At 35.2% G+C, this 72089-nt stretch overlaps 6 protein-coding genes across 6 annotated transcripts; 4 read left to right on the forward strand and 2 right to left on the reverse strand.

Moving 5' to 3' along the window:
* Nucleotides 1–32382: 32382 nt before the first annotated feature.
* On the forward strand, nt 32383–32541 carry K441DRAFT_501355 (uncharacterized protein; the record flags this gene model as incomplete). The annotated part of the gene is made up of 1 exon (XM_067642014.1): nt 32383–32541. A coding segment is annotated over one exon (159 nt), but the record flags the coding sequence as incomplete, so codon positions are not given.
* Nucleotides 32542–34303: 1762 nt separating this feature from the next.
* Nucleotides 34304–34570, reverse strand: K441DRAFT_595689 (uncharacterized protein; the record flags this gene model as incomplete). The annotated part of the gene is made up of 2 exons (XM_067645010.1): nt 34304–34399; nt 34463–34570. Coding segments are annotated over 2 exons (204 nt in total), but the record flags the coding sequence as incomplete, so codon positions are not given.
* A 4067-nt stretch (nt 34571–38637) lies between these two features.
* On the reverse strand, nt 38638–39583 carry K441DRAFT_682847 (uncharacterized protein; the record flags this gene model as incomplete). Its single annotated transcript, XM_067651625.1, has 2 exons — nt 38638–39282; nt 39320–39583. 2 exons carry the CDS (start codon nt 39581–39583, stop codon nt 38638–38640), a joined length of 909 nt encoding a protein of 302 aa, XP_067496599.1.
* Nucleotides 39584–40630: 1047 nt separating this feature from the next.
* Nucleotides 40631–42175, forward strand: K441DRAFT_709536 (glycosyltransferase family 32 protein; the record flags this gene model as incomplete). The annotated part of the gene is made up of 2 exons (XM_067653853.1): nt 40631–41706; nt 42150–42175. The coding sequence occupies exons 1-2, from the start codon at nt 40797–40799 to the stop codon at nt 42173–42175; spliced, it is 936 nt and encodes a 311-aa protein (XP_067496600.1). The 5' UTR covers nt 40631–40796.
* Nucleotides 42176–43978: 1803 nt separating this feature from the next.
* Nucleotides 43979–44135, forward strand: K441DRAFT_649059 (uncharacterized protein; the record flags this gene model as incomplete). Its single annotated transcript, XM_067646923.1, has 1 exon — nt 43979–44135. A coding segment is annotated over one exon (157 nt), but the record flags the coding sequence as incomplete, so codon positions are not given.
* Nucleotides 44136–68974: 24839 nt separating this feature from the next.
* K441DRAFT_671247 (uncharacterized protein) lies at nt 68975–69492 on the forward strand (the record flags this gene model as incomplete). The annotated part of the gene is made up of 1 exon (XM_067650398.1): nt 68975–69492. A coding segment is annotated over exon 1 (250 nt), but the record flags the coding sequence as incomplete, so codon positions are not given.
* Nucleotides 69493–72089: the final 2597 nt, after the last annotated feature.

Below are 72089 nucleotides of genomic sequence, written 5' to 3' on the forward strand. Positions count from 1 at the left end.
GCCGTACGGCTCATTATACGGTATAGGTGGAAAACGGTAGAAAGCTATGGTGGAAGTTAGTAGACTTACGTGACCTACCGAATTTTATAGGGTAGTTAAATTAACTAATTACGATTTTCTATCCCCAGGATGGAAAATTGCTATTGGTTCGCTTAGCACTAGCGCCTTGGCGGCCCTTAAAATCTAACTTATAGCTCATCTACTGCCCGTTAAAAGGCCGTACGGTTTATTTTACGGACCGTAAGCAGAACTTACGGCCAGCTTAGGGTACCGTTTGGAAGGCAGCCTAGATGGCACCTTAGGGAGATTTCCTATATATTTTCCTTTGTGTTTTATAATTTTATTAAAGCAATTATGGAGGCTGTATATAGGTGGTTTTATTTTTTAAGTACTGCTAGTGTATAATTATAGCACCTGTTATACTAAACGCGTGCTTACGCGTTCGGTACACTAGGTACGCGTTTACGCGTTTAGTGCACTAACTACTTGCTTACGCGCCTGGTGCACTTATAAAGCACTGACTAATTAGGGGGGAGGTGTATTAGTATATAGACTACGTAGTCTGCTTTATATAATCAACAGTTACCATCTAAATAAGCATATAATACTACACGTATTTCGTGCCCGTGGATACGACTCACTTGTGCTATTAAGTTAGTACGAACAATATCTTTAAAAAAAGTTATTTATAAAGTTATTTGATAATTGTAAATAGGTATTTATTAGAAAGACAATATTTACCCTTAGTGAAATAATTTATTTTAAAGGAATATACCCTTAATTAATATAAGTATACTAAAGTAAAGTACTTTATTAAATATATATAACGTAAAAGAATAGCTAAATGGCTAATTATATTATATTTAGGCTAATTGTTATTATTTTTATACTAAAAACTAAATTATTTAATAATAAAGCTTAATTATATTTCCTTAATAGCTAGATAGGCCATAATATAGTTAGATTTTTATTAAAATATAAAATATATTATATATGGCTTATTTTTAGTTACTTTATTTAAGATTATAACCCTTAAATCTATTTTATTCCTCCTCTATTAAGTTAAGATATTTATAGTTAATTATAAAGTGTTATTTTATTAAGCATTACTATAATACCTAAAAGAAGGCCTTATAACAAAAATAATTAAATTTAGCTAGTATATCTTTAGTATTTACTTATAAAATCTATATAAAGGCTATAAATCTTTTTAGGTTAAAAATAGGGCTTTAATAATAGGATTAAGCTTTAAATAAGCTAATAGTGTGGGAGGGTACGACCTCTCTAAGATAGGAAAGTCACAGTGCTGTCAGTCTGTCTGTCGGTCGGTCGGTCGGTCGGTTGGTCGGTCGGTCAGTCGGTCGTAATTAGTCAGTAAAACAGTTAGTAAGAAAGAAAGAAAAGAGTGTATTTCCGGTAACTGGTAAGGTCGTGATATATATATATTATAGAGGGAAGAAGGAAGGAAGCCGAAGGCTCTATAAATATAGGAAAATGCCAAGACAGCAGGCGACGTCTAATCTACACCACTATATGGGGTGCAGCTTGTAGGGGTTACGGAAAAGTTGAACGGGGTCACCGATGGGGGTCGGCGAAAGCTAAACGGGGTTACTGATGGAGCGCCGGAAAAAGGTCGGCGGGGTTACACTATTACCCATACAGAACGCGCATCGGTAGCTATAATTTAGCTTCAGCGACCTTATACACTGAATATGCGATATATATGCTAAGTATATATATATACCCGTAAGAATATACCACAATAGTTTAACGGCTTATTAATAGTGCATGTGCTAAGTATATACTAGGTATAGGCTTAGTATATACTAAATAGATACTATAACGCAGCCTACCTTATATAAGTAATATGGTGTATATATTAAGCATATGCTTAGCATATACTTAACCTATGCTTAGCATATACTTAACCTATGCTTAGCATATACTTAACCTATGCTTAACCTATACTTAATATATGCAATATAGATATATGCGCTTATATTTATAAGATACCTATATTGCAGTAGTTAAACAACTTCTTAATAAGTAATAATATAAGCATATGCTAAGTATATGCTTAGTATATAGAACTATAGCATAGCCTACCTTATTAGGCGCATAGAGTATATATATACTTAGTATATGTAACGCATATACTAAGCATATGCATATACTATATACTAATAATCTAGCTAACCCATTTAATACTCTAGTTAGTAGGAAGCATATGCAAGGTATATGCAACTTTAGCGTTATAGTATTTATTTATTTATTTATTTAATGCTTTAAATTCTAAAAGAAAAATTATTTGTATATGCGCTGTATATGCATAAAGCTTAGCGGGCTTACAAGTTGAGCGTGGTTACAAGTTGAGCGTGGTTACAAGTTGAGCGTGGTTAGAAAGGTTGTGACCCTGTTGAACTTTGTGACCCCGCCGAGTTTTTCCGTGACTCCTCTGAGCTGTTGGCCCAGATAACGTTTAACTAAAGCTCTGCAAAAGCTCTGCAAAAGCTCTGCGTCGAGCTCTACTAAAGCCCTGCAAAAGCTCTGCACGAAGCTCCGTATGAAGCTCTGTAAAAGCTCTACCAAAGCTTCTACCAAAGGCTTTGCAGCACCTCTGCCCACCTAGTGTACTGGCCACGCAGTAAATGGAGTAGTGCGCAGGGGGGTCCAAGGGGGGTCTCCCCCTTGAAGCTCTGCTCGAAGCTCTGCTCGAAGCTCTGCTTGAAGCTTTACTTAAAGCCCTATACGGAGCTCCAAAGCTCTACTAACACGCAGCACTAATATACTAGAAAGATTCTGCAATCGGCCGTATAACCGCCCATACGATTAATTGCTATACAATCGTCTCTATAAACGGCTCCACAAACGTCTACATGATTGAACGCCCATATAATTGATCAATTAAACGCCTGTACGATCGTCTCTACAAACGGCTCTACGAACGTCTATACAATTAACCAATTAATTAATTAATTAATCGATTAATCGCCTATACGGACGCCTGTACGAACGCCTGTATAAACGCCTATGCAATTAATTAATTAAACGCCCATATAATCAATCAAACGATTACATATCATTGCCTATATAATCGTCTCTACAAACGTCTCTGCAGTTAATTGCCCGTGCAAACGCCTGCATGTGGCTCTGCATAAGGCCCTGCACGAAGCTCTACCAAAGCTCTACCGAAGCTCTGCAAAAGCTCTGCAAAAGCTCTACAAAAGCTCTACAAAAGCTCTGCACAAACTTCCATACAAAGCTCTGCAAAAACTCTACTAAACACTCTACCAAAGCCTCTGCAGGAGCTCTGCCCACGCTGTAAATAGAGCACGTAGTGCGCAGGGGGGGTCTAAGGGGGTCTCCCCCTTGAGTTTAAAGATCTACTCAAAACTCTACTTAAAGCTTAATACGGAGCTCTAGAGCTCTACTAACACGCAGCACTGATATACTAGGAAGGCTCTATAATTATCTGCACGAACGGCTCCATAAACAGCTTTATAAACATCTGCACGATCGCCCGTACAAACGCCCACACAGTTAATCGATTAATCAATTAATTGCCTATACGAACGCCCGTACGAACGATCAATCAAACGTCCATGAAATTGCCCATACAATCGTCTCTACAAACGTCTCTGCAGTTAATTGCCTGTGCGAACGCCTGCATGTGGCTCTGCACAAGGCTCTGCACAAGGCTCTACTAAAGCTCTGCACGAAGCTCTACCGAAGCTCTACATGTAGTTCTATTAAAGCTCTGCACGAAGCTCTACTGAAGCCCCGCACGAAGCTCTACCGAAGCTCTACACGTAGTTCTACCAAAGCTCTGCACGAAGCTCTACTGAAGCTCTACATAAAGCTCTACTAAAGCTCTACACAGAGCTCTACAAAAGCTCTATAAAAGCCCTACACGAACCTCCATATAAAGCTCTGCAAACACTTTACCAAACGCTCTACTAAAACCTCTGCCTATATGGTGAATAAAGCACGCAGTGTGCAGGGGGGGGGGGTCCAAGGGGGTCTCCCCCTTGAGCTTAAAGCTTTACTCAAAACTATTAATTTTAAAAATTTTAAAGTTTTTTAAAAGGTATAAATATTGCTTATATAAAAAAAAGTCATATAATTATAATTAAATTAAATTTTATATATCGCTTTTAAATTAAAGCCAATTTAAATATAGTACTTTAGTTATTGTAATAAATCCTTTTAATTAATTAACTTTACTACTACTCCTTATATATAGAGAGGGGGTTTAAGGAGGTTTCCTTTTTAAAAAATTTTATCTATATATATACTAATTAAACTCTATATTATAAGGCTTTAAATTAAAATTTTGGGTTAATTAAAGCTCTAAATTAGCTTATTAATTATAAAGTCGGGTTAAAATTTTCGTTAGAGGGTACCAACGATCCGTATGTTTGGCTAGTTGTAAATACTAAAGCATTAATATACTTTGTTTTTAAATTTGAAATTTTATTATTATTCTAATTGTCCTAATAGTACTAATTGTCCTAATAGTACTAATAGTACTAATAGTCCTAATTGTCCTGGTGGTCCTAGAGGTCCTAATAATCCTAATAGTCTAGGTGGTCCGGGTGGTCCGGGTCTAGGCGACCTCCTAGCAGTCTTCTAAAGATCCTAGCAGCCCTAATAGGAGCTATTAGGAACCCGTCAGTACCGCTAGAAGGCATTAACAATTTCCTAATATTATTTATTCGTATCGCGTTACTAATAAAGTATACTACGTACCAATCGCTATTATATATAAGTATTCTAGGTATTAAATTACGAGAAATAAGCAAATTTTCCAAGGAAAATTCCAAATTGCGGACTTTTAGCCCGCAATTTGGTCCTTGGAAAATTTATATATTTCTCGCGCCTACGGCGGGCTTTTATCCTTTTAAAATAAGGTCTTTTAAAAACTAAACTAGCTGCCTTATTACTACCCTTTTACTACCCTATATACTAGCGTCTATATATTGCTTGGCAGTGTCCATCTTAGCAACGCATAATGCTGAGACCTCCTATAATATTCGCGAATATCGAACGCAGTCACTACGTGGCTAATTCGCTTTTTAATATTATTAAACTCATTAATATCCATTATTTACTCGTTTAAGAATTATTTTATAACGCTATTACCGCTTATAACTAACTGGGATATCCGCACGCGTGTATAATCCCAACGAGCAAACCCATCCGGACGACCTACCTTAACTACACCATTATCTATAACCGTTACACCCTCCTTAATTAGTCCTATAATGCCGTCCGAAGCTAATATACACGCCACTGCTATAGAAGAGCGTAAAATTGCTAAAGAGCAAAGGGAATAAGCCCAAGATAAAAGGGAGATTTAGAAGTATAAGGAAGAGCGCAAAGCCTGCCTAGCGGAGGAGGCTCGCCAGCACAAATACCACCAGGCTCAAATAGCTTAATTACAGTTAGGCTTAGCCGCTTCGGCCTTATAAGCTACCGCAACAGCTACTATAGCTAATGACCTTAGTAAGCCTCTCCCTCCTAGTATAAAGTCGCTTAAACTCTGCCTTTCTAGCGTTATAAAAAGGGATTACCTGGACATTTTTAAGGGCACCTTTAATCTAGTAAACCTCGCCCGTCTTTAAGTCTATACCGCTTAGATTAAGATCGCTAATAAGACACGGATTAAGAACGGCACTTTAGTTATAAGGAAGGCAAAGGTAGATAGGAAGCTATTTATAGAGAAAGGCGTCTGGTTTAAAGGTTTTATAAACTATATAGTTATCGCTAGCACCCTCTATACATGCCCGCTGGACCTTATCACTAGTATACTTCTTTAGATAAACATAATTCGCACCTTATTAACCTAGTATATTTATGACGGCTCGAACTATCAAACAAATGTCTCGACAGAGACTTGAATGAATGCTTGCAAGGAGAAGCGAACAAATGCTGTATTACGAAGATATTAAGCTAAGGAGCAAGAGAAGGTGGTGAGGCCACGTCCATATACACATGCCAAGTCCTAAGCGAACCCCTGACTAGGTGACGCGCCCTAGCGCCGTCACAATATCTAGGTAAGTTGTATACTTAATCTAGCACTTAACTATTATACCTTTATAATAACTAATGGCTAACTAAAACCCGCCAATTAGCAAATGCCAGCCTAGTACACAGCGCTATACTTATAATATCTAGCACCATCAGCTTCGCCGCCTTAAAGAGACCTAGGTTAGATACCTCCTATACCTCTAATACCTGCCATAGGTTTAATAGTAGAGGCTGCGATAATATACCTTGCAAATACCCGCATAAGTGCTTAAAGTGTAGTAAAGATCACGCCACATTATCTAAATCTTGCGCCTAGAAACAGCAAGGCGAACCTTATAAAATAAGGTCTAGCCTAACTATAACACTAACTTTAAGTATACGCCTAGGACCTAGGCCTAATATATTACTACTATTCCCTACCTTTATAAAGGCGAAGGCTCTCCACCACTCTCCATTACCCCTAAGGATCTTAGCGTAGCACTCCCTTTTATCTAACTACCCGGGCAATCTACTAGCCATCTTAGTAGGCATCCTAACCTATGGCTATAAGATAGGAGCCAAATCTATCCCTACCCTAAGATCTTATAGGAACTATAACTCCTCTTAAAATAACGCCGACCTTATCTCTAAAAAAATAACATCAGACCTTATAAAAGGACATATTAGAATCGCGACAGAGCCTATTATAGTCTTACTTCTTAGCCTAGTGCTAAAATCAGATGGAGAATACCGCCGGATTCATAATCTCTCCTTCCTACTAGCATCTTTAGTTAATAACGCAATCCTAGAAGAATATAGAGCATTAGTATACACTACTATTACCGCTATTTAGGCCTACGTTATTTCTGCAGGCCGTAGATATCTACTGCTTAAGAGAGATATTAAAGACGCGTTTTATATGGTCCCCCTATCCTATAGGGTAAGAACATTAATAGGCTTCTCCTAGGAAGGTGTTACCTACTAGGAATACTACCTATCCTTTAGTCTTTAAACTGCGCCACTTATATTTAACCTATTCGCGGAAGGCCTACACTAGATACTTTATTTACAACTACCTTACAAAGTAAAACACTACTTAAATAACTTTATCTTTATCCTTACCAACCTAAACGACTTAGCGGCTGTTACCTAGACCTATATCTCTATTACTAACTCCCTAGGTATCCCTCAAAATAACTCTAAAGATACAGTAGGAACTATTATTAAGGTTTTAGGATATACTATTAACACCATATAAATATAAACTTAATTATTACTACAGAAATAATTACGCGTTATTAAGGAGGTCACTACCGCACTCTAAAACGACTTATTATTATTCCTTTAAGCCTAGCAGCTTGCGGGCTACCTCGCATAATATACCCACGTAATTAGGCTTAGTTAATCTTACTTTAGATCCCTCTAGATCTTTATTACTACTTGGCTAAAGACTCTAGCAAATAAGCATAAACCTAGGTGATTTAGCACTAAGTTGCGAAGTGACTTATATGTCTAGCTTAACCTACTTACTATAAGTAATAGGGTATTATTCTTTAACAATATTAAGCGTGCCCGCATTTATTTCTTTACTAACGCCTCTACCCGGTTTAGGTTTAGCGGCTTTTACTTCTTTAAGGAACTTAAATATAAGGATAACTAATAGTAGTATACCGCTAACCTCCCTTAATCTTAGGCGTTTAGTATATTACCTAAGCCTAGCTAATAAGTAAACTATATTAATCCGAAGGAGATGCATGCTATTACTTACGCATTTAATCTATGGTCTACTAACTAGCAGTATAGCGCGCTATCTATTTACACTAATAGCATAGTGGTTTACTATAGTATTAAGAAGACTGTTGTCCGCGGCGTAGTAAATAAATCGCTCCGTAAGATCTTGCTAGCTGCTATAGCTTATAATATTATATTATCCGTAAAGTGGATCCCAGGTAATTTAAATGGCTTAGCTAATATACTATCTTAATTCCAGGCCGCGGCTATCCATTAGTTCTGCCCATATTGGGCCCTTAATTTACTACTACTAAAGCTAATAAGTTTTTAACTAGGTACTATAAACCCAACGAACTACTTATAACCGCCTACAAACTTTAAGAATATCGTTAACGCGCCATTTAGCCTCTACGCGCTCCTTCTCTGGCACGGCCTTGCGCCAGCAACCCGTAGAAACTATTCTTTAGCAGTTAACAGCTGGGAGTTATACTGTGTACTTAAAGGAGTCTCTCCCTACCTAGCTAAGCCGCGTAAACTAGGCGAATGGATTGCCCGCCACGCGTTCAGTACCTCCTAGCTATAGATAGGTAGGCTTAAGGCCGAAACCTTACAAGCCTACGTCTCCGTAATTCGCTCGCGTCACGTAGATTACAGTATCTTAATTACGGCATTTAAGGATCCTATAGTACACCAACTACTTGCCGGAGCAGCCGCTATCTTGCCCTTAGTAAAGAAGGATAAGTAGCCCATTACTAGGGATATTCTAGCCTAGGTAGTAATACACGGCCTATCGCTACTAGATATTAATACTAATGCCACATTTACCCTCGCATTTACTAGATTTCTATAGATGGGTAAGATTACGTATATTACGGCGGAACTTAAAAACCAAACGACTTTTCTAGCAAAAAAGGCTACCTAATACGATATCACCTTTACGCCTAGTGGGATAATATTCCGCCTTAAATAAAGCAAAGCCGATAAGTAATACTAGGGCGTTAATATTGCCATTACGGCGGTAGGCGGCCTATTATGCCTAGTTGCTGCTATAATAAAGCTGTTTAATAGGGACCCCTAACCCCTTAACTCCCCCTTATTTAGTCTTAATAGAAAACCCTTTACCTCTTTAGGGGTTTACAAGATCCTTTCCTCCCGCCTAGTAGCCGCTAAAATTAACCTAAGTAGCTACTTAAACCACTCCTTCCGCCGGGGCGCTGCCTAGTTCGCTAAAGATTTAGGGTGTTTATATTAGCAAATTCAGTAACTAGGTCGGTGGTTATTAAAAGCCTTTCGCCTATATATTAGAACTAAGACTACTAACCTTTATCGCCTTAACTCTCACTTTTAGTATAGTATACTGCTCTTAGCGTAAAGATCGCTAGCTAGATATTAAGATTGCCGCTAAGGCGCTAGTAGTAAGCGAGCTAATAGCGATTTTCCATACCGGGCATAGAAAATCCTAATTAGTTGGCTTATAAGTTAGGGTCTATAGAATATAGCAGAATGCAGTAATATAGCAGAATATAGCAGAATATGGCAGAATATGGCAGAATACAGCAGAATGCGGTAATATCTTATTGGGCGCAGGAGCTTCGCTTAGGGATATCTAATCACTTTAGGGCAAATCCTTAGCAGATTTAAGTGCTAGGTACTAGCAAAACCGCTAAGAACTAGCCCTAGAGTGACCTTATAGCCCTACGTCTCCCAATTATACGGTTAAAATTAATATCCCCTCACGTAACTGCGATAGATAGATACTAGCGTCTATATATTACTTAGTAGTGTCTATCTCAGTAACACACAATACTAAGACCTCCTGTAATATTCGCGAATATTAAATGCAGTCACTACGTAGCTAATTCGCTTTTCCTACCCGCTATCCCTTATACTTAGTATGCATTATATATAGATAGCGCTTTAAGGCAATTCTTTAGCAGGTGCTAGGAACTAGCAAAACCGCTAAGAACCCGCCTTAGTGCGACTACTACAGTTAGATAGTTTTACAGCCATAGGCTTGCGGTCGGGGATATCTGGTCACTTTAGGGCAAATCCTTAGCAGATTTAAGTGCTAGGTACTAGCAAAACCGCTAAGAACTAGCCCTAGAGTGACCTTATAGCCCTGCGTCTCCCAATTATACGGTTAAAATCAATATCCCCTTACGTAACTGCGATAGATAGATAGAATATTATTTATAAATATAATAAGGAAGCTATTATAAAAACTACTATAGAGGTCGCTATAAAGAATATTATAGATGTTTATATATGTTTATATAGCTACCTATAGAGCTATTAATAGAACTATTATATAGCTATTTATATAGTTAACTATATAGGTAATAGTAGAACTGTTTATATTAACTTAATAATACAAGTGAGTTATATCCAGGGGCACGAAATACGTATAGTATCGTATGCTCTTTTGGATGGTAGTAACTGTCAATTCTATTAAGGTAGACCACGTAGTCTATATACTAACGCGCCTCCCCCCTAATTAGTCAGCACTTTATAAATAAGTAGTTAGTGCACCAAACGCGTAACTACGCGTTTAGTATACTATGTGCTGTAATTATATAAGAACTATTATAGAGATTATATAAAGCTATAAATTTATCTTCTTTATATCTTTTTTCTAACTTAATTAATTGTTTTTAATAAGCTTTTATATTTTATATATATTTTATATTTTACCTACCTTATTAAAGTAGGCTATAGTTTAGTATATATAAAAAGTTACTTTATATTTAACCACTACTCTATTTATACTTTTTTTATTACCTTTACTTTTAATGCTTTTTTTTAATACTTTTATTACTACTTTTACTACTACTTTAGTTACTATTTTAACTTCTTTTTTATTTACTCTTTTTATTTATTACTTTTACTAATTTTAATCTTACTTTTATTATTACTTTTATTACTATATTTTGTCTATATTATTACTATTACCTTTATTACCATTTCTACTTTTATTTTACTATTTTTATTACTATTTTAGCTATTACTATACCTATTACTATACCTATTTCTTTAAATACTACTTTTACTTAAATTACTACTTCTACTATTACTATTATTATACTACCTTTTTTATTATTACTTACATTTCTACTTTAACTGCTATTTAGTTATTATATTTAATACTACTTTAATTACTATTTTCTTTATTATATTAGTTATTACTATACTCTTATTCTACTCCTATAACTATTTCTATTATAATTACTATTTTAACTACTTTTTATTTTTATTTATTTTAGCGTTAACTATTACTTTAATTACTAGGCTATTATTCTAATTACTACTTTAACAACTACTTTTTTTAACTTTACTATTACTTTTATTATTACTTTTAAAACTATTTTTATTTTTATTTTTATTTTTATTATTATCTTTATACCTATATTTATCTTTATTTAAAATTTTAGTACTATTACTATTACTATTATTTTTTATATACTATCTTTATTACTTTAGCTATAGATTTTACTTTTACCTTTTTTTTACTAGGTAAAAAATATTAAATGATTTTTTACTTACCTCTACTATTGTTATAGGACACCCCCGTAATACCTTATACTTATTTACCTATTTCCACCAACTTAGCAATTAGAGACTAACCGTGAAATGGCAATCTAATGGCAATCTAACGGCAATTTACGGCATTCTACTATATTCTGCCAAGTTCCACTAAATTCTATTAAGTTCTACTAGGACCATAACCTAAACCCTATTCTGCCCTATATACGTATTAACTAAGCAACTAAGTTAATAATATATGCCCTTTTTTTCCATTTTCCTACCTTCTTTCCTTATATAACGTCTTAATTTTATTATATAGTTTATATATATAGCTTAATAATATCTACTTTGCTATATATTATTGTCGCTTATACTTACTCCGTAATACTACGTTATGTTAAACCTACACTACCTCGCCTTGCCTAATATGTAAAACAACCTAGGAGCTCCTATATCTGCAACTAACTTATATAATATATTTACCGAATAAATAAAGCGCCTGTAATAGGCCTTTATAGATACTCTTGCTTAATAAAAGGCTTAATACTAAGAGATAATTAGATCCCTAAGAAAAGAAATTAAAGAAATCCACTATAACCCACTATCTGCTACACTATTGCCCTTACCCGTTTCTACTAGTATTAACCTATAAGTACCAGATAGAGAAAATATGTCTAAAACTAGCTCCTTAATCCCAAATTTGCTAATTAGTGCCCCTATAAAGAAGCTAACCAAACGTCTTCCTAATCCTTCCGCCTATTTAGGTAAAAGGAGTAAATTATGCTCCTTTCTTAACCAACCTAAGAACAAGCTAAACGGTAATATTAATTGCTACCCTACCCCTAACAGTTAGCTATGTTACGCCATAAGCCGTCTAATAGGAGACGCTGCGGAAACTATATACCCGTTTTAGCCAAACACTATAAAAGAACTAGTTACTATACTAGAAGTATTTTATAGCGACTCTAACCAAATTATAACGGTATAAAGGAAACTAAATAAGATAATATATAGCTCTAAGAGCTTCCTATTATACTTTACTGAGTTCTACTATTATATTAAAGAGACTAAATGGAATAAACCCGCCCTAATTAATTGCCTAGTAGAATCCTTAAACTCTAAACTAAAGGCTTCCCTTATAAAAGTTAAGCTACTAAATACCCTTACTACCTACGCTAATGTTATTAACGGCCTGTATAACAATATACTACGCCTTACCCTAAAACATACACCTTAATACTCCGCTTCTTAACTGCCTAAGACTTATAAGGACCTAGACGCTATAGACATTAACGCTAGGACCCTCTCTTACGCCCTAAAAGGATCTGCTAAATATAAACAACGCATTAAATATGGCCTTTATTTTAAATACGGAAGTGACGCTTATATCTTAAGTTACTGCTCTATCCCCCTACCCAAAATAAATATTTAAACAACTAGTATAGGTGGTATACTGCTATCCTAATTATATAAAAGGACAACTAGTATAAGCAACTAATCGCCTCCATTAAGCCCTGCCTACCAACCCTAATTATTATCTAATTCTGGTTCGGCATTTAGTAAATACTACTTATAAGGACGAAGCTACACTTATTACGCTATAAGAACTCCGCCCTAATTGCCTCTAAAAAAAAGGTCCTAGAGCTAAGTCGCTCTCTAGGACGGCTCTACCTTAGGATCTTATTAAACGCATTTAACGTTATAAACTCTAACTCTTAGAACTATAGTATAACTATTAACTGCCGTCCCCAGTAGAATAGTTAATAAGCTAATACTTAAATCCTAATTAATACAGGAGTTAGTGGCATAGGATTTATTAATAAGATCTTTATATAAAATAATAGTTTTACCTTAACCCCCCTTAACCAGTATATTAACGTATTTGGATTTAATAGCAAACGCACTATCTTAGGCCGTATTACCCATATAGTAGCCCTAAGACTCCGATACCTAAACCATAAAGAACTAATTAAGCTTTTTATTACTACCCTAGATTACCTAGTAATCCTTAAACAGCCCTAAATAAAGCTATATAAAGTAGTTATTAATTAAAATTGTAACGGGACTAGCCCAGGTACAGTAGGAATGTCTCGGTGAAATACTTGACAGATAAATTCCGACGCTTTAACCAAATTCTGCCGAATTTTACTAGCTTAATCGACTTCTGCCAAATTCTACTAGATTAATTAAATTCTACCGAAGTCCGTTAAAGACCGCGTGTGTATATACATACGTATCGACCACTAAGCCCTTAACTATTTAATTATATAATTCTCTTGTTATTCCTTTCTCTTCTTTACGCAACGTTTTGTTCTTAGCAAGAGCTATATACGCTTAGATTTAGATAGAATTTATATTGTTCCTTTAAATCTTCCCTAAAGTCTCTCCGCGCCCTTATATTACGTTACATTAATACCAATACCCTTAAAATGGCAAACGAACTTAAATCCGCCATGTTAACTATTATAGCCCTAGTTAGGGAACAAATAACTATAATATAATAGTCCTTTATAGATGCCTTAGCCTAGTAACGAACTATACTAGAAGCTTAGCATTAGCAATTAATTAAAGTAATATATAAAGAACTCTATAACTCCAAAGTACTTACGTTAGAGACCCTAATAGTGACACCTATAAATAAAATTAATATAACTGTATATAAATCTAACCCATTAAATCTAAACCCTAAATTAGTAACGGCAGCTTAATCCGTACCTATAATAAACCTAATACCTACTATAAAATCTAAAAGGCTTCCTAACCCTCTAATATTTAATAGAAATTAAAATAACCTATATCCCTTTATAACTAAGCTCCGTCTTAAACTTTTAATAAACTATAACTAATACCCTACTAAAGCTAGCAANATTAGCTATAGAATGTCTNNTTTAAGTAAAAACGCTATANNAACTATAGACNNATTNTTCTATAATAGCACCTTTATTAATTTTAAAATCTTTATATCTCTATTAGAATAAATATATAATAACACTAGCCGCGAATATACAGCTGTTACTAAACTTAAAAACCTATAATAACGGAACCGAGACTTTACTAGCTTCTTTTCGAAATTTTTAGGCCTTATTAGTAAACTAGATTAGAATAAAGCCGCTAGAGTTACTGCTCTCCGTTAAGCTATTTTAGATAAAATTAGAGTATAGTTAGTAGGTAGAGAACTACTAAAGGATTTACCTAAATTTGCTATAATATATTAATAAATTAATAAAGACCTCTAATATAATAAGTAGACCTATTCTCTAAAGCTAACTATATCTTATATTTAAAACTCTATAAAACTAATATATACCTTAAAGCGCGATCCGTCTCTAAGACCTAAAAGCCCTATATATAACCCTATAGACCTTAACGCTACTTAATCCTATATACCCTTAGGAACCGACAAATAAAAAATATAAGCCGTAAATGGAGAATATTTCGAATATAGAAAAAAGGTATATATTTAAAGGGATTGCCAAATTTACCCTTTTAAAAAGGTCCGCCGTAGCTTCTCTTAGTCCTTAAGTTGCACTTATTTTACAAATCGTACTTATTTTATAAATTATACTTAGTTATTATAAAGCGTTTTACCTTTAGTTAATTTAAAAAACGAATTATCCTAGGGCTAAGTTGTGCCTTAAGATAAGAAGTGGAAGAGTATAAGTGTCTAGGCTCTTCTAGCGCTAATATATAACTGTCGGTATCACCCGGGGGGGTACTGCAATTGCAATATAAGGTAACAGGTTCTTTGATTCATTCGTGTCTTTCGCAGAGGATCGTAAGGATCGCAGTGCCTAAATAGGGGGCTGATGAGTCACCGTAAGGATGACTAATCAGAGACATGACCACGTAACCTCTACTCGTACAGACAATAACATAACTCCCTTAATATACTTAGCGAAATTTAAATACTTAAAAAATAGAAGGAAGTATAAATCCTTATAGATAGCGGAGCTACTAGTATAGGCTTTATTAATATAAACTACGCAAAAACTTAACGCTTAAATTTAAAGAAACTTAATAAGCCCTAAGGCCTATAAGGCTTTAATAGCAAGCCTTTAATATACGGCGAACTTATACACTACGCTTTTATAAAGATGCGGATAGGCAAATACCTTAAATATATTTCCCTATTTATAACACCCTTAAAGCATTATAAGGTAATACTTAGATACGGATAGCTAAAATAACACAACCCTTTAATTAGCTGGGTTAAAAAAAACACTAAAATTTTGTATAACCTACTACCGAAGTTATTACTTAAAATACTACTTGCCCTATAAATATATATACGATTATTTAAATTTAATATAATATAAATTGCCCTTGCTATAATCCTTAAACTAATATAATAAAGTTATAACTACTAATTGCGGTAAAGAATGCGAAGATAATATACTAAAACCCCTTAAAATTTATATAGTACAAGCCGCACCCTTTTATTCATTAGTAAGAAAACAAAACTATAAGATCTTTGCTATAACACTAAAAGATATTAAAAAGGCGTTAGAACTAAAGCAATATATTAACCCCCGACCTCTTATACCTAAAGAATATTACAATCTAATTAATACGTTTAAGAAATAATTTATAAATTAACTACCCCTGCATTAAGACAAGCACGATTTTAAGATAGAACTTAAATTTAGTATAACGCTAAAGTTCGGCCCGTTATACAGTATATTATAAGAAGAGCTGCTTATAATATAATAATATCTTAAAGAGCACCTAGAGAAAGGATTTATTCGCCCTAGTTAATTACTATTCGCCTTATCTAAGCTCGGACCCCCAGAACTCGGTCGCCTCCCGAACTCGGTCACTACACCAAAATCAACTTACCTATTTTCTCCACAACGAGTTAATTAATATAGACCAAAATTAGCAGAACTTATAAATGACTATTGTAGATTCCAAATCTGGTGTTTATAAGCCTGCNCNAAAAGCCGTGCTTACATATAGTGTCCCTTTGTCGATTTTAAGCGATTAATTAAATAGCAAGCTATTAACCCGATTTATATATATAATTAACTCCTATATAGGAGGTCTTGTTTATAAATTGAATACTTAAATAGGACCTATAAAGATTTACTCCCTTATATTTATAATTCTAAAAAAATAGTAGCTTAAATATTTAGTTAAAATAGCAATAATAAGCCCTTTAGTAAAACATAGGTAATTAGCCATTTTAACCAAAATCTTATTATTAAATATTAAACTATATAGTTAATAGAAAAGATATAGATTAATAGGGGATAATTAAAGCAAATTTAAAGGTTTTATAATCTTTATAAGAGGGGTAAAAGGGAAGGCTAATATAGAGGTAAAAAAAACCTATAATATAGATGAATTTAGAGTAATATTATGTATATATATAAACCTAATTACTATAAGAGGTGCCTATAAAAAGGAGGCTTTTATATAGTTACTAAATAACTATAAATATATGTCTATTATAGGGGTAATATTTACCCCTAGTTAATTAATTAATTTTTATTATTACTAATATAGTTATACTAAGCTAAAATGCCTTATTAGATATATATAGCCTTAAGAAATAATTACCTAATTAATTTTATTATATTTAGGTTATTTATTAAACTTTTTTTAACTTAAAACCAAATTATTTAGTAATAAACCCTAATTATTTTTACTTAATAGCTATATAAGCTATTATATAATTAAGTTTTTATTAAAATATAAATTAATTAATATATAACTTATATTTTTACTACTTTATTTAATATAGTAACCTTTAAATTTATAATATTTCTCCTTTATTAAATAAAAATATTAGGAGTAGATTATAAAGCTTATATTTCTTAATAATATAGCTTTAATTAAGAAGTACTACTTTACTAAGTATTACTATAAGACCTAAAGGGAAGGTCTNATAGCAAAGATAATTAAATTTAGATAGTATATCTTTAGTAGTTATCTATAAAATCTATATAATAGCTTAAATTTTTTATAGGTCAAAAACAAAGCTTTAATAGAGGTTCTAAGCCTTAAATAGGCTAGTAATAATTAGGTTAACATTATAGTTACTATAAAGAAGCCCTATAACAGATATTGAATAGATTAAGGCCTTTATAATAGATATACACTTAATTAAAGATTTAGTTATTTTTATAAAAAGTAAATCAATAACTTCAGCAGCTTATTATAAAAGCTATATATATAGACCCTTAAATATATAGCCTGCAATTATAACTTAAAGACCTTGAAAGCGTAAAAATTTATAGGTAAGTACCTGTAGATCTAAATATAGACTCTAAATATAGAGATGGAATTAAGGAAGCTATAGAGGAGGTAGAGGAGAAATAGGCTAAAATAAGGGCAAAGGAGCCAAAATCAAAGCTTTATAAGGTGTTAGCTAGAAAGAGCNAAGTNAATATATTAAATANNATATAGGGGTAAATAGTTAATTTGATTTAGTTGGGTGTAGATAGCTTCCAAAGTGTTATAACCGATTTTAGTGGGGTAACCGAGTTCGGGCGGTAACCGAGTTCTGGGGGTCCGAGCTTATACTATTTATTAAGAAACCTAGAGGAGGCTTAAGGTTCTATGTCAATTATTAAGCCCTAAATATAATTATAATTTAAAACTAATATCCAATTCCTCTACTTTAAGAAACGCTTAACTACTTAATAAAAGTATAATACTTTATAAAGCTTAACATAGTCGCCGCCTTTAATTAAATCCGTGTTTATAAAGGAGATAAGAAGTATATAGCTTTCTATACACAATAGGGACTTTTTAAATACCTAGTAATGCCATTTAGTATAAAGAACGGTCCTAGTACGTTTTAGTAATATGTTAATAATACGCTTTGCGAATTCCTTAATATATTTATTACTACGTATATTTATAATATCTTTATCTATTTATCTTCGCTTTTTAAGCATTAAAAGCATATCTAAATAGTTTTTTGTTGGTTACACAAGGGGGATATCACGTAGCTACGGTTCGAAGATAGTATGATGATTGTCCTTCTTTTTCTTCTTTAAGAAAGGGGTGAGGAACTTAAGGTTCCTCACCACGCTAGTGCCGCGGCGGCATGTAATGGCAACTTGCCGCACGTAACGGCAACTTACTACATGTGACGGCAATATGCCTTATATAGTAACCATTTGCCTTTATTCCTAACACTAGTAACTCTTCTTTTATGGTTGCCATTTATATATATATACCGCTTAACTAGCGGAACAAAAATTAATCCTTCTTACTTACTATTGCCATTGCAATATAAGTCTTGCTATTCTAAAATTTGCCTCTTAGTATGTGGTACTTTCTTACTTATAAGTTATGGGTAGGTATTTTATTAGTAGGGCCGCTAAGGCACTAGCGGTAAGCGAGCCAATAGCGATTTTTTATCCCGGGGATAGAAAATCCTAATTAGCTAGTTTAAGTTAGGGTCTGCAGAATCTAACTAATTAGATAACTTTGACCGCCAGTTAAAGTTCCTAGATATCTTAAGACCTTACGTAACTAAGAAATTTCTAGGGACTCCCTTTTAACCCAACCTTTAACTTATATACGCAGAGTATTTATATTAACAAACGTCTCTAGTGCCTTATTTAGGTTCGCCTTCGTTATCACATCTACCGGGTTATCTTAGCTATTAATCTATTAAATCTTAAAGAGTTCTTAACACTTATAGAATTGCCGAAGTGCTATAATATTAATTATAAGACGCTTCTCCTTTATAGTACCAAGCTTAACTAAACACTTATAAAGGGAAAATAAATCAGTGTATACGATTATAGGGATAACGGGAAGTTTAAGTTAATCTATAATTATCTTTAGGGTAGTTCTAATTGCAATTGCTATATTAACTCCGCTAACCATTCTATATATCTCTAATACTAAAACACTTTGGGTAATACGCTTGCTCTTAGTTAAGCTCTAATAGATAAAATTGCTATAGATTATAAAGTCATTCTCTTTAGTAAATTTGTTTGTAATAATAATCTTATATCCTAACTAGGAGCTAAAATCTTTATTATTTATAAATGATCTATTAACAAATATAAAGAGCTTAGCGGTAGGAAGATTAATAGGCACGTAGAGTAGTCCCCAATTAAGATGGTTTACTTACTAGAAAAGACGTTTATTTAGGGCAAGAACGTTATCCTTAGTTAGTTCCTAGTGTTAGGCGGCAATAAAGAGATTAAATAAAGCCTTGGGTTAATAGATAGAAGTAACATAAGCTTTATAAGCGCGTTACTCCACGTATCCTTACTTTAGGGAATTAACGTTAATAACATTAATCTTCTTACCTTAACCCTTCTGGCGCAAAGCAATGGAATCCTCATTTAGGGAGAGGATATATCTATTAAAGAGTAATAGTGTTGTTAAGTTAAGCTTTTTCTTTAGCTTTGCTATAAGATTTACCTTTACTAGCTTATCCTCTTTAAGAGCTAAGAATTGGTTGTCTCCTAAGATAATTATATTATTAGTTTATATACTAATAATTCTAAATAAGGTTCCCGTGGTTATAATAAGGAAGCAGGGATTAAATATAGAAGTAGTTATTAAAAGCTTCTCTTTATGGTGCTTACTGTAGGTAGCCTACTAGTAAGTTCCTGCCTTTGCAATTCTATATAATAGCTTAAGCACAACCATAATCGTGTCTTCAGGATACTAGTGGCAAATTTACTCCGGAAGGTATGCCAATATTAAGCGCTAAAGGTACGTCTCTAATTAGGTATAGGCTTAAGTAATATCTCGCAAATAAACTGCCATTCTATTCTTTATTAAGGAGGGAGCTAATGCAATAATAACTCGCTAACTAGCTCGTTGAATTATAGGAGATTATATAAAAATTATCTCTTTGCTATTATCGTTATAACCTTAGATAATAAGCCTTAATTTCTCAAATGGGGCGTTAGTAGCTTTGCCCTTAATCTTATTAACTATTCTTAACTTAAAGATGCGAACTCTATTGAACTTAATAGGGTTATATTTCTTGAATTTAAAGACTCCTCTTGCAATAAGACCGTTAATCTCCTGCTTATTAGATGCTTAGAAAGGAGCTCCTAGGGTTATAATACGACCTTCCTTTTAGAGCTGTTTTACGAGCTTAAAGTTAGCCTTCTCTTTGGCTGTTATAAAGGCCATTAATAACTTAACTTTATTCTTAATGGCGGCAATAAATTATTCTTCAAAATTAATAAGGTGTTGGCGATTTTGTAATCCCTTTAGGCAACCTCTACCGCGTTATAGTTATAGCGCATCTACTACAATTATATTGGGATTGTAGTCGCCTTCTAGAGTATATTAATTGTGGTTTTTTTTAGGGCATCTTCTAGGGCATCCTGTAAAGGCTCGAAATTATTATCTTTATAGTAAGGCTTAATAATAGTTAAATGGAATTAGGTAGGTCTATAAGGCATCTAAATAGTATAAGTTTAACTATTAATTATAATGAGTTAATATGGGCCTAACTATCCTCCCCTTTTACGCTATACGCGTACTTTAGACTAGAGTGGCAGATTAAGCGCAGTTAAGGTATTTGGGCCATTTCTTATTCCTAATACGTTATTAACCTAGCGTGTAGCATAAAGGCGTCGCACCTCCTTTATTGCCTTATGAATCGCCTTAGCTCGTTATATAATAGAGGGAGATAGTAGAGAATCGTTAGTTATTTATAGGTAGGCGCTAAAGACTAGTAATATAGGTATAAGTCTATCCGGGCTAGCGGAATTGTTAATAGCTTTAACAGCCATTTATAAGGTAAGTTCTTCGCTAGCGTCCTTTAGTTCTAAAGAGATAATCTTATATACGCGGCGTAATGGCGCGTAATATCGCTCTACTTTTCTAATACTATTATGTGCCTTAATAGGGACTTCTTTAACCTTAATTGCTATTACCTTTATTTATTGTTGGAACCCTATAGATAAGAAGTTCTTTCCTACGTTATAGATAATTTAATTAGGGGGTTCTAGGTAGACATTAATCTAGTATAACTAAAGGGTATCCTATACGTTTCTAGCTAACATATCCTTTAAAAATCGTATGGCTTAGAAGGAGGTTAAGAAGTTAATAACTTAGAGTACTGGCTTGCCGCTGAGGTATATAACGTCGATAATAATATAGAAGTTAAAGTTATAGTTATCTTTAAGGGTGAACTTAAATCGGCTAGGGGACCTCTGGTTTATTTAGTAGTGGTAGTAGTATTTTATAAGATGCTTAATTGCCTTAACCTTGACTTTATGGCCTACTTGCTAAAGAACCCTAAGTAATTAGTGAACTAATAGGTAACTAAAACGACGGTATAGTTAGCGTAACTCTAACTTAGTTAAATGGCTCTAAGTAATACTCTTTTCTAGTTATTAAAGAAGCAGCTAAGGGTAACCCTACTTATATATAATAGGCACCCAATTATCTCCCTACATGAGTATATTCTTAAGGTTATTAAACTTAACGTCTAGTTTGTCTATATCTCTAATATAAAATAGAAACGGGGTATTTATGGGAATAATATGAAAAGTAATATACCCTAAAGGGGTTTGAACCCTAATTATGCTAAAAGAGATTATAGTACCTTTGCTAAAACGAATCGTGTGTTAGCCTGCCATTAAATAGTTAATCTAAACAGAGCTATTAAGCTGCTAAAGGGCTTAAACTTAAGGTTCTCCTACTATAGATACTCCTGCGGCTCTAGTATCCGGCATAATACTATAGAAGACGTTTGCTGAGTATCTATCGTTAAAGGAAAACGCGAAGCTCTCCTTTAGCTTGTTAAAGATATCTAACTTTATAATAAAATGGAGCGTAGATTAGTTATTAAGAATAGCAATAGTTTGTGTGCTATTTACCTTACCATACTTAGTAAAGTATTGGTTAGGTAAGTAGTCCTTAATTTCTATATCTATAAGGAGCTGTTTAGTCTTATTAACCTTACCCTTAAGGTCTTTTATGCCTTTATATTAAACTAGGAAGCTTTAAAAGTAGGCCATAGTAACCTTATAATTTCCGACGTTTCTTATACTCTAATGGAACTTGTTATATGCCTCTTTTCGCTTATTAAGGGAGTGTCTAGTTAACTAGCAATTTAGCTTCTTATAAATATAGCACTTCTTTTAGTAATTACTTCGAAATAAACCTCTATAAGGACCTCTATAATTACCTTATAGTTAATATTAATTATACCCTTTACTATATTCCCTACCACGGCCACTATATATTTAATTGGTCTAGTTATAATCATATTAGTTAGGAACGCTTAGTTAGGTAAAGCTTTTGGTATAGAGCTGTTAAGATTCTTATATTCATATTATAGTACCTATAGCGGAGCGTAGCTCGGCATATACTCCTTTAAACGTGTCTATAGGTTTATATAGCGCTAAGTTACACTTAGGAACGCTATAGCATGCTAAGATAACCTAGTCCCTTAGGCTGTTCTTATTTTAGTAAGTTTTAGTAAGTCTATATTAGATTTTCTAGAGTTTATTAAAGAGTAGTTAAAGGCACTCTAGGTAAGTTATTATTAGGTTAGAAGCGATAACTCTCTAGAATATAGTCTCCCGCTATTTAGATATATAGAGTTGGCGGTTTTTATTAGTTTTGAAGTAGGCTCTAGTAAGCTAAAGTATTATATTAAAGCTATAGTTTTTACCTATGATATAATTATAATAGAACGTTGCCGCCTATCCCTTTAATATAATAAAGAAAGTATAATAGAACTAGTGGCGTTAAATTCTAACCTTATTACAGCAGTTATAAAAGACCTATAGTTTTACTCTAAGTATATTATATAATTCTCCTCTAAACTTCTTCTCTTCGTCTAAATATACCTTTATTAGATTTATAACTTCTTAAGATAAAGGCTTATTGGTTGGCTAGGATAGAGGAGTTAGAGGTAGTAAAGGTAGAGGAAGAGTACCTCTAGGTAGGAGAGCACATTTAGGTGGGAGAGTAGCGTTCTGGGGGTTTCGTTCTAAATTAAAGTTGCCTTCTAAAGAATATAGGTTAGTTTTAGGTTTTTATAGTTAATGTGTAATTTTAGCTTCTATCTATACTAGTTCTTCTATACTAGTAAGAACGGCGTAAATATTACTGGTAATTAGGTTACTATCCTTAGCAACGTATACCCTATTTCTTTAAAGGGAGTCTTAAAAATCCTAAATAATATTAATATTGCTAAGTGCCTAGGTATCGGCGGTCCATCCTATAAAATCCTTCCTAAAGTATTCCCATAACTATAAATTGGCGTAGTAGCTATTTTGGTAGAATAGAATATAGTATAGGAGAAAGCCGTTAACTTATTTTATGGTATAGGTTATTATATTAAAGGTAAATGCGTCCTAATCTTTATTAATAAGTTTCGCGTATATAGCTACCCCTAGTGGTAAGGAGTCTCTCTAGTTGTTTAGAGTGGCCATAGTTATATCTTTAGAGGAAGGGAATATTAGTGGTATAGGGATTATCATTTAGTACGCGTTTATGACGTATATTTGCGATTATAGGGCTTAAGACTAGTTCTAGCCTTAAATCGCGAAGACTTATAAAGCGTGTTGTTCTGCGTAATGGACGTAAGAATCTATAATCTGGGGAAGGCTTAGGACCAGTTCTGGCCTTTAGATCCTTAGATTTGTGGAAGAGTTTTATTTAAGGTTTAGGACTAGTTCTAACCTTAAAAAACAGCTTCCCTTAGCATAAGTAGCACTGGTATAGTGGCTTATCTCTTCTTAGTAAATACCTAGCTGTTCTATAGTATAACTATAAAGTTAACCACTAATTAGTGTTGGTTATATAAGGGGGATATTACGTAGCTACGGTTCGTAGATAGTATAATAATTGTTCTTCTTTTTCTTCTTTAAGAAAGGGGTAAGGAACTTAAGGTTCCTCACTACGCTAGTGCCGCGGCGGCACGTGATGGCAACTTGCCGCACGTAACGGCAACTTGCTACACGTGACGGCAATATGCCTTATATGGTGACCATTTGCCTTTATTCCCAACATTTTTAAATGCCTATAAGACGCGTGCTTATAATGCGACATTAAGAAATATAAGTTCTATACGTCTAAAGTTATATACTTAGGCCTAATTATATTCTATAACAGAATTAAAATAGACCCTAAGAAAATTACTATAATAGTAAACTAAAAATGTCCTAGTAGTGTATAAGACATTTAAGGATTCCTAAGATTCGCAAATTTCTACCATTAATTTATTAATTACTTCTTAAAAATCGTTTATCTATTAGTAAACTTAATAAGGAAGAATATAAAATTTAAATAAACTACTAAATATAAATAAGCTTTTAATGACCTAAAATACTATTTTATAATCGCTCTAATTCTTACCTACTTTAATCTGGACCTTAAATATATTGTTAAAATAGACTTATCTAATTATGTACTAGGAGGAGTGTTATCGCAATATAATAAGAACGGCGAGCTATACCTAGTAGCCTTTCTCTTCTAGAAACTTACCTCTACTAAATTAAACTATAAGATATATAATAANGAACTACTTATAATNNTTANATNCTTTAAANAATGGCGNCTANAACTTAAAGNATTGNTATTTNTAATACGCGTATTAACGGACTATAAAAACCTATAGTACTTTATAACTATAAAGCAATTAATACAGCGCTAAATTCGTTAGGCCGAATACCTCTTATAATTTAACTTTAAGATTATGTACTAACCTAGTAAACTTAATTAGAAGCCTAACTTATTAATATAATAATTATAGGACTTACTTATAAACGCCTCTAACAAACGGATTATAAATTAATTATAAATTCTACTACCCTCTAAACGCTTTAAAAAAACTACGTCTTATATTTTTAGACGCGAAGCTTAATAGAAATAAATTAGAAATTAATAAATAGGATATAAAAATTAATAAATTAATAGAGCACAAATATAAGAATAACCCCTAGATAGCAGATATAATAAAAGTAATTTAAATAGGGAAACGGCAATATAAGGATATTACACTCGCTAAATATAAAATCCGTAATAATCGGTTATACTATTAATAGAAGATAGTAGTCCTAAATTCTAAACCCTTATAATTTAAGATACTCAAATTTGTATATAATTCCCCTATAGTAGGGCATCCTAGCTATATAAAGACCTATAAGATTATTTAACGAGTATATTACTGGCTAATAATGTACAACTATATACGAAAATATGTTTAAGTATATAGAATATACGTATATAGGAAGACCTCTTATATAAAGAAGTAAGGAGTACTTTAACTATTGCCAATTCTAATATAAAGATGGCAAGATATCTTAATTGACTTTATAGTTAACCTACCTAATAGTAATAGGTTTACGAATATTATAGTAGTTGTTAACCGTTTTATAAAAATGCGATATATAATTCCTATAAACTTAATTAATGCAATATTGGTAGCTAAATATTTTATTAAGTACGTCTTTAAGCTATATAGACTTCCTAATTTAATAATATCTAACTACGAAAGCTAGTTTATTTTAGACTTCTAGTAAGCCCTATATAAACAATTAAGTATATAAACACGACTTTTAACTATATTTTATCTAAAGATAGACCGTTAAACTAAAATTATAAACATAATTATGGAATAATACCTATAAATATACTACTCCTACCTATAAGACAACTGGGAAAAGTGGCTACCTTTAGCTAAGTTTACTATAAATAATATAAAAAATTAATTAATAGGCGTAACGCTGTTCTACGCAACCTACGGATAAGACCCTTAACTTAAATTCGAACTATAACCCGAAATTAATATAATAGGACCTATAATTAAGAGGATTTAACTAATTAATGTGTATAACTTTGCTAATTAAATAAAGCAGTTAATAAAACTATTATAAAGTAAATTAGCGTATACTTAAATGGTACGAAAATAGCATATAAATAAAAAATAAGCTCCCGCGTAGGACTTTAAGGAAGGTAATATAGTTTACCTAAATACACGAAACTTAAAGACTTAACGACCCTTAAAAAACTAGACTAAAAGTTTATAGGCCCGTACCAAATTTAAAAAAAAACTAAGCTTATACACTTATAAGCTTAAACTACTAACTAAAATAAAAATATATCTAACGTTTTATATAAACTTACTATAACCCTTAAAAGGTAAACCTATAACTTATAAAGTACCACTACTACCTTTTATAATTGTTAACAACGGTAATAGTTCTTACTTTATTAACTTAATTAACAACATATAATAGAAGATATAGTCTAAATAATTTAAACTTCTTATTAAATAGAAAGGATATAAAATATAAACCTAGGAACCTTATAAGTAAATTAAAACTAATACGCCTTCCCTAGTAAAAGAATTCCACAAGGACTATTTTTTGCGGCCTACTCTAGCTAGATAGATATAATATAAAAGTAAATAATTGCTACCTAATATAAATATATAAAACACAATAGCAGGAAGCTTAAAATTAAAAAAGACTTAAAATACGTTATAGCGTTTATAATATAATTACATAATACGTAAAATATTAAAGAACTTTAACCGCTAGTTAAAGTTATTTAATTGGTTAGATTTACTTTGCTAAGACCTACTATAAAGATATTAGTTCTGCTTACTGCCTTAACTAAGCTAATAATGATTTTTTATCCCGGAGATAGAAAATCCTAATTAGTCTATTTAATAATAGAATTAGTAAAACCCTACACCGCTACCTAACGCGAAAAAACGACACGCGATAAGTTATAAGTCTTAACTAAAATTAAATTATTTAGACCTTTAGCTAAAAGGGGGGGTACTATAACGGGACTAGCCTAGTTATAGTAGGAATGTCTTAGAAAAACACTTAATAGATAAATTCTAACGCTTTAACTAAATTCTGCCAAATTCTATTAGCTTAATTAACTTCTGCCAAATTCTGCTAGATTAATTGAATTCTATTAAAGTTTATTAAAAACCGCGTGTATATATACGCACGCATCGACCACCAAGCCCCTAACTATTTAATTATATAATTCTCTTGTTATTCCTTTCTCTTCTTTACGCAATGTCTTGTTCTTAGCGAGAGCTATATACCCTTAGATTTAGATAGAATTTATATCATTCCTTTAAATCTTCCCTAAAATCTCTCCGCGCCCTTATAAAAATAACCTTAAGCCTTTATTTACTGCCCTATATTATAAGTAAGAATGCTCTATAATATACTACCCTAACCCTAAACTAAAATCTAGAAAACCTACTAAAATCTATTAGCCTAAGATTTCTATTAATACCTACCCCGCGCCTAAAGAATTTACTAGATTCTACTAACCTAGGAATTCTACCGAATTCCACTAATATAAAACTTTTACTAATATCTATTAAGGATCTAGAAATTCTACTAAACCCTACAAACTAATTTTAACTACTATACCACCCTAAGCTAAGTAGAAGCTTAAGCTTAATACACAAAAATACTAGAAGGACTGGCATTCTACCATAAAAAGGATTTTTAGAGAACCTAAACCTAAATCTAATATTAACTCCGTACCTAATACTGAACCTAAACCTAAATAAGAAACTATAGACAATCTAAGCGAGCTTAGTACCCTAGATATCTGTATAATTAGAGCTGCCCCGCTAGCGTAACTTACTAAGAAACCCAAATATATAATCTTCGCTATTATAATAGCCGATATTAAGAAGGCCTTAGCACTAAAAAAGCACACTAATCCTGCCACAAAGGTACTAGTAGAGTATTATTACCGCCTAGATATATTCTTATAAAAGGAAGCTAATAAGCTACTAGAATACCGACTATATAACTATAAGATTATACTTAAAGAAGGAAAACAGCCCGGATTTAAACCCTTATATAGAATATCCTAAAACAAACTCTAAGTGCTATAAAAGTATTTAAATAAGAACCTAAGTAAAGAATTTATTAGAGCAAGCTTATCGCCTATAACCGTACTAGTAATCTTTATTAAGAAACCCGGTAATAGTTTATACTTCTATATAGACTACTAAGCTCTTAACGCCGTTACTATTAAGAACTAATATCCAATCCCGTTAATATAAGAGATACTAAACTAACTAAGTAAGGCTCGTTACTACACGAAGCTTAATATTATCTCTATATTTAACTATTTCCGTATTATAAAGGGAGATAAATAGCTTACTACATTTCGTACCCAATATAGACTATTTAAGTACTTAGTAATACCCTTTGGCCTCATAAACGCTCCGAGCTTATTTTAACATTATATAAATAATACCCTACACCCCTACCTAGATATCTTCTGCACTACTTATATCGATAATATCCTAATATATAGTAATAACCTAATTAAATATTAGAAGTACATTAACCTTATTCTATAAGCCCTATACGGAGCTAGTCTATAATTAGATATAGATAAATGCGAGTTCTATAAAATAAAAGTTCTATACCTTAAACTTCTTATTTTTATAAATAGTATATAAATAGACCTAAAGAAAGTTAAAGTAATTATAAACTAGCAAGAACCTAAGAATGTTAAGGATATAAAAGCCTTTATAGGATTTGCTAATTTCTACTAACGGTTTATTAATAACTTCTCTGCCCTAGTTTTACCCCTTATAGCTCTAACCTAAAAGGATAAAGTTTTTATCTTTAATAAGGAATATAAGAAGGCCTTTACCTATCTAAAGGTTATATTTACTACTGCGCCCGTACTTTAATACTTTAACTTAAACTAAATAAGTATTATAAAAGCCGACTTATCTAACTATATTATTAGAGGCATTTTATCTCAATATAATGAGGATAGAGTATTATACCCTATAGTATACTTCCTAAAATAACTAAGCCTAGCTAAATATAACTGCGAGATCTACGATAAGGAATTATTAGCTATTATTAGATATTTTAAACAATAGTGACCTAAACTAGAAGGCGCTAGATTTCTAATTAAGGTCCTTAGTAATTATAAAAACCTATAGTACTTTATAACTATAAAACAGCTAAGTTATTATTAGGCCCGCTAGTTAGAATATCTATTTTATTTCCAATTTTTAATTATATACTGCTTGGGCGTGCAAGGTTAAAAGCTTAACGCCCTAACCTGATGCTCGCAAGACGCGCCAGCCCTAAAAGAAGCGCGCTCTTACTAAAATTAGACCCTACTTCGCCCTAAACTATTTAACCCTCCTACTAAAGACCTTATGGTATACGTCCTTAAAATAACTAATTAATTAATTAAATAGATTATAGCTAATAAATACCTAAATAATAAGTTTATCTAAGAGACGCTTAAGCTAATATATAATGGTATCAGACGCTCTAAAAAGATTTCTCTAAGTAAATACGAAGCCTATGGAAACCGCTTATATTACTAAAACCGCCTAGTTATACCTAACTATAATAAACTTAAGCTTAAGCTCCTTAAACATATATATAATTTATTAGTAGCCGGCTACCCAGGCTAAGGAAAAACCCTAAAACTGCTCTAATAAGAATACTATTAGCCAAATATATATAATATAATATAAAGGTATATCTTTAGCTACTATATTTACTAATAAGCTAAAGCTTTATATAAGACGTACAACGGCCTCCTAAAGCCACTGCCTATTCCGGACCGAAGATAAAAGGATATCTTAATTAACTTTATTATTAACCTCCCCGTAAATAAAGGCTGTATAAATATTATAGTAGTTATAGACCAACTATCTAAGATAAGGCACTTAATCGTCTGCCTTAATATGTTAACATTTACCGTTACCTAACTATTCCTAGATTACGTATAGAAACTCTATAGACTTCCTAAAACAATTATCTCCAATAAAGGTAGCTAGTTTATCTCTATATTTAAAAAAATTTAACTACCTAACTCCGCATTAAAGTACTACTATTTACTATATATTACTTAGAAATAGACGGTTAAATAAAACGTGTAAATGCTATAATAGAATGGTATATCTAGATATATACGTTATATCTATAAAATAACTAGATTAACTAGCTTATATTTACCAAGTTTACTATAAATAATTCCATCTCGGAAACTATAAAGGTCTCCCCGTTCCTAGCTAATTACGGCTAGTATCTATAAATGGGTTTTAAACCTTTTAGTAATATTTCTTGCCCTACTTATTACGCCTTATAAGTTGCAGAAGTAAATAAATTTATAAAAAAGATAGAGGAACTATAACGGTTCCTTATTAATAAAATAATATAGGCCTAATTTATCTATAAAGCCGTAGCGAATAAGAAATAAACCCTAGCACCGGCCTACTAAATTAGTAACTTTATTTAGCTAAATATAAGAAACCTAAATATAAAATAACCTACTAAGAAACTTAATTAGAAGAACGCTGGCCCTTATAAGATTAAGAAGGTTGTTTTCTCTTACGCCTACTAACTAAAGCTCCCTAATACGGTTAAAATCCACCCTATATTCTATACGTTAGTCCTCTACCCTACTACCCCTATATTAGACGCCCTACCTAGATAGATATAAAACCCTCCCCTACTAGTTAAAGTAGATAGTAAAAATAAGTACTTTATTAAAATAATTAATAATATTAAGTATAATAAACAGAAACGCTAGTATATATACCTTATAAAATAGAGAGGCTTTACTAAGCCCTTATTGGAACCTATTAACTCTATAGGACTTATATAAGCCGTAAAAGACTTTTATAAACTCTACCTAAAACTACTATAGCCCTATCTTGCAGAAGCTTAAGTTTAAAAGGGGGGTACTATTATAGGACACCCCTGTAACACCTTACGCACATTTACCTATTTCCACTAACTTAGTAATTTAGAGACTAACCATAAAATAGCAACCTAACGGCAATCTAATAGCAATCTAACGGCAATCTACGGCATTCTGCTATATTCTGCTAAGTTCTACTAAATTCTGCTAAGTTCTACTAGGACTATAACCTAAACCCTATTCTACCTTATATACGTATTAACTAAGCAACTAAGTCAACAATATATGCCCTTTCTTCCCGTTTTCCTACCTTCTTTCCTTACGCAACTGTAAGGGATATTATTGCGGACACCTCGGGTTGCCCTCAGGACAACCCCCGGACGCCCCTCGGATGGTCGCCGGTCACGTGCCGGAGGCACGTGCCCGTAGTATATAGTCTCCACGATCCCAGAGGCCTTACCTCCTCAAGGATTCATCTCTCTCACCAATCTATCCTGTTCCAATCGTGTCCTTATAGCCCCCTGTCTACAAGATCCCCTCACAGCAACGTCTTGATCTTATTACATAGTTTATGTACATAGCTTAATAATATCTACTTTGCTATATATTATTGTCGCTTATACTTACTCTGTAACAACTACAAGGCCTTATATAAAAAATATAGATAAAATTACTAGGTTTAAATAGGTTGCCTAACTATACTACCTCTAATATAAATTAGGCAAAGCATTTAACTAAAATAGTAAATTAGTAATATTTATTTTTCTATAGAGAAAAACTAATACAGTTAATATATAGGCAATATTAGTAATGCGCTATAAAACCTAATTATATAGCATATGGATATAAGAACCTTTATTAGGTACTATTTTCCGCAATATATAAATATAGGCAATTATTTACAGCCTTACGCCTTAAAATAAAATTATAAAGACAGCTTATAAAATAAGCCGTTAGATTAACTCTAATTAGCTATAAAGACTAACGCTAAAGCAATTTTTATTAATTAATATGAACCTTAAAATTTAAAGATTAGTCCAATGTTAAGCTAAGCTAAAAGGTAAAGTTTTGTGGCGTAATAAGTGCAAGCAACTAAAATAAAAGATCTGTAATAAGAAATAGTGTCTAAGGTACACGCGACTAATTTAGGTTAGAAAGAGCTAGAATAGAGAATAGGTAGTAAAAAACATTAAACGCCAGTTAACTAATATAAAGTTTAGCGAGAAGATTAAGATAACTCTTAAGTGTTCTTTTAAGAAAACAGCGTAACACAATTAATTAAAACTATTCTATTGTTACTGGAATTCTCGCTATAAGAAGTTTGTTGGCGCAATACCGCGGTTAATATAATTATCGCTTACTGCAATATAGAGAAAGGTAAATCTTAGCGTATCTAGCATAAGCGGAATTCTACTAGCCGCATTTTACTATGCGGGTTAAGCGCGTAAACAGGGGTTGAGATCTTAAGAGGCTGTTAACCCGCTAAACTAAGCCTTAGAAGCCGCCAAGGTATCTATATATAGCGAGAGGAGACCGAAGATATACTTTCTTTGTTTAGGCAATAAAAAGCTGCCAATTAAAGAGCATATATTCTTATTTTACACTCTAGGTAATCTTAGCAAATATTTCAAGCGGAAGCATCTAGAAAGAATAAGGGAAGGGAAATATATTAGTGAGGTTTTTAATAAGCGAAAATCCAGCCAATATTTGCAGTGTCAATATTGGAATATTGGCAATTTTTAGATAAAATTATTATAATAGAAATATACTTATTTTGAAAATAAATATTATATAAATTATTAGTATAGATTAGCAGTTTTATAATATAATTATATAACTTAAGCTATGTAATCTAGTTACGTAATAGCGCGCCTTTATATAATCTTTTAACATTAACCCTTTACTTTAACTTTAACTTCACCTTACTAATAATAGCAACAATAATATATATATATTCTCTAGATAGATTATATAAAGCTAATATTAACTTAGGGCTCTCATCCTCTATAACGCTGCCGCCGCCGCCATTACCCTTACCGGCGCTAACGCTAACCCCATCCTTATTATAGGATAGCAGTAGTTAGCTCCCTAGTGTTATAGTTTATAGAGCTATATATTACTAGCCCTTCTAGGGCAGGATATAGAGTTTATATAAGGCGCGATCTCCCCTTATTAGATAGCTTCGCACCAGCCTTTATATATTAACGCCATCCTTATATAATCTTAGGGTTGGGTAGTAGGTAACCTATATACTACGTACCTCGGCACTCGCCTAGGCTACTACCCGTTTTTATTATATCGTTAGGTACCTAGGTACTTTAGCGAAGTATATAGGAATTATAAATAGCGTAACTATATATCCCGCTGCTCCGTATAAGATAAAGATAGAGGTAATAATAGTAGACCTCTACGCTTGCTATAAGCAGGGCTTAGTAGCAATAGTAGGGACGGTACAGTAGCGGTACCGTTATTAATTAATAACGAGCCTAGGGCTATGGCCTAAAACGTAATTATTCTTGCATAAGGTACGTATAAACTTTTATTTAGTACATATTAGCACACATCTAGCTATTAGGGTTATTAGTAGCACTTATATAAGATCTATAGCTTAATATGCTATATAAGCTAAGTAGTTGTTTTATACAATAAAACCAAAACAGATCAGTATATATGTAGATAATTAAGATAAATACTATTAAATTAAAAGCTCTATACGAAAAATGAGTTAAACTACCTTAAGTAAGAGCTTAGTTCGCTGCCATTATTTTAAATATTCTACTCTTTTAAGACTCTTAACACCCATTTATATCCTCTTCTATAAGATCGTACAACGCCCTCCTAAAAAGGATCGTTCTGGTTTATTACTGTGACGGCTCAAACTATTAAACAAATGTCTCGACAGAGACTTGAATGAATGCTTGCAAGAAGAAGCGAACGAATGCTGTATTACGAAGATATTAAGCTAAGGAGCAAGAGAAGGTGGTGAGGCCACGTCCATATACACATGCCAAGTCTTAAGTGAACCCCTGACTAGGTGACGCGCCCCAGCGCCGTCACAATTACTTATTACTAGAATTAATAGAATAGTAATAGCCAGTAGCGATAGTCATGGCTATTATACACGCTGTTGCTCTTAGAACTATTATTTAAGGGCAGAAAGCTTTTTAATTTAACTTAGAGGATTAGTAATATAGTTATTATACTTGTCTTGGCTTTAAGGTTAAGAAAACTTATTAAGATCCTTAATAATCTAATTATATAAATCTAATTCTTGTTTAGTAGAGGCTTGCCTATATAATAAAACTAATAGCTAGGTAAAAAGTGTCTTAGGCCTAAGAGCTTACGACTAGTAATCTTCCTAAAGTCTTTTAACTTTTTTAAATGTAGCTTTCTACTATTTCTTTTCCTAATTTACTTAGATATATTTTATACAACGTTTAGAATAAAGGATAATTACCACAGCGTATAATAGGGATTTATTAGACTTTAGGTAGTATTTATTAAACACCTTCTATCTAATTTAAATCCTTTAGCTAAAGTAGCTATTATCCTTATAGTATTCCTATTGTACGACATTAGAAAAACTCTTAAAAGTAAAAAGAATTCTTATAAAACTCTGCTTGAAATGCCTTATAAGAATATCCATTAAAAAGAGAATATTTAAGATTATTATATTATGTCCCTAAGTTTCTAACGTTACCCTCTTAAAGATCTGAGGGGAGTTGTATATTGTATAAAGCGAAGTCCAATCCTATAGAGTTAAGAAATCTTCGCCTAAGGTCTTAGCATGCTTCTTTATATAAAAATTAATTATTAACTTATGCTCTAAGGCAACCTAAAGCATCTAATACTAGCTATTCTATCTTATACAATTATCTAATAGAATTCTTCTTTAAGTAAGAGTAAAGAAGTCTTTTATATGGCTAGGTGAGCTTTAAGTATATATAATAATATTATGGAGTTTACCTAGTATACTAAGAGCTTAAAATTAGCTACTCCTAAAGTTTAAGTTAACTCTAAGTCCTCTCTCCTTTTTAATATTATATAATATTAGCTTATCTTCTTAAATTAAGTCTTTAAAGAGGAAGGACTTAATAGTAAGGTAGATAATATTGCCATTACACCAGATTTATTGGTGTATGGATTTCCACTCTATATTATATTCTTCTTAAAGATACTTCTAAATCGTATAATATAGGACGTTATTTATAGATGTATTATTAGCGATAATAGCACTAAGTCTCTATACGATACTATAGTCCTAAAGTATTAGAAGCAGCGTTTAAAACTAATTCTCTCTATTATATAATAGAGTTGTATAAAGCACAAAAAGGCCTCTTTTTAATCTTTTATTTTGATCTATAAAGTATATATAAACCCTAAGCAAAAGATATTAATTTAGGGACGTCTAGATATCTAGTAAGAGATAAACCTTAAATATTGCTAATTAAAGCTTCTTTTGTACGATATCCTTCTGCACTATAAATATATTCTAGATTATATTATTAACCGTAAAGTAAGCCGTTGTAATATAACCCTTAACCTCTAGATTAAGGACCTTGCAAAATATATAAAACTTTAGTTATTTAACTATTCTAAATAGGAGTCTTTGTACGGTAATTAAGGAAATAAGCGCTGCAGCAATAACTTCCCAATTTAGGGTATTTTAAAGGGTAAGCGTATTAATATTATTTAACTACTCTATATCGCGGAGCTATATATAGAGATATTAAAGTTAATTATGGGTTTTTATATAAATAGGGCCCTCTTACTTTTCTAAGTGGATATTATGCTTAGTTCTTAGGTAATTTCAAAAGTTTATAGTAGATTTTAAGCAATGTACTGTTATTATATAATATTTACAGTACATAAGCCTTATTCTCTTATAGTGTGTATCCTTATCTTCGTCCAGAGCCTAAGTATATGTCTATAGGTTGGAAGTCTTCTTTTGCTAGCGGTTTAACGACTCCTCTATATTAAAGGAGTCTAATATAGGTATAAAAAGTAATAAGTCTGCTTTAGAAGCTATAATATTTAATAATCTATCCGTTCAATATTAAGGTTGAAATTTTTTAAGGGGTACCAACAAGATCTGCAAATATTGCAAATATCGCCAATACTCGCCAATACTCGCCAATATAGATTAGTAACAATATTGATCAATCTGATTGGCAGTATTGATATTGAAAACCTTACTGAAACATATTAAATGCAACCTCTGTAAAGTGCCGCTAGACAACAAGGAGCACCTACAACAACATAGCTATGACGTACACAGTACCGTCTTATAAAGCGCTGCATCTGCTTGGAACATGGATTTACTCTGCTAATGCTGCAATTTCAGATTCAGCAAGGAGCGATTGCGGCGGGTAATTTTAGTTGGAAAATTTCTTTTGTATCTTGTAAGAATAGGCTATCTTATGTGCAAAGGCTAAGGAATTTTTAATAGTAATTATAGGCAAAGACACGAAAGAACGTTAAACTCGTCCACATTTCTCTAAAGGGATCACGGTCTTTTAGTAAGTTCGTTCCGACTTTGCACCATTTGGTCCCGTAACACGAGATTGCAGATCTCGGAGAGGATCACTCATGATTTCCTAGGACCTGGAGGCTCCGGGGACGATAGGGTGCTCACGTGCTGAGAGGTTGTGTAGCTCTCCTAGGAGGATCGTTCCTGGGAGGCTCACAGTGACGTCTTAAGACGGAAGCATTCTCCAGACAGTCACGTTCTTGGGATGGGTGCGTCTCGAGATGGTCATGTTCTGAAGACGGCCATGTTCTTAGGACGGTGGCGTCTCGAGACGGGGGCAATTCTCCAGACAGTTACGTTCTTAGGACGGGTGCGTCTTGAGACGGTCATGTTCTGAAGACGGCCGTGTTCTTAGGACGGTGGCGTATCAAGACGGGGGCATTCTCTAGACAGTTACGTTCTTAGGACGGGTGCGTCTCGACAAATCGAATGCGTGCTCAAACGCCCGTGCGTTGAGTTTTAGAAAGGGGACCAATTCTGGGCCCGCATATGCTGAACGAAAAAAAAGTGTCGTATAAGTAGTTTTTCTGACTTTTTATTCTTTTTTTTATTCTTTATTTTTTTTATATCCAATTGTATTATACTACGTACAATACTGCGCATGCAGCCTCTAGGCTATGGCGCTATAGTTCTATATACATGAATCCTTTCTAGGCAGCTTAACATGTACTAGTAGCTAAGTGGACACTCTGGCCCGTTTTAAATACTAGGGGGAGCTCCTAGCCTATTGGTGTTTTGTCCTGATATTTTGCTCACTATGGTCTAGTTTATACCAAGAAAATCGCACTAAGGAAATCCTGGCTCTTTTATCTATTTCTGCCGTATTCTGCCGTTCCTACGGAGGCCGCCGGTTTTGAAAACCGGCCAATTTTTTAAGCGAGTATTTTGCGCATTCTAGGCCCGCGATAACAAATAAATAGCAATTGCGCCTTAAATTTAACTATCGTAAAATTTTATGGAATAACTAACCTGCTTCTTCTCTATCGCATAATACTTTAATTAAGAGTTTTAGGTGTTGGGTTGAAATTGTATACAAATTCCAAAAGGTAGAGATTTTGGCGTTCCTTGCGTTTTGGCAGATGGCCGGTTTTCAAAACCGTCGGCCTTCGTAGAGTAGAAAAAGCGCTCTAAAAGATAGATTTTTAACGTAGTTTTGCATATAAGAATAAGAGAAACCATATAGCTTACTAACTTGAAAGTAGCTACCAATTACCCCTATATGACTGTTTAATTCTGTACCCTATTCCTCCTCGCTAAAGAAATGGGTAGGGAATTAGTAATTAATAGGTACTCTCCCCAAAAGTAACCTACTAATCCTAGATTTACGTTCTAGAAAACGGGTATTTTATAAGGGCGAACCTCGTTACATAAACCCACTCCCATAGGAAAATTTTCACGAGGTTGTCTGTATAGGGTATAAACACCAATTCGCCTATACACCTTATATTTAACGTGCTAATGGTAACACGGGCCAGCCCCCTTCCCCTATCCCCTACTATAGCTACCCTAGCAGTGCATCGTCTGCGGTACGCCTGCGGTGCGCCTACGGTACGCCTGCGGTCCTCTACGGTTCGATCGCCTGTAGCGCGACAGCCGTAGACTGGTTGTAGGAGGTTGTCTGCTCTGCAGCAGACTAGTTGTAGAGGAGGTCGTCTGCCCTACGGCAGACTGGTTGTAGAGGAGGTCGTCTGCCCTACGGCAGACTGGTTATAGGAGGTCGTCTGCTCTGCAGCAGACTGGTTGTGGAGGAGGTTGTCTACTCTGCAGCAGACTGGTTGTAGAGGAGGTCGTCTGCTCTGCAGCAAACTGGTTGTAGAGGAGGTCGTCTGCCCTACAGCAGACTGGTTATAGAGGGGTCGTCTGCCCTGCAGCAGACTGGTTGTAGAGGAGGTCGTCTGCCCTACGGCAGACTGGTTGTGGAGGAGGTCGTCTGCTCTGCAGCAGACCGGTTGTGGAGGAGGTCGTCTGCCCTACGGCGGACTGGTTGTAATGGAGGTCGTCTGCTCTGTGGCAGACCGGTTGTGGTGGAATCGTTGGTTGTGGTGGCCAGCGTCGTGGTGACGTGTCTTTAGGGGGTATACAACCGGCGGCGCCCTTGCGACGATGGACGGAGGAGCAAAGGGGAGGCGACGGACGACTTTTTATTCATATCTCATATATAAATACCCCTGAAACAAGAAAACGCTACAACACCCTATGGCCGCCCGCTACGGCTGTTGCTATTGCGGATACGGCGCGTGTAGCTCGTAGCGTAAGGGCTCTTCTGGCATGCCCACAGCAGGCGCCTTATGCATGGTTTGATGATGCCGAGGTGTCGAGTCTAGCTCAGCCTCTGGCCGGGAATGAGCCATTTCCACGGGCGGTTTGAGCGGGCCCTCGAGCGCTTCTCCGTAATAGCCCGCCGGGGCGCCGGGGCCGTTGTGGTAGCCGCCGCGGTGGTAGTCACCTTGTGGCACGGGTGTCATCCGGCTGTTTTTGTCGTGTTTCCTGCGTTTGAAGATGAAGAAGCTAGCGCCGATGCCGAGGGCCATTGCAACGGGGATGCCGACGCCAATCCCGATCTTGGCTCCTGTGGTTAAGCCGCCGGAGGGTGCTGGTGAAGAGGTGGAGGTGGGCGCAGTGCTAGGCTTGGAGATGGGCGCGTCACTAGGTGTGGAGGTCAGCGAGGTGGATAAGGTGGACGAGGTAGTACCAGCGCTGGTTGATGTCGTTGGGGGTGGGGAGGTGTCATCGGAGGAGATGTTGAAGTAGTGGCTGTTTGCGTCGCTTCGGAGGCTACCCTCTTCGAAGATGGACATCCAGAACATATTGGAAAAGGTCAGGTTTTTGCCCGTTCTCACGAGCCAGGGAAAGCTGGTTGTTCTCTGTAAACATGGCTTAGTATTGCACAGATCCAAAAACCTGGTCCAAAAGGTCGGTTTTCTCACAGATGATGTATTCCGATGGCTCCATGTATTGCGTGCCATTCAGTTGGTAGAGCGTTATGGACACAGGCTTGTCCTCCTTTCCTGTAGTCCATTGAATGTTAAGGGTCGACTCTTCGGGATAGATGGGGTTGCGGCTGAAATCGCCCTCCTTTCCAAATGGTGGAGGATTGATGAAGTCCACACATGACACAGCAGTCAGGAGCCAGGCTACCAGAGCCACGGGGAGCAGGCGTATCATGCGGGTTACTCAGAGTCGCGTTTGGTGAGACGAATGCAGCGGTGTACTGGAGAAAGAACAGTAGAGCATCAAGCAGGTGAAAAGCAATCGCAGAGAAAATGGATTACAGAATCAAAGACTGCAGGCCTGTAGTAGTGAAAACAGAGGAACAGGCAGATATACCTGGATCCGTGGCGCGTGGCCCATGAAAGCGGCACAGCAGGCTGGAGCAGCGGCTGCTAGAAATGAGCCCTGGAGGCACCTAAACATAAGACGGCGGTTCTTTGGTTCCGAATGGTCTACAATAATAACAGGGCGTAAAACCCCCCTTATTCGCTATAGCATTCGTTCAGTTAAGAGAAATTGGGATGTTCGGCTCAATGTTGAGGATACCTAGTTATTCGAGCTGTTCGTTTTGTAGCCTCCTGGCAAATTTGACTGAGATTCTTGGTGTATGGTGCGGTTTGACTCTTCCGCTGTGCCTCTTGCTCTGCCTACATGATCTCTTTGTTAATATACCGTATGATTTGGCATGTCTCATATAGGCATCCCTCACGAACCCCTAAGTGGTCTTTGACAAGGAAAACTGATGTGACTCAAGATCATACTTACGCCCGATAGTCCCTTCCAATAATCAATCAATGTCCACCTCGCTGTGCCTCCTGCACCTTAGCGCCGGCCGACCCCTTTAGCCGTCTTATAATTGGTACAAGGGGGTATTATGCGTACTGGAAGGATTTTTGGGGTCGGTCTGGAGTCTGAGGGTAATGGATTTGATGCCGTTGGGACTAATTAGTTCCTAGGTCACCCACGGAAAAAAATGGGGCGGCCCAAGGCGGCTATTCCTTGCATAGATAATAACGCTCTATAAAATGCGGCCCGTGCGCACCAACTAAAGAGGTGCATGCATAGGCGGTAGGTCGTTCTGCTGCATCACCAAACCGAAACTCTTAAGTTTTGATGTTTTCCGCGCACGGGCCACAAAATATAGCACCCTATCTGTGCGAGGGATATTACTATAATTGCGGTGAACACTGTCTCAGTCCACGCATGACAGGGGGATAATAAGTCCGCCTGGCGACCCCATTAACGGAGGACAACCTTGAACTCAGCTTTTAATCAGACTGCTTCTGGGTGCGCATAAAAACACTCCATATGTCGGATCATTCCACTCTTTTCCTTAGACACCGTCAGGTCGTCAGCGATTCCCTCGTTACCGTCGAAGCAGGCGGCCATGCTGTTCTCACATCGGCCGTTAGGCCTTAAATTTCTCAATTCCACCGCGCTCATTACCTTGTGCGCCCTCGCCTTCCTCTACCACTTCTGGGGTCTCCATAACCGACCGCCGCCCGCGCAACCACTGCTACCCACCAAAATACCAGAGATTCTATGGTACAAGCTGGGCCCGAGTGCTCTAAACAATCAAACGCGAGAATGGACCGATAGCTGCATCAAGAACAACCCAAACTACCGATCCGAGTTCATGACAGACGCCTCGGCCGATGCCTATGTTGCGAAGGCGTTCGCATCCCGTCCCGACATCGTCGAAACCCACCTTGGTCTCACCATCCCCATTCTCAAAGCCGACATCCTCCGCTACCTGCTGCTCCTCGACCAAGGCGGCGTCTGGTCCGATCTCGACGTCTCCTGCGAAGGAATACCCATCGACGAGTGGATCCCCGCGCAATACAAGAGCAAAGCCAGTCTCGTGGTGGGTTGGGAGTTTGACGTGGGCTGGGAGTTTGCCTTCGTCCGCCAGTTCGCGAGCTGGACCATCATGGCAAAACCGGGCCTACCGCACATGTCGATGGTCATCGAAGACATTCTAGAGGGATTGCATAACAAGACGGCAGAACACAACGTTTCGCTTGCGGATTTGACGCTCGCCATGACTGGGGATGTGGTGGATATGACAGGTCCGAGGAGATTCACATTCAGCGTCCTCAAGAGCCTGGAGCTGACTCTCAACACGACCGTCCCTATTGAGAGTATCTCGAAACTCAGGGAACCGAAGCTGGTCGGCGATGTCTTAATCATGCCCGGATATGCATTTGCGGCGTCGTCGAATACATATAAAGACAAAGAAGGTCTGAGCCCGCCGTTAGTTACGCACCATTATGCCGGCACTTGGAAGAATGAGGATGGTGGAGAGCAGCCTTGATCTGATGCATATTGGCGTTAAGCCTAAGAAGCTATTAACAGGAATTCTCCCTTCAACCTCGAAATACTACAACTCCGCCCTTCTGGATTTCTGATTAAGGGCATCCTACAATGAACAAACTAGGAGCGCTGAGTGCGCAGGACGCTCTCTGGGCCAAATAGCGAGATCCCTGAGGTTTGGAGCCCGCCAAAGATTGTCTACTGCTCGTAGAACAGCAGGTATCGATCCGCGCCACCGGCTGGGAATCCACCGCGGGGATCACAACGGGACCCAAAACGGGACCCAAAACGAGACCCACAACTTGGCAGGCACAACCTAGGCATGCTTGGGCCTTTGGCGAGGCATCCCTATCAGCGGAATCTGGATGCCAAACTTATTTCAGTTGCATTGAGATTGCAGGTACAGTCACCTACAGAAAGTGATTAGCCGAAGCTAAAAACGCGAATCGATAACGTCTACCCCACCAATTTTAGCAGAAGACTCTGAGCAATTCGCAAGCAATCCTAAAGCAATTTAAATATATGATAGATTTGTATCTAGAGAATATTTTAGTGTGGTAGAGCCCTAATATTTAATCGAGCCTCCCTTAGCTTTAATCACTAATTCGCAACGCTTCCTCATACACTTAATACACGCCCTCCAATCGGCAGGGGTCAATTTATCCCATTCCTCTTATAGTACGGCCTCCATCTCTTGTAGATTGTGGATTAAGTGGCGTCTCTTAGATATCCGAAGCTTCATAATCCTCCAAAGGTGCTTAATAGGATTTAGATCGGGCGACTGCGCAGGCCAAGGGAGCACCTATATTTTAAGATCTTCGAGGTGCTATAAGGTAGCCTTTAACGTATAGTACCCAGCTCCATCCTATATAAAAACAGCGTTACCGTATTTAAGTATTCTCTTAACGTAGAAAGGAGCTGTATAGAGTGTTAGGATCTTGTTAATATACCTATAAGAGTTTATCCGTGCTCCTTTTTTTAATATTACGAATCTTCCCTTAAAATTAAGTGAGATCTCGCCCTAAATACCTACAAAGCTCCTTCCTAATTTAAATGTAAGCTTAAGGTTCTTTAACTTATAGGCTTCGCCTATTTTACAACATGTCCAGGGGGGACTTATATTAATTCTAAGCTTAAATGTTAATTTGTTAGAAAAGCTAACTAAAGCCTAGTCGCTTAACTACAAATCTCTATATATTCGGGCCCACTGAAATCTTAAAGTCTTATAGTAAGGCCTTAGATAAGGCTTCTTCCGAGGACGGAAGGCATAGTAGTGGTTTTTAGCAAGGTAATGTCGCGTAGTATTAATATATATGCGGTAACCCGATTTTAACGGTGTTAATATAAAGGTAATTATTTTAAAGGGTTGGTTGGCCATAAACCTTACCAAACGTCGTTTAGCTCGTGCATTAAGCTTTAGAGGACGTCCCGTACGCAAAGCTTTACGAAAGGGGTCACTAGGGTGTTTTTGTGCTTGGCGAATAATCAATATAATTATTAACTTTGGCAGCCCATTTTTAAGTTATATTTTTAAGGCAGAGTACCCCATGCAATATAGGGCCTATATTAATAAAATAACCTTAGGAGGATGCTTCTGTTGATTTGTTTTCTTTTAATATACCATAGTTGGTGTATAGGGTGGTAGAAGGGGAGGTAAAAAACGATCAAAATATTATATAGTGGTGGCTTAATCTCGTATTCGCCAAATCGACCAATGACTTTCTGTAGGTAATTATACATGACTCTACACGCTATCAAATTGTTGCTAGGACTATGTTAGATTGCTCATCTCAATTATATTTCCACAATCCTCCTAAGTTCCCACTTCGCTAGCGCAGTCGCCGTCTCGAAGAAAACCAATAACGGGTCCTAAGCCCCACCCAAAGACTGGAAGACCATCTGTTCTAGAGCGATGGTGGGCTCCCACCACTTAATTTTCGTCCTCAACGGTATAGCCACCACTCTCCACAGCAGGTATTTGCCTGTGTGCCGTCAGTGTCGGCGTCTTTCGACCCCGCGTCCTTGATCCTGCCCTGGATTCGGCTAATCTCGCTAGCCCTGCGAAGCACCACACCCAGAGTTTATAGACAGGTTTCAGGGTAGTGGTAGCTTTTCCTAGATTCGCCGATCTTAACGCCAGTCTGGTAAAGTCAGCTTGCTTACGCTAGTCTTGGACGGTAGCCTTCTCGCTACGTTGGAAGGCTGCATCGAAGGATACTAGTCGTTACATACACGGGCCGGTTTGCTACAATGCGATATGAACAATCTCGCATTCACGCTGAAGGGCCAAATCCGCAACAACGAGGCTGTTTCACTAATGGAAAAATGCTTCCACCTGTGGAATCATGTCCTAGGCCCTCAGCATCCGTACACAACATCATCGCGAGAAGTTCTAAACGCGTGGCAATTGGAGAACGTAGAGATCAACGATTAAAGGAACTCTCTTTTGTACGTTTACAAGTGTCCCAAGTCTTGCCTGAAAGAGATCACTTTGTTTGTAGAGCTACTGAACACTATAGAACTTTAGTTTTTCATGTTTAAAGCAGCAGTAGTACTAGTGTGGAATAGTCAAGCTGCGAGAGTACGCTTAGGAATGATATCTAACGGGTAATCTAAATGATTTGGCACTTGATGTCGCCACCACAAGCAGGGAGGGCGGCCGACCCGCACCGGCCATACTCGCTTTTGAAGTTAAAAAGGGTTGAGGACAGTGGACAACGTGGTCGGTGTTGGAACCAACGGCTGAATTTGGCGTTGTGGCGGTTAACGTCTTAGCCACCCAGACGAGACAGTGCACGGGCCTCCTACGAAAATCAAAATCAAATTGACATCAAAATCAACCCCAAAAACATGCGGAACGTTGGTCCCCCAACGCAAATTTTGACCCGAGTGTAATAAGCCAATTAGTTAACCCAAAGCTTTAATTTAGAGCTTTATTATATAAACTTTAATTAATATATATAGAGATGAGATTTTCTAGGGGGAGACCCCCTGGGACCCCCCTATATAGAGCTTTTGCTTAATTTAAAAGTAGTAGTAAGATTAAGGCGCCTTAGTTACTGCTAGGTAAGGATCTACTGCAGTAACTAAGGCGCCCTACTTAAGCCGGGCCTAAAGAATATATTGGTCATAAATATAGCATATATTTAGACTGCAGAGCTTTAATACAGAGCCCTCTACGTAGGATATAATACAGTAGATTATAATTATAATTTAAAGCTTTATATACTAAATATTTTTAATGCCTAATAACTAATAACTATGTTATTACCCACCTAGTTCGGACGTACGACGATATAATAGCTTAGCGCTAAGTAATAGGAGGGAGGAGAGGGAGGGGAGGAGATTGGGGGTGGCTTGGCCACTGTTACGGACGCTTTAAGTACGATGTTACGACTACTTGGAGAAGAGTCGGAAGAAGCTAGTTAGTTAATCCAGGCACGGTCTAGGATGGAGCCGATAGAGCCATGTGATGAGGAATAGTAGCCGAGGTTATATAACGTTGTACGTAGTGTACGTAGTGTATGAAGGGAACGTACGTATCATGTGATGAGGAATAGTAGCCGAGGTTATATAACGTTGTACGTAGTGTACGTAGTGTATGAAGGGAACGTACGTATAATACGTATAACACGTACCTTACGTATAAAGGGGATTTCTTAGAAGTATAATTGTGTATTTAAAGGACCATAGTCCCTACCTAGATAGTTCTCTCCTTTATAGTAAATCTATTAGGTAACCACTCTACTAGTTATATTTATATTGTTGACTATTCTATACCTATATACCTAGCCTATTAATAAGTCTACCGTAGTATTTCCTATAAGGCTTTATTATACATTTACTACTAAGGTTATAGTAAAAGAAGTTAAATAATATACCACTAAAAGTATTAGCCACGACGCCGTTAACGGTAGCAACTATATTAAAATTAGGTAATAATACTAGTATAGCAGAAGATACTAACTCTTAGCTAGTTACCGTTGGACAGCTATAGGAAATAGTTAACCAATTAATAGATAATAATAAGATACTTAAAGAAAGGATTAGTGGAATTAGAGTAGCTAAGGTTAAGTTACCCTTAATTAAGCGATTTTTAGGGGAGAAGTTAAAGCTTAAGGGATTTCTTATATAAATGCACTTTAAGGTTATATAGGAAGGAGTTAAACTAGGAACACCTATAGATTAAATCGCTTACGTAGGATTATTCTTAACGGGAAGAGTACTTAAGTAGTTTAAATCTTACCTTATAGAAATGCAAGAATATAGTATAATAACTACTAACTAGAAGGTCTAGTATATATTCTTAAGTTAAAATAGGTTTATAGAATAATTAATATAAATATTTAAAGACCCGGAAGTAACTATAATAGTTAAAAAAAAGCTTTAAAACCTAGTATAAAAGACTTTAGTAATTAAGTATATAATATAGTTTTAAACGTTAGTAATATCGGTTAAATAGAATAATAAGGCGCTTATAGCATAGTATAAATAGGGACTTAAGGTAAAAGTCTAGGACGTAATTATCCTAATAGAAGATGCGGATACTCTTAGAAATCTAATTAATTAAGCAATTAAGATTAATAATAGGATTTACTAAAGAGAGTAAACTAAAAAGGGTTAAGATAGAGTTTTATAGTTATATAAGGCGTAGGGCATATAATAATAAAGTTAAAGTTAAAAACTATAGTATAGCGCAGAGCTAATAGACCTAAGCGGTACTAAAGAATCTAGAAAATAAAATAAAAAATTATAGAAACCTAAAGGATAAGAATTAAGTAATTAAAGGTTTAAGAAGTAGAGGCTAAACTAGGGATCTTAATAACAGAAGACGTTTAGGTAGACTTTATAGCAAGAAAAATAGGTTAAAAAGGGAGCTTATATAAATTATAGAAAATATAGTTACTATATTAAAGACTATAAAAGTTAGAGTTACTATATAGTAAAAGAAATAAGACTAGTAGACGATATATATATATAGAGGGATGATAATATACTATAAGGAATAAAAAAATGTTTAATTAAAAGTTTTACGTTTTGCTATAATAACGCATACTAAATTTATAAAAACGCTAAGTATAGCGTAAGCTATTAGCTATAGAAGCTAAAATTATTAAAGTTTAAAGAAACCAATAAACTAGTTTATAGATTAGATATTAAGGATAATAAGTTTAATATAGGTAAAATATTCTATAACAATAAGGTAATAAAGGCAGCTTACTAGGAGTATATAGACCTTAGAGATATTATATAAGAGGTAAAGGATAATTCCACTATAGAATAAGGAATATTAGTAGGGATTAAAACCCTACTAGATATAATATCTATTACTTTATAAGATGTAAGAGAAGTAGGATAGCGAACTACTTTAGCACTTAATAAAGGCAAAAGGCTATAAGCTTAAAATTCTTAGGACGAGATAAGAGATAACTAAGATTCTTAAGATAAGATAAGGTAGGCTTAAGGACCTATAATAGACGATAACCAATAGAGTATGGTAACGGCTTAGTTTAGTAATATATAAATAGGCTTAGAATAAAGTTTCCTAAAGATATAAGACTTTTAAGATAAGATAAGTAAGATTTAAGACACTTAAAATAAGATAAGAATACTATAAAAGCCTAGTTAAACTAAGGCTAAAGTAAAACTTAAGATAGAAGCAAGCTTAGGATTAAGAATTTTATAGGACTAGGATTTTAGCAATAGAATAAGGACTATTAAAGAAATTATAAATAGGACTTAGCAATAGGATTAAGATATTAATACTAAGATTAAGAAGTAAAAAGGCTTTAAGGATTTATCTATAAGATGTAAACCAAAAGAAACTATAAAGGAATTTAGGTAAAGAATTATTATATAGCAAGAATAGAAACTAGATAAGAGATCTAGTATATTAGGTTATATAAGGAACAGAGCACCTATATAATGAATTACTAATAGGCCTAAAGTAGGTATACTAAGAGCTAAGTAGCTTATTAAACTAGAAAATAAAAAGGATCTAGGGATCTCTACTAGATTTAAAGAATGATATATAAAGGGCTATTACAACGTAGTAATAAGAAGATACTTCTTTATGGATAAGCCGTATATACTCTAGCAGCTATACTAAAAGTGGTATAGGTAAAGGCATAATAATAAGTAGGAAGATTTCTATATATAGTTAGATAAATAAGTTATTTAAAACCACCTAATTATAAAGAAGGCTATAACTTATATTAAAGGAGCCTCAATTATAATATTAAAGGACCTAAAAGAATAATGAGAGGACTAGAGGAGTAAAAAACGCATCTTAGTACCTACAAATAAAGTTATAACATTTAGATCGGCATAGTAAAGGTTTAAACTTAAACTTAAAAATAAAGATAAGTTAAGAGTTAACCTAAAGCACTTAGTATACTATACGCTATTATAGATTATATATATAAACAATATATATAAAATATATAAGAACCTAAAGAAAAGGAATTGGAAATACCCTATAAGGATATATTAGGCACTAGACGAGTAATAGTATAAAAATGCTAAGTATATATATAGATGGTATCTAATAGAAGTTTAAAAATTAGAAGACTTAATACTTTAACTAAAAAGATTTCTTATAAAAGAATACTTAAACGGATAATAGTAGTAGGAATGCCTAGAGAATATATATCTATAGTATATTAAAGATAAAAAGCGAACTAGGTATTAGCTAAAAAAAAAAGCTAAGTATATAAGGATTAAGTAGCTAATAATTAGGAAAAGTAAAGGCCTATAGGACTAAAAGGAGCTAATAGTAGAGCCTTAAACCCTTAAAGGAATTTAAAGACAATACCTAAATTTATAAGTTAAGTGGTAAGATTAGTAGTTTAAAGCACTAATAAATAGTAGAGTAATGTAACGAAGCCTTATAGTAGAAACTACGGTGGACTTATTAATGGGCGAGGTATATAAGTAAATAAGAAGTTAATAATATAATAATAACTAATGGAGTAGTTACCTAATAGATTAACTCTAATTATATTTTAAGATTTACTATAAGGAAAAAAGAACTATCTAGGTAGGGATTATAGTCCTTTAAATATATAACCATACTTTTAAGAAATCCTCCTTATATATAAAGTACGTCTTATATATAAGGTATATAAGTTCCTTTTATTCCTCTTATTTAATATATAGCAGATTATATAACCTTAGTTACTATTCCTTATTATATAGTTTTATTAGCTCTATTCTAAACTATACCTTAATTAACTAACTAGCTACTTCTAACTCCTTTCTTAGTAGTTATAATATTATACTTAAAGCGTCCATAATACCATCTCCCTCCTTATCTTTATCCTTAAAGACGCTTAATATCTTTAAGTTATTTACTAAAGGTATAATATCCATTTAATTAATTTAGTTAATATTATTGCTTATTATACCTAAAGCTTCTTCTTCTTTATATACCTAACGTTATACTTACACTATTGCTATAATATTATTGCTTAGTGAAATTATACTATCTCTATATTCTTATTATATAAAAGAGGGGTTAGTTTATATTATATTAGCGAGTCCATCCTCTTAATAACCGCCCTTTTACTTAAAATGCACTAAAGCGAATATTTGTTTATTCTATAATATTTACTCTACCTCTAATACTAAATATACGCGTTTTATTATTCTTAATAGTTATCTAGTTTCTTAATTAATCTATCTTAGGGTCTTATATTTAATCTATTACTACTTATTTTAATAGTAAGTTATCTTAAGCCCTTGCTAAGTTAAAATGTTCTTATAATGCGGAATAGAAGGCCCTAAATACTCGTATCGCAGCATCTACTTAGTCACTTTACCTTAAAAAGGTTTATAAGAAGGTCCGTTTTAAGGAGTAAAAACTTATAAAATAAGGTTTATAGGAACTTAGTAATAAAAAAATAGATTTTCTTTTAGCTAAGAAGGAAATAAATCTAAATAGTTTAGCAACTGCTCTTCTTAGGTCCCCCTTAGGTAATTTATTCTTTAGTAATCCTTTTTTATTAATACTACCTAACCTAATTTCTTCTAATACTCCTATACCTTTCTTATAGTATTTTTTAGATTCTCTAATAGCTCCTAGATAGTCTTATTATAGCCTATATACTTAACCTTATACTATATTTTATTATTAATATCCTTATAACTAATAATCTTTAAAACTTACTATTTGTTTTTCTTTTATCCTCTATATATATATGCTTTATAAACTAGTAGCTTAATATTCCTATATACTAGCTCTAGTATTATAATATACTATATAGGGTAGATTTTTATCTTAGCTAGTAAGTTTAACTTAAATATAACCGGTGAAATTCTTTATATAATTTTAAAAGGTCCTAGTCTAATATAGTTTAACTTTTACTTGGTTGTTAACTCTTAAAATTTTTATATAATAGCTATACTTTATCTCCCTCCTTAAGATCTGGTCCCTCAGATCTCTTAGCATTATAGTACTTTTTTTTATCCTTTTTAATACTCTTTTTGCTAATTCTATAAAGTTTATATAAAGATTTATTAGCATCTTTAATTTTTTTTATAGCTATACTACTTATTTTCTTTACTTATTATAGTAATAACAATATTCTTAGCTTATATCTATAATTTGCCTTAAATAGTAATATGCCCATTTCTTCCTATAGTGTTATATTATATATAAACTATATAACTAGTAATAATAATACCTAATTATTCTATGCGTAATTAATAATAATAATAATTTATTGCTTAATGTCCGATTTAGATCCCTATTAGGCCTATGTGGACTACTCCTTATATATATATAAGGAGAAAACTCTATTTAAGAAAACCCTGTAATCCATCTTCCTGCCTTTTAAGACTTGCCTATAAGGCGCCTACAAGTCACCTATAGTGCTCCTACTACCTTACTTTTTAACCTCCTTAGGAACCACTGCTGCCGTAATAAGCTTACGGACGCGCTAGTATTGTAAACTTTACTCTACTACTATAGAGTTATTAGAGGGCGCCCGTTACTTACCCCCCCGCCCTTTATTATTATTTCCTTTATAACCTAAAACTAGTTTAGTATATTTTAGCTAATAAGCTATTAGGTAACCGCCTTAAGGCCTTTTTATATTAAGAGTAGTGTCTTATAGTTCTCTATGCTAGCTACTAAGAGTATTGCTTTTTAGTTAGTACGTAAGGTGTTACGGACGCTTTAAGTACAATGTTATAACTACTTAGAGAAGAGTCGGAAGAAGCTAGTTGGTTGATATAAGCACGGTCTAGGATGGAGCCTGTGGAACCATATGACGAGGAATAGTAAGTAGAGTTACGTGATGTAATCTGTGTAATCTATGTAATCTGTAAGATCTGTAACAGAGCGAATAGAGCAGACAGAGTAGATAGAGCAACGACTTTTTTAGGAGTACAGTTGTGTATTTAAGGACCCTTAGTCCCTACCTAGATAGTTCCTTCCTTGTAGTGATTCTTAGAATATAATTGGAGTTAATCTATTAGGCAACCACTCTACTAGTTGTTATTACATTGTTAACTACTGTTTTTGCATTTCCTATACACCTAGCCTATTAACGAGTCCACCGTAGTTTCTACTATAAGGCTCCGTTACATAATCACTACTACGGTTATGGTATTAAATATAGGAAGTCAAATAATATGCCACTAAAAGCAGCCACCACGACGCCGTTAACGGCAGCAACTACTTTAAGGATAAGTGGAGATATAAGTATATAAGATGCTGACTCGCAACTAGTTACGGTTGGATAGCTATAGGAAATTGTTAATAGGTTAAACGAGAATAACTAAATATTGGAAGAAAGACTTAATGGAATTAGAGCGGTAAAGGTTAAGTTACCTTTAATCGAGCGATTCTCGGGCAAGAGATTAAAGCTTAAAGGATTTCTAACGCAAATGTATTTTAAAGTTATATAAGAAGGGGCTAAGTTAGCCATGACAATGGATTAAATAGCCTATATAGGACTATTCCTATTAGGACGGGCACTTAAATAGTTTAAACCCTACTTAACGGAAATATAGACTAACGGAATAATAACTACTAACTAAGAGGTACGATTTATGTTTTCTAGCTAGGCAGGATTTACAGAACGATTAATATAGATATTTAGGGACCCGGAAGTAATAACTATAGTAAAGAGAAAGCTTTAGGACCTAATACAGCGAACTTTAGCAATTAAGTATATAATATAGTTTTAAACACTTACTATATAAGTTAAATGGAATAATAGGGCGCTTATGGCATAGTATAAATAGGGACTTAAGGCTAAAGTCTAGGACGCAATTATTCTAATAGAAGATGTGGACACCCTAAGGGAATTAATAAATTAAGCAATTAAGATTAATAATAGGATCTTCTAAAGGGAATAGGCTAAGAGAGGCTAGGATAGAGTTTTATAATTGTATAAGATGTAGAGTACGCAATAACCAAAGCTAAGTTAGAAACTATGGTATGGCGCAGAGCTGATAGACCTAAGTAGTACTAAAGAAGCCTATAAGAGATGGAGTAAGAAACTATGGAAACCCAGAAGTTAAGGATTAAGTAATTATAGGACTAAGAAGCATAGGCCAAACCAAGGATCTTAATAGTAGAAGACGTTTGAGCGGACTCTATAGTAAAAGCAATGGTTTAAAGACGGAGCTTATATGAATTGCGGAAAATAGGGTTATTTCGCTAAAGACTATAGAAGTGGTTAGAGTTATTACGCAGTAAAGGGAACTAAACTAGTAGTATGTAATATATACGTATAGAGGGACGATAGTGTGCTGCGAGGAATAAAAGAATGTTTAATTAGAAGTTTCGCGTTTTGTTATAATAATATATATTAAATTTATAAAGACGCCAAGTATAGTATAAGCTATTAGCTATAAGAGCTAGAGTTAAGAGAACTTAAAGAAATTAAAGAGTTAGATAAAGAATAAGATTAACTCTATAAGCTAGATTAAGATATTATAGCAATATGCGGATAATAATTAGTAATAATAATAATGGAGTTAGAATACTTATTAATTAATAGCGACGAGGATAATAAAGAAACTAACTAGGGGTATCTAAACCTTAATAATGTAATAGAAGTAGAGACTGAGACCGCTATAGAGTAAGGTTTAGTAACGGGTATTATAATACCGTTAAATACGGTATCTATTGCTTTATAAGACGGAAGGAGTAATATCTAGAAACGATTAAGTAAGTAGATAACTGCTAGTGCTAGCTTACTACTTAATAAAGGTAAAAGGCTAAAGGCTTAAGATTCTTAAGACGAGATAAGAGATGACCAAGATTTCTAAGATAGGATGAGGCATACTTAAGGACCTATAACGGACGACAACTAATAGGATAGAGTAATAGCTTAGTTTAGCAATATACGAATGAGCTTAGGACGAAGTTTTCTAAAGGTATAAGACTTTTAAGACAAGATGAGTGAGATCTAGGACTCTTAAGACGAGATAAGGACACTAGTAAAGCCTAATTGGACTAAGGCTGGAGCGTAGCTTAAGGAAGAAGCAAGCTTAGGATTAAAGAATCTAAGGGGTTAAGAATTTGGGGTATAAATTAAGACACCTATAAGTAAGAGGTAAGGAGCTTCTTTATAGATTAGAGAATCTGCAATATAAATAGCGGTTAGATTGGGAGACAGATATATAGACTTAGAAGACTTACTAAAAGAACGTAGTGTTCTACCTAAAGATTAAAAAGTTGATATAGTAATTAAGAAGTAGGATAACTTTAAGGATCTAACTGCAAGATATAAACTAAAAGAAACTATGGACGAGTTTAGAGCAAGAATTATTATATAGTAAGAAAAGAAACTAGATATAAGATCTAGTATACTAGGTTATATAAAGAACAGAGCACTAGTATAAAGAATTACTAATAGACCTAAGATAGGCGTACTAAGAGCTAAGTGGCTTACTAAACTGGAAAATAAAGAGGATTTAGGGATTCCTACTAGGTTTAAGGAACGATATATAAAAGGCTGTTACGACGCAGTAATAAGAAGATACTTCCTTATGGACAAACTGTACACACTCTAGTAGCTGTACTAAAAGTGGTATAGGTAACGACATAATAATAAATGGGAAGATTTCTATATGTGGTTGGACGAAAAAGTTATCTAAAACTACCTAATTACGGAAAAAGTAATGAATTATATTAAGGGAGCCTTAATTATAATATTAAAAGATCTAGAGGAATAATTAGAGAACTAGAGGAGCGAAAGACGCGTCTTAGTACCTGCGAATAAGATTATAACGTTTAAATTAGTGCGATAGAGATTTAAACTTAAGGATAAAGATAAGCTAAGAGTTAACCTAAAGCACCTAGCACACTATACGCTATTATAGATTGTATGTATAGACAATATATATAAGATACACAAGAATCTGAAAGAAAAGAATTGGAAATACCCTATAAGGATATACTGGATAATAGATAAACAATAGTATAGGAATGCTAAGTATATACACGGCTAGCATCTAGCAGAAGTTTAAGAGGAAGGAGATTTAATACTTTAACCGGGAAGATTCCTTACAAAAGAATGCTTAGATAGATAATAATAGTGGGAATGTTTAGAAAACACCTATTTATGGTATATTAAAAACAAAAGCGAACTAGGTATTAGCTAAAGAATAAGCTAAGTATAATAGGATTAAGTAGCTAATAGTTAGGAAAAGTAGAGGCCTATAGGACTAGAGGGAGCTAGTAGTAGAGCCTTAAACCCTTAAAGGAATTTAAGGACAACACCTAAACTTAAGAGTTAAGTGGCAAGATTAACAGTTTAAAGTATTAGTAGATAGTGGAGTAATACAAAACTATATCTTACTAGTAGTAGTTAAAAGGATGGGGCTACTATATAGGCAAAAAGAGCACCCTTATTTATTAGTAACAATTTTAGGAGATCTGATAGCCTATGGAGGAGGCATTATTAATCTTAAAATAGGACTAATTTAGATAACTATTAAAGGGAGATAAATTAAGATGTCTTTTAATATATTACTATTAGGGAATAATAAGGCAGTATTAGGAATGACTTAGTTATAGGAATATAATTTAAGAATTAATTGGGTTATAGGTTAGGTCGATATTAAAGATATATAATAACATAAGATGCGATAATAAGCTAAGTTAGTATAGTACTAAGTTAGAGCGATATATAAGGAAACCAATTAAAGATTAAGCCACGTACTAAAAAGATACTATAAGTACGGCAAGAAGCTATAGTTACTAGAAAGTAAAAAGCTGTTAGATTATATAGTATAGGACTATAAAATAGAACTAGAACTAGGAACAAGTTTAAGGTTCTATTTAACTTATAAGTTAACGGAAAAAGAGTTATAAGCACTTAAGGAGTTTGTTTAGGAAAATCTTTAAAAAGGATATATTAGACTATTATAGTTATTAGCGGGATATTCAGTACTATTCGTACCAAAGAAGAATAGAAAACTTAGGCTATATATTAACTATAGATAGTTAAACAGCATTACTAGGAAGGATAGGTATTCTTTACCCTTAATTAGTAAAATCTAAGATAGGATTAGTAACGCGTAAATCTTTACGAAGATAGATCTAAGATAGGCGTACCATTAGATTAGGATTAAGAAAGGCGATAAATAGAAGGCAGCCTTTAGGTTAAAGGAAGGACTGGATAAACCACTAATTATGCAATTTAGGCTTATAAACGCACTAGCAACGTTTTAAAAGCGTATTAATAATGTGTTAAGAGAACACTTGGATAAATTTGTTATAGTATATTTTAATAACATTATTATCTACTTAATAAGTAAGAAAGAACATAGGGAACACGTTAAATAGGTCTTAAAGAGACTATAAGAAGAATAAATGCTAGTAGTAATTAAGAAATGCGAATTCTTTACCAGGAAAATAGAGTTCGTAGGATTTATTATTAAACTAGGCTAACTTAGTATAGATCTAAAAAAGATTAAGGCCATAGTAGATTGGTAAGAACTAGAAAATATAACGCAGTTAAGGTTATTTCTAGGGTTTTGTAATTACTATAGAAGGTTTATAGCTTAATGGTTAAAGGATATTAAGCCATTTATAAGATTAATAAAGAAAGAAGAACTATAGGTATGGGGAGAGGAATAAAGGGAACTATTTAAGAAAGTTAAGCAGTTGTTTACCTAGGAGCCAGTTCTTAAAATCTATTAGCTATAGTTAGAGATAGTGGTTAAAATGGATATATTAGACTACGCACTAGGGGTATGCTTCTTATAGAAATATAAAGATGGATAGCACCTAGTGGCGTATTATAGTCGGAAGATAACACTATTAGAACTGAATTACGACATCTATAACAAGGAGTTATTAGGTATAGTTATAGCACTAAAGGAATAGAGATCGTTCTTATAAGGCATAGAAAAACCATTTATAGTTAAAACAGATTATAAGAACCTAATGGGGTTTCTAATAATAAAAGAACTTAACTGCAGATAGGTTAGATGGGTAGAAATGCTTACAGAATACTATTTCAAGATTTAGTATACTAAGGGCACAGAAAATACACGAGTAGACGCTTTAAGCAGAAAGGCCGAACTATAAAATAACGAAAAGCTATTAGGGGCTTTATTGCGGAGAGATATAGATGGATTAATTAGGTATAATTATCCAAAAATTACAGCAATATAAGAAGAATAGATCTATAAATTACTAGAGAGCGATTAGATATAAAAGATCCTAGATATATAAACGGAGGATCCGGATACAGAGTAGTACGAAAATTAAGAGGCGATATACGTGCCGAGATCTATTATAAAAGAGTTTGTTAAGTTATTTTATAAGGGACTAACTTAAGGACACAATGGGGCTATAGGCTTAGTATTAAGACTTTAAAAGGAATACATTATTAATAAAATTTAGGGACTAGCTAGATAAGTTATAAAAGAATGTCTAGATTGCTAAAGGAATAAACCGATAAGGTATAAGCTATATGGAGAGCTATAACCTGTTAAAATACTAAAGAGATTATAGGAAGTTATATTATAGGACTTTATTATTAAGTTACTAAAATTAAGAGATCCTATTACCAAATAAGATTATAACATAATCTTAGTAATAGTAGATAAGCTTATAAAGTGGGGATACTTTATAGCATGTTTAGAAGAAATATTAGCGGAAGATGTTACTAGAATTTATATTAAGGAAGTGTTCGTAAGATATAGAGCACTAAGTAAGATTATATTAGATAGAGATTTAAGATTTATAGCAGCATTCTGGGAAGTGTTCTTAGTAGAGTAAGGAGTTAGAGCAGTAACTTTTACCGCATATTATTTACAGATAGACGGTTAAACGGAAAGATTAAATTAGACACTAGAATAGTATCTAAGGCATTATATTAATTATATACAGAACAATTAGGTATCGCTATTACTAGTTATATAATTTATATATAATACAACACTATAAGAAGGAATAGGCACGTTACTATTTAAGGCGAATTACGGATATAAGCTAAGGACCTTATTATCGCTATATTAAGTAAAGAAGATAAGTAGCACAGTTAAATAAAGAATAAAGAGCTTAATAAATCTTTATATAGACCTTATGGAAACAGCTAAAACAGTATAGTCAAGGATGAAAAAGTACTACAATGCTAAGAGATCTAAGGGACTAGATCTTAAGGAGGGAGATAAAGTATGGCTACTATATAAAAATTTCAAAAGTCGACAACTAAGTAAGAAGTTGGACCACGTTAGACTAAGACCTTTTAAAATTAGGCAAAGAATTTTACTAGTTATATTTAAGTTAAACCTACTAGCTAGGATAAAGATCTACCCTATATAGCATATCACAATACTAGAGCTAGTACACGGAAATGTTAAGCTATTAGTTTATAAAGCAGATATATACAGAGGATAAGAGGAAGACAAATAGTAAGTTTTAAAAATCGTTAGTTATAAAAACGTAGATAATAAAACATAGTATAAAGTAAAGTAGATAGGCTACAATAAGACTACCTAGGAGCCATTAGAGAACCTAAAAAACGCTATAGGAAAGGTACAGGAGTATTAAAAAAAAGGTTAGGTAATATTAATAAAGAAAAATTACTAAAGAATAAGTCGCCTAAGGGGGACCTAGGAAGAGCGACTGCTAAACTACTTAGAGTTATTTCCTTCTCTATTAAAAGAGAACCTATTCTTTTATTATTAAGTTCCTATAAACCTTGTTTTATAAGTTTCCACTCCTTAAAATAAACCTTTTCGCGAACTTTTTTAAGATAAATTAACTAAGCGGATGCAGTAAGACGAGAGTTAAGAGCCCGTTGTTAAGCATCAGTAGCCTCTCTCTTAGTATTATACAAGCAACGAAGTTCCACTAAAGTAATGGATAGCTTATTATTAAGCTTCGCAGCAGTAAATTAAACATAAGACCCTATGATAAATTACTTAGGGAACTTAGAGACTATTAAGAGTTATAGAACGCGCATACTTAGTGTTAGAAATTAAACGAATATTATAGGACGATTGAACGTTTACTTTAGTGTACTCTAAGTAAAAGGAAGGTTACTAAGATAAAGGACTTGCTAACGCAATATAAACTAACCCCTCTTTTAAACAACAAGATATAGAGATAGTATTACTTCACTAAGCGATAGTATAGAAGCAACTGTACGCATATAACAAAGGGTTAAAGAAAAAGAAGGTACTTTAGGCATTATAAGTAACGATATTAATTAAATTAATTAGACGGACATTATACCTCTAGTAAATAACTTAGAGATGCTAGGTATCTTTAAGGACGAAGATAAAGAGGAGGGAGATGGTGTTACGGACGCTTTAAGTATAATGTTATAACTACTTAAAGAAGAGTTAGAAGAAGCTAGTTGGTTAATATAAGCACAGTCTAGGATGGAGCCTATAGAACTATGTGACGAGGAATAGTAAGTAGAGTCACGTGATGTAATCTATATAATCTGTGTAATCTGTAAGATCTATAATAGAGTAAATAGAGCAGACAGAGCAGACAGAGCAACGACTTTCTTAGGAGTACAGTTGTGTATTTAAGGACCCTTAGTCCCTACCTAGATAGTTCCTTCTTTATAGTAATTCTTAGAATACAATTAGAGTTAATCTGTTGGGCAACTACTCCACCAGTTATTATTATATTGTTAACTACTGTCTTTGCATTTCCTATATACCTAGCCCATTAACGAGTCTACCGTAGTTTCTACTATAAGGCTCCGTTATATAAGGGGCATAACAGTATTATATATTTTAGTGTCTGTCTTAGCTAGCTATATTTATATCTTAGGCTACCTACTAAGACACCTACCCAGTAGAGCCAGTCTTTTAGTCCTATTATTCCTATTCTTAAGAGTATTACTATTATATTTTCTACCTTTATTAGGCCTTCTTAGAGCCCTAAAGTATTTACCCCCTATAGCGTTAACTATGCTACGGCTTGGGTTCCTTTTACCTTAGTTAGCCTCTGTACCTTTAACTCCTATATACCTCTTTAGCATTAATCTAGCCAATATTATATTGCGGTAGATAGTTTCTTAGCGTTCTTTTATGCTCTACTTTAGCTCCTTTCTCTCTCTTATTATTATCTTTGCTAGCCTCTTACGCGTCTCCATTTCTTCTCTATATAGGCCTAGGCCTTAAAGAAGCACTATTCTTCTTTTGCTTTCTTTACCTATTTCCCTAATATATCTTTCCTACTTTAGGGTTATTAGTTTATTCTCCTATAAGGCGCCTTAGGGTCCCTCTATAGTTTATTTAGGCGTGTCTTAATATACTTTATAACATTAGAGTTACGTTCCTTTTACGCCCTTTATATTGTAGTGGCTTTAATATATAGTTATAGGGGGGGAATATTAGCTTCCTTCTTAAGCAGTACTATAGCCGTTCGCTTATATCCGCCTATTATGCTCTAAAGGTAGGCTGTTTAGACCTTTTAGAGTGGTTTAAGGAGCAATTTAGGGGGGCCTTTCTTAGATTCTCTAATGGCCCAAATACTGGACCCATACGTTATGGTTGGCTGGACGACTACTATATATAATAGGCGTGACCTCTAGAAGTATAGACCCTATATAGGGTTAACGATCCTAGATAATATAATATACTATACTTAGCCCTTACGGGCTACTTACGTTGTATATACGCTCCACTAGAGCTTACTATCTACCTATACTTTTAATACTCTTAGGCCTTAAACTGGTTAACCCCTAAAGCCTTAAATATAAATTATATACTAGAGATCTGCAGATTAGTTACGTTTTCTTATAAAATAAATTAGCTGGTATTTCTTTGGTAAGAATTGGACTTTATATTGTCTTATCTATTTTATATAGGTATTATAAGCTTTCTCTAGTATTCTACAATTCTTTACGGCTGTTAGCCCATATATAATTAGGTTTATATTATTAATAAAGCCTATCCCCTAAGTTACCCCTTTCTTAAAGAAGTTAAGCAGGTTGCTTATGAAGAAAAGGAAAAATATAGGTAAGAGGGGTAATCCCTATAGTATTCCTGTTGCAACTATAATAGGGGGGCTTTAGTATCCGCTAAAGACTAATAATATTTCTTTTTAACCTATAAACCCTTAAATAAATTATATAATCTATTCTAGGAAGCCTTTTACCTTAAGGATATATAGGAGACGCTTATGGGGTATATTATTGTAGGCGCTACTAATATCTAGGCTAAGCATTAATACTATAAAGTCCTTTCGCATCGCCTATGTAGATTTAATAGTGGCAGTAAGTAGTATAAGTGCTAATAGTGTTAAGCGGTTCTTTCTTACCCCTATTTAGCTTTGTAGTAGTAGGGTATATTCTTTAGCTATATCTACTATATAGTCCGCTATTACCCTTTCTAAGATCTTACTAAGGGTATTCTCTAAGGCAATAGGGCGGTAGCTCCCTGAAAATAAGTAGTTTGCTTTACCTTCTTTATATAGGATAAACGTTATTATAGCTCTTCTAAGTCTTAGGTAGTAGCCTATTATAAAGTATACTCTAGCAATATCCGTAAGCTAAGATGCTATTATTAGTTCGTAGGTCTTTAGGGCTTTATTTAGGATCCCATCTAGTCCTAATACTATATTATTTAAAAGGCGGCTAATAGTTCTGGCCATTTCTTTAGTTATTATATCGCTGTTAACCCTTAGGCAAGTCACTAGTACTTTGCCCGTAATATCACTAAGGTCTACTAAAGCTAGTTAAGGGAAAAATCTTTCTATAAGGATCTTTACCTTCTTATTATTATCGCTTATAGCTAGTAATTTACCTAGTCTTCGCAGGGGCAGAACGTGTGGGTTTTCTACTAAACGTCCCGCCTTTTTCTTTGCCTATTTTACTATTCTTTAAAGACCTTTATTATGGGGGAGGCTTAGGTTAGTAGTATACTTATTTATAAACCGTCTCTAGCTATTCCTTACTTCTTTTTTTAGGGTATTCTTTAGCTAGTTTCTTATATCTTTATATTATCTCTCGTCTTTAGGATTATAGCTACTTATATATTTTCTTCTTACTTATTATTAGCTGGTAATAAGAACCGCGCATTATATGGACTATGCGTATCGCGTATAGGGGCCTAGTTTTAAGACCGGGCAGTACTCTTCTAGCCTATTTTTAATTGCTGCCTAAATCCTTTCTAGTCTTTGGTTAATTTCCTTAAGGGTAGCTAATAAGCCTTACTTGTTTAGTATTAGGTAGATTTCTTCTAGGTCTTAAAGTTATTATTTAACTATATTAAGAAAGCTATCTATCTTAAGCTTTCTTATTGCGTATCTTTTACTATTTAGTTACGCCTTAATATCTAGATCTAGCTGTATCTAAATAAAGATATAGTCTAAAGCGAGTATCTATTCTTCTTTAGGGTTGCACCTTTTAAGTCTCTAGTATAGGCCTTTGTCTATAAATATAAGGTCAATTATACTTTTGGCGGTGCCTTATTACCATATAATTGCTCCTAAAGGGGTGGCTAGCTTAAGACCCTAGATGTTTATAGCTCTTAGTAGGCACTCTACCTATTATTTAGCAGTAATATAGATACCCCCCTACTACGGGTAGTAGAGGTTTATATCTCTTAATAGGATAAACTCTATACCTTTAGTTTCTAGTAAGCTTATTACTAATATAATATTCTCTATTTATAGGACCCCTTTAACCCTAGGGTTATACACATTAATAATCTATACTAGTCCCCTATATATCTAGATTGTTATAACTATAATATCTAGGTTAACTACCTGCTATAACTATAAGGATAGGCTAATAGCCTTACTAATTATAAAGCATACGTGTATAGCTGCTTTCGGTTAATATAGGAGCTAGAATCCTTAGAGGCAGTATATTAATTATATATAGGCATTATAATACGGCTCTTATATAGTAAGGATATAGTATTTCTCTAGGTTTAGGCTATCTAGTAAGGGCCTTATAAGACGGTGGTTTGTATTACCGCAGTTATACTATATAATAGATAGGTAGTGGACCCTTAGTAGGGGTCCTTTACCTCTCCTTCGTTCCTCGCTTCTTCTATTTCTACTTTTTCTAGAACATTTAGAACTTCTATCTCTTATATATATACCCTAGTTACTACTTATTTTATATAGAGCTTTCTATTCCCATGTTTTATATTCCTACTAGCACTTTTATATTTAAATCTATTATTATCTCCAGTTCTTCCCCTATTCTTACTAGTTAGCTATATACCCTTTAAGAGTTGGCTGCGAATATTATATTTACCGCATTAAGTCTAATTCTTAATTATCCTAGTCTTAAGCTTACTATAGCTGTCCATAAGGGTCTTCCTATAGGGCATCCTCTCCCTTATGTCCCCTATAACCCTTATAACCCTATATAGTCTAGTAATATTATATAGCGTCGCTTCTGGCCCATTAAGGCTTAGGATAGCTAGCCTAGCCCCCCTATATTAAAGGTAGGAAACGCTAAAAAGGCACTTATACCCCCCTAGCTTATCGCCTATTATTTCTATTTATATAACCTAGTATATAGTTATTCCCGTAGCTATTAAACCCTTACCTTCCATCTCCTATATTTAATGCAGTCTACTCTCTCCTANGCCTTATATGTGCTTTAGTGGCAGTTTACGCATTTTATTTAGTCTTAATTTAAGTAGTGTCTTATATTATAGGGGCCTATACAGTAGCTGTAGCACACCTATACTGCGCATATAGATTAGGTGTTATAGTACGTGCGGACTGTTAAGGTACAATATACGAGGTGACTGTATATAATTGATAAACGATGTTGTGTGAGGATCTATGTATAGAGGTGAGGCGGTATATATACGTGTCGCTTAGGGGTTAGGTCTATGCTCGTGTCACAGCAACGCTAAGTCATAACAACGTGTTAGGTCAGTGCCGTGACATTAGGTATATCCCTATTATATATAGCGATAGTATTATTCTAGGCGGAGTCTATAGTTATAGAGCCTTACGTTATATATAAGGCTATTTATAATAATACCTTTTTAAATAAGGAGTTTTTATATTTCTAGTATATATATACTAACGATAAGGGAGCTATGCGTTTAACTAGCGTTTCCCTAGTAAGTCTCTAGCGACCCTTATATTCTTTTATTATTTTTATTATATACTTAGTTTATATTTTCCTATTAAAGTTATTAAATTTGGGTAATCTTAAGTCCTAATATTGTGGTGGGGTAAAATGGGCCACTACTTAGTGCCTTGGCATTTCCTGTATTTATAGAGCCTTCGGCTTCCCTCCTTCTTAGATATTACGACCTACCGGAATACATTCTTTCCTTTCTTCTTACGGACTGCTTTCCTACTGATTAATTACGACTGACGACCAACTGACTGATAGACTGACCGACCGACAGACAGACAGATGGCACTGTGACTTTCCTATCCGAGAGTGGTTGTACCCTCCTATATATTTTATGGCATTCCACGTAGGGACGACGGCAAGCTCTTTGGATTAGAAGTCTGGCACTCTATATATAACTATATACACAGAAGACGCGTAGGAATACACTATAGCTATAGAAGAATACCTAGCTATAGAGGAACGACTAGCTGTAAAAGAACGGCTAGCTAGATAGACGAGATAGCAGAAGAAAACTAGGTAGTATTAAAGAGTAAGGGGAACTAGGCAGTATCGGAAAAAGATAGAATGGCTGGACTTAACGTATAGGCCAAAGAGTGGCAACAGGAGGCAAAAGGGTGTAAGTTAAAAGGTCTTGGTAAGGATGTTAAGCGAACTAGCGAGCCAATTAGACAACTTTGACCGGCGGTTAGAGATACCTGATATTTCTACTACCTACGCACGAGCATGGCCAGAGCTTTATTAAAGATGCAGAGATAATAAGCTAAGAGCTAATTAATTAGATAGAAACGAGATCTAAGGCATCTAGCGGCAGAGGACGTTAGCACTGCCCTTTAGGAATAGAAGAGAGAATGCTAGCCAAGGTCGCGAGTATACGAGATTAGATCTGCCCTCAAAAGCTTCCTATTCTAGCTTAGCTTTATCTTCTTTTAAGTTATCCGGATTGTGTTAGCGGCGGCTATAGAGGCGTTCCATAAAGAAGTAGATATAGGCAGAAGCGTAAGACTTAGTAGCACCCTACCGCGTAGAATAATAGCAGGCCGAAACGGACGAACGTATTGAGACCCGGTGATAGCAGATGATAAAGACTCTGTGCTTTCTCAGGGAGACCCCCCCTTAGGCGTCAAGAAGCAGGTGCCTTCCGTTAGGGACGCAGATGTATAAGTGGACTAGCCGCAGTATGTACGTACCAAAGTACCACCAGGACAGCCATCTGGGACACCCGCTGTCAAGACTACGGCTATATAAGTAGACCTACCGCAGCGTTTGCCTAGGACCGATGACTATTAGTAGACGAAGGATAAGAGCCGTAAGGATCACCTATAAGCTCCTAAGGAAGCTTTAAATATACTATCCTATAACTAGCAGTTAACGGCTCAAGATAAGATCTATGTTATGGTTCAGCCTATGCTAGCCCCAGGAACTGCTGGAACTCCTTACTTTGTAGGATAGAATATATTATAGTTTATCGAGCAGTACGAATGGCTATGCGCCCGATATTATATGACGAGTAAGGAAAAGTACTAGGGTTTTCTGGAATACTGCGATTACTAGACAGGAATATGGATCCGAAGTCTACCTAAATTTACAGCTAGCAATTGGACAGAGCTCGTAAGGAAGCTTAGGGCAGAATACCGAGGAAGTAACCGCTTTCGTAAAATGGAGACGGTAGAATTCTTAGAGGCCTACGTACTATAGTGTAGGAGCAGCCCACCTGGCGTGCGCGAGTACTGTAGGCAGTTTATACTGATCTCTTAAAGGGTTACGGAGGTAGGTAATCTAGGGAACGCTTAGCGAGGGTACTAGTTTGTAAAAGGACTTCCGCTTAAATATTAAAGGCATGCTATAGCTAAAACGGGAGCTGATCTAGATAGATAAGAGTCCTTTAACTTCCATCAGTTACAAAGAGCTATAGAGGATAGGCTTAGTTTATATGAGGGCGCAGATTATCTATTAAAAATGGACCCCAAGGAGTAGAGCCTTCGTTAGCTGGTTAAGCAGTTCTGTAATTAGCAGCTAGTTATAAGTAAAGATGCTACCCTTTAACCACCTGCAATCTTTCAGCCAAATAAGACAGCCGACGCTTGTTAAGCCAGCTAGAAAACGGACCTAGTTAGACCAGGTGTATACGGAGGAGCCCTAATGCAGCAGCAGTCACCCGCTATGGATCAGGCTATAGTTCAAAGCCCAGTATAAGGATATAGCTTAGCACCAGGATACGAAGATTGGTAGAACAGCACCCGAGCTCCCTTTGTACCGCAAGACTCTCGACCTCCGTAAGACTCTCGACCTTTATAGGATTGTCGATATCCGCAGGACTCCTAATATCCGCAAGATTCTACTGCCTTTAGATGACCGCAGTAGGACGTACGGGGTCAGTAAGGCACGCGAGGACAAGGCTAATGGACCTGTTTTAGATGCGGAGGAAGTTACCGTTTTACTAAGTACGAATGTTAAGGGCTAAAGGACCTTATCCAGTAGGGATTTGTACATCTGTCTGATTGAGGAAAACTGGTAGCTGGGACACGCGATTAACCTAGACCTGAACTCCCATAGCTCGGCAATAAAGAACGGTTAAAGAATATTAGGAACTGGCTCTGTATATATTAAGGAGCAGACCTAGATAGACTAAGAAAAGAACAGACACAGCAACGGGCCTTTTGTAACGGAGTAGGGCTAAAGATTAGTGATGAGAAAAGTACAAGCTGGGGGGACTACTATTAGAATCGCCTGACCCTTAAAGACAGCCGTACAACTAGGACAGCTATGAAGTCGCAGGAGAACAATATACGACCGGGAGACTATATCTAGATTAGGTCACAGCCTACGAATAAGACAGCTGAAGCTAGGGAGGACTACTATTAGAATCGTCCGACCCTTAGAGACGGTCATTAGAGATGGACGCTTGAAGCCATTAATCCGCAGCAGGCTCCGCAGGAGGTGTAGGATGTTTGACTAGGGGATAGTCAAGTTCTAAGGTGGGGGAGGGGACGCAGGTGACGTATAAAAGATTTCTATTTGTCTGCTTAATTACAGTATTTCCTAAAGCTCCTTTCTTGTTTACTTTCCTGATCGCGACGCGTCGACGCGTCAATCGAGACGACCTACTGCAGAGATGTCAGTTTAGCTCACCGCCTGTCACCGAGCCAATAGCGATTTTCCATGCCGGGCACGGAAAATCCTAATTGGTCCATTCAGCAGTAAAGCCGGCAGAACTCTACACCGCCCCTGGAATTCGGTGATACACCAGCTGCACAATGAGAACGGCACCAAGAGCCTCAATTGATTGCATAGATACAGAGCCGGTCGTATGATGCAGAGCTAGACGCAGAGCTGTATGCAGAGCATTGATTGAACGACTGCATAGAAGCCACGATCAGCCGTATACAGATGCAGACCTGCGGCCAGCCAAAGAACCAAGCCAGAGCCTCGATGTCAGCACGTCGCCATCAAATCAGTCGAATGTCGTCAAATTAGAGCCTTCGGCCGGGCCGACCTTATTCCTTATTCAAACGACGACTGATCGCAGCACGACTGTCACTGCCATCCGAATTCAGTACTGCGCTAGCTGCACGACGAGAACGGACACCGCGGCAAGGAAGGGACCTGTACAAGGGCAGCAGCATAATACCGGAAAACAAGCACCGCGGAAACGGTAAAGCAGTATATAAAGAGGCACTGCAACAAGAGAAGACAAGGATGCTCTGTAAGAGGTCGTACACGGGGCACAACTGACTATGATAAACCCAAGCCATCCTCATGCGACTGAAGACAGAATTAAGCCGTATCTAGCCAAGCTAGTGAAGGACTTTGTTAAGGATTACAAGGGGAGCAGGAATTGGACGTGTAGGAGCCAGCACTTCTTAGGGATCGTCTTGATGAAAGGACTGTATTATGGATATAAGGGCAAGGGATATGCGACGGAGGTAGTTACAACAGCCGAGAGGCTGCCACCGGATGGTTTCAAAGGGTGACTCAGACGAAGCATGGAGTCAGCAGGATAGCAATAAAGAGACTAGAAGTAGAAGATAATCCTAAGAGGGGTTTTAAGCCGGAAGAAGATCAAGGATACGCGAGTGTACTGCTAGCAGTGGGAACAAAGAAGCAGCCGTAAAAGCCTAAGGATGTATTGAAGAAGCCAAGAGTAAGGACGGTTCAGAAAAGGAAGAAAGTAGCTGTTAAGGACGTCCTATAAAAGCACTAGGCCTGTGGTAGTAGTTTAAAGGAAGCTGTCGTTAGTGCTCGCAAAGGAGGAAGTCTTAAGACAGGTCTCTGGATTGGACGTCTAGAGGACACTAAGAGCCCTAACTATACGGATGCAGAGCCCCAATCGATTGACTACATAGATATAAAGCTTTGATAGAACGACTGCACAGCTAGAGTCTTAATCGATTGTCCGCAGATGCAGAGCCTACGGATGCAAAACCCAGGTCGTATGTGCAGCAGAAGACGCCTTGAGTCAAGCCAGAGCCTTAGTCAATTCCTAATCAGTTGAACGCCGCCTGTACAAGTTAAGTTATTAAATTAGAGCCTTTGGTCGGGCCGACCTAATACCCTATTTAAACGTCAGTCGATTATACGTTGTCACAGCCAAATCGAATTAGTCACCGTTGCCGTTAGACGTTTTTAATCAGCAGTTAAAGATGCATCACCGTAGGCACGCAGGCACGCAGCATTAGACCTAATTAGGAAACCAGTACACGGCCAGAAGAACGTCAGAAACACGGTCAATTAACGTTTTGGAGCCTCTGCGAGAGCCTCTCCCCTTAACTACCCACCCCCATATTAACCGACTGCCGCCCATCTTAATGCCCACGGATTGGCTAGCTAGAACAACCTTTCCTGCAGACATAGATACGGAGCTTTACACGGAGTCTTATACGGAATCGTATATAGACCCTACGGATATAGAGTATATAGGTGCAGAGCCTTGATTAGACAACAGTACGGCAGCTTGACTGGACGCCTATAGATGCGAAGCCTTGATTAAACGGCAGATGCGGAACCTTAACTGATTGGACGTCTACACAGAAGCTTTAATCAACTGTCTACGGATGCAAAGCCCTAGTTGTACATGCAGCAGAAGACACCTTGAGTTAAGCCAGGGCCTTATTAAGTCTAGATTAGCTGAACGCTGTCTCCGTATTCAAATCAGGATAATTAGGGCCTTCAACTGGGCCGACTTTCTACCTTAATTAAACGACCGAACGATCAGTTGCAGCACGTCGTCGCCGACCAATTAGACAGTCTTTGGCTAGCAGTTAAGGCAGCTATACACGCATACACGCAGACACGGACGCGGATATAGACGCAGAATATGCAATATAAAGCTATTGATGCACAGCTAGACGCACAGCCAGACGTATAGCTAGATGCAGGGCCTAATGTAGAGCTATGGACAGCCTTAATCGACTGCCCTGCCGCCACCACTACTGCTGCCACTATTCCGTCCGGCTATTTTGTCCCTGCTGTCTTAACCAACTGCTGTCTCTACCAACTGCTGTCTCTACCGTCCTAGATTTGTACCGCTGCTAGGTCTATTTACTACTGGATCTACTAGGTCTATCATGCCGTTCTATACTACTATTCTAACCGATCTGTTCTATTGCTGCCGACTAGCTGTTCTACCGCTGCCACTACTGCCATTACTATTCCGACTGTTCCGTTCTAGTGTTCCGATTATTCTACTGCTACCGTTCTCACTAACTACTACTAACTGACTGCTACCGACCCTCTGCTGCTACCGAGATTTCTACTACTAAAAGTTCTGCTGCTGGATGTCCTACTGCTTACTACACAGACTGAGTTCTTCTACCGACTGTTCTATTACTAACCGCTCTACCACTAACCGTTTTGCTTTATCTTACTGCGCCAACTGTCTGCTTTTTACCATTACTACTACCGTTACTATTACTGCTGTTACTGCTACTACTGCTGCTGCTGCTGCTACTGCTGCTACTACTGCTACTGCTATTGTCATTTCTGGTTTACAGCTATTGGTTACCGCTAGTAGGAAGGATACTGTAGGATAGTTCTATAGGAGGGCTGAGGATGAGGTTACCTGTGTTCTTTTAGGGATATGCTTTCCTTTTCTATTCTGCTTTTGCTATTCTTTTAGTTGGCTATTCTTCTATATTATAGAACGTTAGGGGACAACGTTCTTGGTGGGGGAGGTATGTAGTGGGGTAAAATGGGCCACTACTTAGTGCCTTGGCATTTCCTGTATTTATAGAGCCTTCGGCTTCCCTCCTTCTTAGATATCACGACCTACCGGAATACATTCTTTCCTTTCTTCTTACGGACTGCTTTCCTACTAATTAATTACGACTGACGACCAACCGACCGACAGACCGACCGACCGACAGACAGACAGATGGCACTGTGACTTTCCTATCCGAGAGTGGTTGTACCCTCCCACAATATAAGGCGTTCCGTTTGTTTTACTATTTTATATATAATTGCTATATTATCCGCCTAGCGTCCCTTTTCTACCTTAAGGCTTAGGGGAACTACTAGGACTTTAACTAGGTAATCTTTACAGAGCACTTTTATGCCAATATATTCTCCTAGCCTATCCCCTACCCTAATGGCTTATTCCTTTACCTATTAGTCCCTTAGGGTAACTCTAATATCTCCGCTCTTAAGGTATTAGACTATAACAGCATTATAAACCTCTTTATAAATCTTTATAAGGACTTTTATTTCTAATTATCCCTTAAACCCCTCTACTTTTTCTATATTTAGTTATATTATAATTATATACTTAGATATTATCTTTAGGGGGGTAGGTTCCCTATACTATAAATACGCAGCTACGGCGGCCTAGGTGCGGTTCGCCAGTAAAAAGGGTTTTTATTTATTTTTAATTTTGCTTAGCCGTTAGAGGATTTAATTAAGGGTTTACTAGAGGGGTGCCTAAGGTTTACTAGACTGGCGGAGCCATTTTACTAGCTATATTAGTTTGTTATAGCTAACGGTTACTCCCCCGCAACTGTAGATACTAAATACGTTTAATAGGCTTATTATTAGGCTAGGTGTATAGGTAATGCAAATTAAAGTTAAACTGTAACGGAACCTTGTAGTAGGAACTACGGTGGGTTCTGTCAATGGGCTAGGTATATAGAAAATGCAAAGATAGTAGTTAACAACGTAATAATAACTGGTGGAGTGGTTGCCTAATAGATTAACTCCAATTATATTCTAAGAATTACTACAAGGAAGGAACTATCTAGGTAGGGACTGAGGGTCCTTAAATACACAACCGTACTCTTATAAAATCCTTCTTATACGTAATATACGTCTTATACATAAGGTATATAAGTTCCCTTCGTTCCTTACGTTCCTTATATAGCACCTTATATAACTTTAGCTACTATTCCTTATCACATAGTTCTATAGGTTCTATCCTAGACTATGCTTATATTAACTAACTAGCCTCTTCTAATTCTTTTCCTAGTAGTCGTAATATCGTACTTAAAGCGTCCGTAATACTATCTCCCTCCTCTTTATCTTCGTCCTTAAAGATACCTAACATCTCTAAGTCGTTTACTAGAGGTATAATATCCATCTAATTAATTTGGTTAATATTATTACTTATAATACCTAAAGCTTCTTCTTCTTTATACGCGCAATGTTATACTCGCACTATTACTATAATATTATCGCTTAGTAAAATAATACTATCTCTATATTCTCGTTGCTTAAAAAAGGGGTTAGTATATATTGCGTTAGTGAGTCCTTTGTCTTAGCAACCTTCCTCTTATTTAGAGTATACTAAAGCAAATATTTAATCGTCTTGTAATGTTCGCTCTACTTCTAACGCTAAATATACGCGTCTTATAACTCTTAATAGTCTTTAAGTTTTCTAAGTAATTTATTATAGGGTTTTATATTTAATCTGCTGCTATAAAGCTTAATAGTGACTTAGCGTAGGCCCTTACTAAGCTTAAGTATTTTTAGGATGCGGAACAGAAGGCCCTAAATACTCGCATTACGGCGTCTACCCATCTACTTCGTCTTAAGAAGGTACGTAAGAAGGTCCGTTTTAAGGAGTGGAAGCTTATAGAATAAGGTCTTTAGGAACTAGGTAATAAGAGAACTAACTCTCCTCCTATAGTGCGGGAAATAACTCTAAGTAGTTTAGCAGTTGCTTTTCCTAGATCCCCCTTAGGTAACTTATTCTTTAATAATTTCTTTTTATTAATATTACCTGACCTATTTTCTTCTAATACTCCTATACCTTTCCTATAGCGTTTTTTAAATTCTCTAGTAGCTCCTAGGTAGTCTTAGTATAGCCTATCCACTTAACCTTATACTATATTTTATTGTCGATGTCCTTATAACTAACAATTCTTAAAACTTACCATTTATCTTCTTCCTATCCTCTATATATGTCTACCTTATAAACTAGTGGCTTAACATTCCTATATGCTGGCTCTAGCATTGCGATATGCTATATAGGGTAGATCTTTATTTTAGCTAGTAGGTTTAACTTAAACATAACCAGTGAAATTCTTTACGTAATTTTAAAAGGTCCTAGTCTAACGTAGTTTAACTTTTTACTTAATTATTAACTTTTAAAATTTTTATATAGTAGCCATACTTTATCTCCCTCCTTAAGATCTAGTCCCTTAGATCTCTTAGCATTATAGTACTTTTTTATTCTTTACTATACCACCTTAGCTATTTTCATAAGGTTTATATAAAGATTTATTAAAGTCTCTATTCTTTACTTAGCTTTACTACTTATTTTTTTTACTTAGTATAGCAATAATAATGTTCTTGGCTTATATCTATAATTCGCCTTAAATAGTAAC

Source organism: Cenococcum geophilum, assembly GCF_001692895.1.
Source record: "Cenococcum geophilum 1.58 unplaced genomic scaffold K441scaffold_94, whole genome shotgun sequence".
Classification (NCBI taxonomy): domain Eukaryota; kingdom Fungi; phylum Ascomycota; class Dothideomycetes; order Gloniales; family Gloniaceae; genus Cenococcum; species Cenococcum geophilum.